Genomic DNA, 60,948 nt, shown 5'->3' with positions numbered 1-60,948 from the left:
GTATATTGCATATACTACAAGTCAGAACTAATGGGAAAACACAATAAGTTACAGATGCTGGAATCTGGAACAAAAACACTAGATTCTGGAAGATCCTTTGGTTGTGATTCTATACTATGATGGACTAGAAATGTTAACATACATTTTTTGCCTCCACGGGCATTGCTTAGCGCCCACTGAGTTCTTCCAGCATTCTGTTTTTGGATTTTTTGTGTGTCTAAATAGCAAGTTTCAGTTTCTAATACTGTAACTCTGTATAAAATAAACATTTCTACTGGTGTTTGCAACACAGGCAACATTATCAATCTCTTACCTATATGTGTGTGTTTTTATTTTCAGGTTTACCCAAGAAGATACGTAACATTTAAAGTGTGATATACTGTATGGAAAGGAACACAAATCAATTTAATAGTTTTTTCTTTATATTAACACTTATGTAATATTGAAAGAGTAATTCTATCTGTTTACATTTTCAGCATTTAGATGAGAGTTATATTTATATGTAAGAAGCGGTTCATTTTAAAGATATGTAGTTTTCTTATGTTTGTATATAATGTTGTCTATCCGCTGCTTTGAGTCTGATTCATCATATCTTCACTCTGAAGTCTGCAGTGCTGAGAAATGGGACAAGCAATAAGTCAGCAGTATATAAATACATACATTGTTTTTCTCCATAGTCTGTGTTCATTTTTCTACTGATATCACATGTTGTGTACATATTCATTGTACTGTGTTTTTCCTGCTATTTTGTTATCTATCAAGACAAATAAACAGGGTGGAGCTTGTAGCCAAAAATCCTTTCATTATAGCTAACAACGCACCAATAACAAATGTGGCTTATAATGTGCGGCAAAGGTCATACTGCATAGTTCTCAAAGGTATATGCACAATCAATGTAAACTATATTTTCTTTCCTCTAAAATCACCAACACACATTCATTTTTACAGTACATTTTATCAATTAACTGATTACATGCTGTACAATATAAAATTATGCTTGTAACTAATTGAAACTAATCAACATTCCAATATTAATTAAACAAATCAACAGTAAACAAATCTGATACTGTTAAACCCAGTGAATGATTTCACCAATAGGCTTCACACATGAAAGATTTCATTTCTTGTACTGAAGAATTGCATTAGCAATACATTATGAGTACAATGTATCACATGCACTCCTCAGCATCATTATTAACTCCTAAGTTTACATCCTCTATTAAATATAACTGCAATTATACATTGTTTCCAAAACTCAGCCTCCCATTTCACACCTTGTCTATATTCTGCTGAGCTGTCTGAGGTAATACAATACAGCTGTTTCTCTAGACGTCCAACTTAACCTGAGCTTGGTATAGGCCATTTAGCAGTAATGAGTAAAAAATCTCAGCCACACCATGCTCTTTATATCTCCAGTGAAGTGAATGCCTTCAATCATCTAAATGTATCACACTGCAGAAGAACTGCTGCATCATATTTCCAGTGAGATGGCTTCAATATTCTGACCTCCTTTACTACATGTATGAAGTTTGCTTTTTCTTCCTGCGACTCCATGGTTATTCCCAGGTGCTTCTGTTTCCTTCCATGTCCTAAAGGTGTACACGTTGGTTAACTGGCCATTGTAAATTGCCACTAGTGTCTAGGTAAGTGGTAAAATATGGAGACGGGAGAGGAAGTTGACAGGTATATGGAGGAATTTAAGGTGGGGGGGGTTATATGGGAGGCAGGGTTTAGGGGTCAGCACAACATTGTGGGCTGAAGGGCCTGTACTGTGCTGTACTGTTCTATGTATGAATTCCAGCAGAACAGCAGCAGCCAGGCCGGCTCTGAGGCTCAGTAGAGAAGAGTAAAGCCAGGCAGAGCAGTAGTGATTGTTAGGGGGATGTACAGGAGATATTGTGGCCACAAAAGAGAAGCCAATCTGGTTTGTTGCCTCCCAGGTGCTGGGGTCCAGAATATCTCAAAGCAACTGCAGGAGATTCTCAAGAGGGAGGATGAGCAGCCAAAGGTCTTGGTGCATATTGACACCAATGACAAAGGTAGAAAAGGGGAAGAGGTTCCACGCAGTGAGTATAGGGTGTTAGGGAAAAGGCTGAAGAACAGAACCTCCACGATAGTAATAGATGGATTACACCCAGTGCCAAATGCTAGTCAGGGCAGGAGCAGGCTGATGGTACAGCTGAATGAGTGGCTGAGGAACTGGTGCTGGAGACAGGGTTTCAGATTTCTGGACCATTGTGATCTCTTCTGGGGATGGTATGACCTGTACAAAAGTGAATGGTAACACTTGAACAAGAGGGGGGCCAATATCCTTGTGGACGGTTTGCTAGAGCTGTTGAGGAAGGTTTAAACTAAGTTGGCAATAGGATGGAAACTGGATTGATAGGGCTGAGTTTGGGACAGTTGGTATACAAGTTGATGCATTGTTTAGTGAGACCTCAAGAAAGGATAGGCAGATGAAAATTGCAGTGGTATGAGTTGAAGTGTAATATGGGAGCAAAATCAAAAATGGTGATGAATACAGGACTGAAGGTGTTGTATTTGAATGCATGTTGTACTTGAATGCACACAGTATACAGAATAACAGATGAATGCACAGTTAGAGATCGGCAGGTATGACATTGTGGGTGTCACTGAGACATGGCTGAAAGATCATAGTTGTATGCTTAACATCCAAGGATACACATGGTATTAAAAGGACAATCAAGGAAGCAGAAGGGGTGGGTTGGCCCTGTTGGTAAAAACATTATATTAAATCCTTAGAAAGAGGGGAGATAGGATCAGAAGATGTAAAATTCTTGTGGGCAGAATTCGAAACTGCAAGGGTAAAAAGACCCTGATGGAAATTATATACAGGCCCCCGAACAGTAGCCAGGATGTGGGATATAACTTTCAACAGGAAATAGAAAAGGTGTGTAATAAGGGCAATGTTATGATAATCATGGGGGATTTCAATATACAGGTCAATTGTGATTATCAGGTTGCTGCTGGATCCCAAGAGAGGGAATTGGTAGAATAGCATTTTAAAGCAGCTTGTGGTTGTGCCCACTAGGGGAATGGCATTTCTGGAGTGGGTGTTGTGTAATGATCCAGATTTGCTAAGGGAACTTAAGATAAAGAAACCCTAGTGAGGCAGTGATCATTGGATGATTGGATCTCATTGAAACCTATCGAATGCTGAAAGGCCTCGATAGAGTGGATGTGGAGAGGATGCTTCTTCTGGTGAGTGAACCTAAAACCTGAGGACATAGCCTCAGAATAGAGGGACATCCATTTAGAATGGAGGTGATGGGGAATTTCTTTAGCCAGTGAGCGGTGAATCTGTGGAATTCATTAGCTATGGAGGCCAAGTCATTGGGTATATTTAAGACAGAGTTTAATAGATTCTTCATTAGGCAGGACATGAAGGAATAGGGGAGAAGGCAGGAGATTGGGACTGAGAAGGAAAATGGATCAGCCATGATGAAATGATGGATTAGACTTGATGGGACAAATGGCTTAATTCTGCTCTTATATTTTGTGGTCTTATGATAGAATTCACCTTGCAGTTTCAGAGGGAGAAGATAAAGTCAAGTGTATCAGTGTTACAGTGGAGGTAGCAGGAATTACAGAGGCATGAGAAAGGAGCTGGCCAAAGTTGATTGGAAGGGGTTACTAGCAGGGATGATGGCATAACAGCAATGGCTGGAGTTCCTGGGGGCTACTTGGACGGTGAAGTACATCCCAGAGATGAAGAAGTATTCTAAAGGGAAAATGAGGCAACCATGGGTGAAAAGGTAAGTCAAAGACAGCATAAAAGAAAAAGAGAGGGCATATAATATAGCAAAAATTAGTGAGAAGTTAGATTAGGAAACTTAAAAAAAAACAGAAGGCAACCAAAAAAAATAAGAATAGATGAAATATGAAGATAAGGCAGTCAAGAATATCAAAGAGGATACTAAATGTTTTTCCAGATACATAAAGAGTAGAAGAGAGGCGAGAGTGGATATTGGACCACTGGAAAGTTATGCTGGATAGGTAGTAATGGGCATCAAAGAAATGGCGGACGCACTTATTAAGTATTTTGCATCCACCTTAACTGTAGAAGACACTAGCAGTATGCCAGAAATTCAAGAGTATCAGGGCACAAAAGTGTGTGTGGCTGTTATTACCAAGGAGAAGGTGCTTGGGAAGCTGTACCATCTGTTCACCTGGACCAGATGAAGTAACATCCCTGGTTCTGAAAGAGAGAGCTGATGAGATTGTGGAGGTATTAGTAATGAAGTTTCAAGAATCACTAGATTCTGGAATGGTACTGGGGGTCTGGGAAATTGCAAGTCATCCTCCACTCTTTAAGACGGGGAGACAGAAAAAAGGAAATTATAAACCAGTGGTTGGAAAGATGATGGAGTCCATTATTAAGTACGAGGTGCTGAAATATTTGGAAGCACATAATATAGGCCTGGTTTCCTCAGCCTGACAAATCTGTTGGAGTTCTTTGAGGAAATAACAGGCAGGATAGACAAAGGAGAGTCAGTGGATGGTGTTTACTTGGATTTTCAGAGGGTCTTTTGTTGTGTATTTAATATTTGAATCATATTGAAGTTGATTAACAGGAGTCCATAGTTTTCCAGGAAAGATTCTGACTTGTAGAGAAGATGGGCTGATTGGCAGGAGGCAACGAGTTGGAATAAAAGGTGCCTATTCTGGTTGGCTGCTGGTGTTCTGGAGGGTTTGGTATTGTGGCTTCTTTTCACATTATATGTATGATGGAATTGATGGCTTTGTGGCCAATTTTGCGGAGCATACAAAGATAGATTGAGGAGCAGGTAGTGTTCAGGAAGCAGGGAATCTGCAAAAGGACTTCAATTGGGAGAATGGGAAAAGAAGTAGCAGAAGGAATATAGTGCAGGGAAGTGTTTGGTCACGCACTTTGGTAGAATAAAGGCATAAACTATCTTCTAAAGGGGGAGAAAATTCAAAAATCAGAGTTGCAAAGGGACTTGGGAATCCTTGTGCAGGATTCCCTGAAGGTTAACTTGCAGGTTGAGTCAATAATAAAGAAGGCAAATGCAATGCTAGCATTCATTTCAACAGGACTAATATATAAGAGCAAAGATGTGATGCTGAAGTTTTATAAGGCATTGATCAGACTACACTTGGAGTATTATGCCCAGCTTTGGGCCCCTCATCTAAGAAAATATCTGCTGGCATTGTGGAGGGTCCAAAGGAGAGGTCATGAGAATGATTCTAGGAATGAAAGGGTTAATGAATGAGAAGTGGTTGATGGCTCTGAGCCTATACTTGCTGTAGTTTAAAAGAATTGGGGGGGGGGGTGTGACTTATTGAAACCTATCAAATATTGAAAAGCCTAGACAGAGTGGATGTGGAGACGATATTTACTATAGTGGATGAGTATTGGGCTAGAGAGCACAGCATCAGAATAGAGGGATGTCCATTTAGAACAGAGATGAGAAGGAATTTATCTAGCTAGAGGGGGTGAATCTATGGAAGCCATTGCCATGGACGGTGGTGGAGTCCAAGTTGTTGAGTATACTGAAAGCAGAGGTTGTAGGTTCTTCGTCAGTCGGGGATCAACAATTACAGGAGAAGGCAGGAGAATGGGGTCGAGAGAAAATATCCACCTACTCCTGCTCCCATAAACAGAAAGTCACATAACTGAGAATGTATCTCATTCTGCAAACTACAAGTCAGATTTATTAAAAAGTATACAGCATGGAGAGCGAGCATATTTTGTTACAGTTCATGTCAAAACAATAAAAAGTATTTAAATTCTTGTCAATAATATTACATTTGTACCAATATCAGAAAAGTCTTTATTATAGAGAATAGCTTGGAGAGAATTCATTTAAATACATTCTTATGCAACATACACTTCATTTAAACCCTTTTTTTTTAGATAATCTCATTCACTACATTAATATATTTTAAAGTACAGTGACACATCCCAGTCTTGTAAATAGAAATTTTTATACAATTGAACTGAATACCATGATGATTCATTCAATTTAATAACAGCTTTATGTTTCACTCATTATGCGAAGAACTGTAGCTTTTCTCTGTAGTCCTGTAGTATTTGTCTGGCGTGCAAAGGAAAACGTTAATATTTACTGCACAGAATGACAAAGTATTTAATTTTCTTAATACGTACATAGTGAAACTATCAAAGATGCATCAATAATTCATTCATTTAATAAGGTGGCTGTACTAACTTTAGCATAAAGATGATCCAGAGTCTCCCAGTGCTAGGTCTTGCTCTTTTTTTGGGGCCTTTTGCAAGATACAGATGTAGCTTTGGGTCAGGGACTTGAGAAGATATCATCAGAAATTTCATTACTACCAAATGCTAGTGCAGGAAATTAGCACCCTGACACAGTTAGAAATGTCAGCTCATGGTAACGCAAGTGCCAGTGAAAGGGACAGCACCCGGGGCAAGCTTCTTTCCTGGTTTTGGTGAATAAAAGTTTCAAAACCCTTGCAGCCCATTTATGCAAAGAAAACTGACTCCTTCACTCAAGTAATCAATAAGCAACCCAAATGCCTGCCAAGATATACCTTTACCATCAATACAAGGAGTCCTCTCTACTGTGTGGTATCATTTTGCACAGCATCATCATATGACTGTCTACTTTAAAGAGAAAGCTGTTTCTAGGGAAGCTGTAACTTGATTCTCACATAATACAGCTTTTGCAGCAATGATCCAAGTTCAAGTGACTTCCACGCTGGCTCCGACAATTAATTGCTCCACAATGAAGAGATTGGCAGGCACAAAGATCACATTTTAATAATACAACTCATCTCCTGCCATATATTACTCTTCATTTATTCCCCTAAAATGAGGATTTTCTGACCTTCTTCTGTTCAAACACTAGCAAAGCCAACAAGATCAGACCCACCAACAAAAAGTCAAGGGCTGGTCCATGAGTTCCGGGAAGCTCATGTCCGCATGAATTGTTGACAACAAGGTATCTCACAATGAACAAAAATAGGTTTCCACCATCTTAGCAGGGGCTACTTGAAAAACTCTTGTAAGGTCAAGGGTGTTTTTTTTGTCTTTTTCTTTACCTTTTTCTTAGCCAATACTTCAGGGTCAAAATGATTGGCTTCCACTTTATTTTGATACAGTGGCAAAATGGTCCAAAGTAACTAGAGGTTAAGCTGTTGTACAGACCTAACATTCACATTCATTCATTCTCCCATTCTCATTCATTCTCTCTCCCCCCCCACACACACATGCACAGTACATCTTAAATCACTGGATCCAGTGAATCACTGAGTGATAAAGTAACTGACTATTATGTTATATTTGGAATTGAAATCCATACCTTACCACTTTTGAAACTTTGACCCATAACTTCTATGCAGGTTTAGCCTGCATTGGTATAGTAGTTAACTGGACAATTTCAGTATTCTTATAGATTAACAAGATGTTGGAAAGCCTGTTAAAGTTAAGTGTTTTTTCCCCACCCGTGATATTTCGTGTAATGATGTTGCTGAGATCATAAAAGCATCTGTTTATAAACTGATTCTAGGCCTCTAACTTTTCGATGTAGTATTATTCTGACATAACAGCCAAAAAGATTATACCTGATCTTTACTGGTCAGTCTTTATTACCTGGCTGAATATGTTTCCCAATGGCTATATGTTGGCAGTAACCATTCTTCTAAGGTACTAATCACATTGAATATCAACAGAATTGATTAAAATAACTAAACAAAACCCTCAATATTCAAAGTAGAAAATATTCATTGGCGGCTGTGACATGCAGTACAACAAACTAAACTTTGAATTTCCTTGATCTAAAATAGATGTCCATTATGATAAAAAATGTCTTTTTTTGCCTTTGGCTTAAAATACAACACATGCTGTTCTTAAATAAGACATAGAAAACATAGAAAACATAGAAAATAGGTGCAGGAGTAGGCCATTCGGCCCTTCGAGCCTGCACCGCCATTTATTATGATCATGGCTGATCATCCAACTCAGAACCCCGCCCCAGCCTTCCCTCCACACCCCCTGACCCCCGTAGCCACAAGGGCCATATCTAACTCCCTCTTAAATATAGCCAATGAACTGGCCTCAACTGTTTCCTGTGGCAGAGAATTCCACAGATTCACCACTCTCTGTGTGAAGAAGTTTTTCCTAATCTTGGTCCTAAAAGGCTTCCCCTCTATCCTCAAACTGTGGCCCCTCGTTCTGGACTTCCCCAACATCGGGAACAATCTTCCTGCATCTAGCCTGTCCAATCCCTTTAGGATCTTATACGTTTCAATCAGATCCCCCCTCAATCTTCTAAATTCCAACGAGTACAAGCCCAGTTCATCCAGTCTTTCTTCATATGAAAGTCCTGCCATCCCAGGAATCAATCTGGTGAACCTTCTTTGTACTCCCTCTATGGCAAGGATGTCTTTCCTCAGATTAGGGGATCAAAACTGCACACAACTCCAGGTGTGGTCTCACCAAGGCCTTGTACAACTGCAGTAGTACCTCCCTGCTCCTGTACTCGAATCCTCTCGCTATAAATGCCAGCATACCATTCGCCTTTTTCACCGCCTGCTGTACCTGCATGCCCACTTTCAATGACTGGTGTATAATGACACCCAGGTCTCGTTGCACCTCCCCCTTTCCTAATCGGCCACCATTCAGATAATAATCTGTTTTCCTATTTTTGCCACCAAAGTGGATAACTTCACATTTATCCACATTAAATTGCATCTGCCATGAATTTGCCCACTCACCCAACCTATCCAAGTCACCCTGCATCCTCTTAGCATCCTCCTCACAGCTAACACTGCCACCCAGCTTCGTGTCATCCGCAAACTTGGAGATGCTGCATTTAATTCCCTCATCCAAGTCATTAATATATATTGTAAACAACTGGGGTCCCAGCACTGAGCCTTGCGGTACCCCACTAGTCACCGCCTGCCATTCTGAAAAGGTCCCGTTTATTCCCACTCTTTGCTTCCTGTCTGCTAACCAACTCTCCACCCACACCAATACCTTACCCCCAATACTGTGTGCTTTAAGTTTGCACACTAATCTCCTGTGTGGGACCTTGTCAAAAGCCTTCTGAAAATCCAAATATACCACATCCACTGGTTCTCCCCTATCCACTCTACTAGTTACATCCTCAAAAAATTCTATGAGATTCATCAGACATGACTTTCCTTTCACAAATCCATGCTGACTTTGTCCGATCATTTCACCGCTTTCCAAATGTGCTGTTATCACATCCTTGATAACTGACTCCAGCAGTTTCCCCACCACCGACGTTAGGCTAACCGGTCTATAATTCCCCGGTTTCTCTCTCCCTTCTTTTTTAAAAAGTGGAGTTACATTAGCCACCCTCCAATCCTCAGGAACTAGTCCAGAATCTAACGAGCTTTGAAAAATTATCACTAATGCATCCACTATTTCTTGGGCTACTTCCTTAAGCACCCTGGGATGCAGACCATCTGGCCCTGGGGATTTATCTGCCTTCAATCCCTTCAATTTACCTAACACCACTTCCCTAGTAACATGTATTTCGCTCAGTTCCTCCATCTCACTGGACCCTCAGTCCCCTACTATTTCTGGAAGATTATTTATGTCCTCCTTAGTGAAGACAGAACCAAAGTAATTATTCAATTGGTCTGCCATGTCCTTGCTCCCCATAATCAATTCACCTGTTTCTGTCTGCAGGGGACCTACATTTGTCTTTACCAGTCTTTTCCTTTTTACATATCTATAAAAGCTTTTACAGTCCGTTTTTATGTTTCCTGCCAGTTTTCTCTCATAATCTTTTTTCCCCTTCCTAATTAAGCCCTTTGTCCTCCTCTGCTGAACTCTGAATTTCTCCCAGTCCTCAGGTGAGCCACTTTCTCTAGCTAATTTGTATGCTTCTTCTTTGGAATTGATACTATCCCTAATTTCTCTTGTCAGCCACGGGTGCACTACCTTCCTTGATTTATTCTTTTGCCAAACTGGGATGAACAATTGTTGTAGTTCATCCATGCAACCTTTAAATGCTTGCCATTGCATATCCACCGTCAATCCTTTAAGTGTCATTTGCCAGTCTATCTTAGCTAATTCACGTCTCATACCTTCAAAGTTACCCCTCTTTAAGTTCAGAACCTTTGTTTCTGAATTAACTATGTCACTCTCCATCTTAATGAAGAATTCCACCATATTATGGTCACTGTTACCCAAGGGGCCTCTCACGACAAGATTGCTAATTAACCCTTCCTCATTGCTCAAAACCCAGTCCAGAATAGCCTGCTCTCTAGTTGGTTCCTCGACATGTTGGTTCAAAAAACCATCCCGCATACATTCCAAGAAATCCTCTTCCTCAGCACCTTTACCAATTTGGTTCACCCAATCTACATGTAGATTGAAGTCACCCATTATAACTGCTGTTCCTTTATGGCACAGATTTCTAATTTCCTGTTTAAGACATGGGTGATCTGGAAATAATAACAATTGTGATAATTTTTAACATTCAGCTCCAAACTCCCATAACATACCTTTAACTCGATGTTCTCTTTTTGATTTCTTGTTTAAAGCAGCAACTAAAGCAGAATTCTTCTTCTCTAACCTTTAAATTAAACAACATGATTAAAATGATTTGTTAAAATCTGAATTTTAACTGATCAGTTTCCCTTTAGACACAAGTTGTAATTTCCTCAGTTATCTGTTCACAAATTATCAGAATGTTTTGAGTATACAATCTCATTCGCATTCCAGAACTAGAAAATGAAAAATTTTATTTTAGAAGCAAAATGCAGAGTGTGGGAAGAATTAGTATTTAGACAGGGAGGCAAAAGATCAGAAGGGCATCCAAACAGATCGGCTGCCCACCTTAAAGAGGTGAATGAGGGGAAAATCTTACTGGAATCAAGCTATGTGTGCTTTTATAAAACCTTGGCAGAATTCAGCTACATACGTATTGTGCAAGTGGTGCTGAGGTCCCTTGTTACAGATGCAGTGACATGGTGTTGCACCCCGATACATCTCTTAAATGAACTTTTTCACAAAATTTGTATGATAAAATATCAAGATTAACAATGAATGATTTTCTAATTGTGGGGAAGTGTGGGGGAGATAACTCTTGATTGATTGTACAACAGTTGTTTTAATGTAAACCTGAGCCTAATGGTTAATATTCTTAAGCTATAGACCTTTCTCCTCCCCACCCCCAGCCCACCATTGTATTTAGAGAATGAATAAGCTTGAATCTCTAAACTTAAAAGCCTGACTTTAAATGTTATTTGGTGTTCTTTTGCTCAGTTAAATACAAGGTTAGAGTTACCCAATAATTTGCATATTAAACATCCAGAGCCTTTGATCAGCAATCTGAACTGTTTCATTCAAGCCATCGATCTGTTTGAAAAGAAAGCATATTTTCAAGGACAAGGATAAAGGATTAACAAAACTCCCAACAGTTAGTCAACATTTTAGCATACAGTATTCTTGGTCAATGAGTGAGTCATGTATGAAGGTAGCTGAGAGAAATATTTAGGGGAGAGGAATTCCTGCAATGTTCTTGGAATGCTCTTTGGAGCATTATATTCCATTTCAATTCCCAAAGAACAAGTACCACGCAGTAAATCAGAAAAATTGAAAAGAAATCTCATTGCTCCTGAACATGGGTTGCCACAGTAGTGTAGTGGTTAGCATAATGTTATTACAGCTCAGGCTATAAAAATACAGAGTTCAATCCCAACTCCCTCTGTACGCCTTCCTCGTGGAATGCATGGGTTTTCTCAGGGTGCTCCAGCTGCCTCTCACAGTCCAAACACGTAGCAGGTAGGTTAACCGGTCTTGTAAATTGGCCTGTGATTTGGTTAGGTTGTCGGGGGGGGGGGGGGGTGTTGCTGGGCAGTGTGGCTCAAAGGGCATATTCCGCTCTGTATCTCTAAGTAAAACTACTTTAAAAAATGGATCAGGCACAGAGGTCAATGGGTTCTTCAGCCCTTAGATCTTCAAGATCTTAGTCTTAGCATTTGAAAATCCAATTAAGTTAAAGCTACATCTCATCTGAAGGTTGCACTGTCATTATTCATATTTCTCTAGAAAAAAAAATGAAGAATTACATTTCTTTAAGGCTTTGCTAATAGCCGTTTCCATTGAACCTGTGTCAAATTATACAGTTGTCCACAACAGAAGGCCCAGAGAAATTCACTTTATAGTTAACAGTCCAGGAATTGACTAATTAACCTGTGATGGAATTCTCCACAGGATTTTCAATACATTTCCTACAGGCTTTATACATTAAAATTAGCTACAGTGACATCACAGATTAAAGCATCACATACTTAACAAGAAAAATATTGATCAGTTCGAATAGAATCATTGTTAATCAACCTGTGATTGCTACTATATTTATAAAGATATACTTTTTATTGAACTAGCAAATTAAAATAACTAGTTGTCCCTTGACCTGTTTTTTCAATTCTTTGCTTACTTGGAAAATTAAGTTTATAACAATTACTTAAGATGATACAAAACACTGAACTTGCTCAACAAAAATGCTGAACGATGTTAGAACTACCTGCAAAAGATTGTGCCCTATTGGCCTTTATTTGTATGGCTTCCAGGATTTGAACTGTCATTTCACTTGTGAGAAAATGACCCTTCTAAACCACTACTAATTTATAGATGAAACGAAAGCTTTAATAGTTGAATTTCTAGGAAAGCTTAGGGTATGGAACCTAAGCTGACACAGGTATTATATATTCACGTCACCATTAACTGCCAATCTTATTAATTAATGAATTAGAATTTAGAATTTATTTAAATCTTATATTCATACCAGAACGTGAGTGAGTAAAGATCTTTGTGTTATGACTCTGTCACAATGTATAGACGTGTGACCTTAAAAGTCTAATGGTTTGTAGAAAGAAGCTGTCCCATTCTGGCTTTAATGCTGCGGTACCGTTTGCCAGATGGAAACAGCTGAAATAGTTTATGGTTGGGGTGACTGGTGTCCCTGATAATCTTCCAGGGCCTTCTTTCTGCACCTGCTGCTATAAATATCCTCAGTGGAGGGAAGTTCACATTCACAGATGTGCTGGGCTGTCTGTACCACTCTCCGCAGTGTCCAGCGATCAAGGCTGGTGCAGTTCCCGTACCAGGTGGTGATACAGCCAGTCAGAATGCTCTCAATGGTCCTGCTGTAGAAGGTTTTGAGGGTTTGGGGGCCCACACCAAAAACTTTATAGAGATGAAAATAATGAACCATATGGGGTTCCAAAACCTCAAATATCAAGAAGTCATATAACATAGAACATTAAAGCACAGTTCACGTTCTATGGCCCACAATGCTGTTTTGGCCCTTTAACTTACTCCAAGAATAATCTAACCCTTCCATTTTTCTATCATCCTGTGCTTATCTAAAAGTCCCTTAAATGTCCCTAATGTATCTGGCTCATTATTATTTTAATTTTAGCATTAGGAAAAGCAAATCACCACCTAACCTGAAGTCCTGCTCTTCTTCAAAAAAATTAAAATCTGGCCTTTAATTTTTCTGGTAATCCCGATTCATCTGAGCCAAAACAATTACATTTCAGGCAGCTATTTTACAGCAACTTCCAGTTGTCTGAACAGCTGACTAAATTTGTTTGATGGTCCAATTTTACATTTCCTACACTAAGGAGGACGACAAAAGTAGTTCATTAGATGAAAATTGCTTTGGAACATCCTAAAAGTGTAAATTATGGGAGTTTCTTGGTTGAAATCAGAAAACCTTTGAAATCCATCAGTAAAGACTCTCCCCATCCGAGACATCGAGGATGTGGCCCAGGAGCCTGAAGACCCATACTCAGCAATTTAAAAACAGTACTTCTTTCTCTCCTTCATCAGGTTTCTGAGCATTCCATGAACACTACCTCATTATTCATCTTTTGTCCAATTTACTGATTTCTGTAACTGATAGTGATTTTTATGTCTCGCATTCTACTGCTGCTGCAAAACAACAAATTTGATGACATACGTCAGTGATAATGAACCTGATTCTGATTCTGATCCACAGATGGATTCTTAATCCAACTACTGAAAATACTTGATACTCCTGATACTTTTCTGAAAGCTTACGCAAACTCTCATTTGTAAATAATGGTTGATAATCTATTTATCAAAAACATACCAATCCTACAAACGCTGTACAACTTTTATAATGGCAAACAGTGGCAGTGGTAATCATCAATCACGAAGTAAAGTCTGATACCGTATGTCTGCACATTATAAATCCTGGGTGCAGGAAAAGAAATGATTCTACAGGGGGTGCATTTGATACAAGCTGGAATAAATCTAATAACTTACAGTAACTCAGACTGAAGAGAAAAGCATGAACAGTTGGGCAAATATTCGAGTAGTGGGAACAGTTACCTCATACCTTGCTTTGCAGTTCATTCACACATGTGTGGAGCTCAATATTTTCTGCCACAAGCAATTTAAACTCATCTGATGACTTCCCTTGATGATTTACTGCCTGAAAATTAAAGACAATGGGTTCCAATTGCAAACTTTATCTCATTTTATTTTACCTGATATGTACTGTAAATTATTATGGTGATTTAATATTACTAGTGATTGTTGTAATCCATAGAAAAAGGATTCCAAGAATTACGCAGTTATATAATTTGTGTTTCTATAATCTGTGATTATGTTCACAAAATCTGTTACAGAAGTAAACCCTTTCTAATTTCATTGGGAAGGCAACTAACGTGGGAGCTGCATGTTCTCTGTTTCTTAACTATAAGCAGAAACACAAATAAAGCATCATCTTTTCATCATACTTAATCCCCCAAATTAAATAATTCCCATATTTTTCATTCATCCTTAAATGTACAGATCCGGACAGTTTTAACAAAATGCTTACTAGAACATTAACTGCCTTGTACAAAATTTAAACTGTAAGCTTTGAAAAGCATTATTCATATATGATCTTGTATCACAGGAAGAAGGGGCACAAAAACCACACAGGTGAATCAGAGCAGAAATGAATTCAGCAATAGACAAACATGAAAATAGTTTTTAAAGCAGTCTAAATATTATCAAAGAATGTGTTATCAGCTTGACAAGCAAAAAGCCCAAAATGCTGTTCAAAATTGCAGTTAAAAGATAGTTATACACCAGTGGGTTTTGTATAATGGCTACTAAACAAACATAAAAAAATTGTAAATGTGAGAATGAATGTGTTAAAGCTATCCTCAAATTTATTCCAATTTTCCAGTAAAGTTTGTAAACTACTTTTCACATGAACTTTTGTTTGGTGGGGGTGGGGGGGTGGGGGGGAATGACGACTCATCTTTATTCACTGATTGTGTTTCGGTTTTCATGCTGAAGTACATTTCATTTGGTCCTGTTTGGTACACACACTGTCCTCTACTGGAATAAGGCTGCATATACAGTTATTTACATCATTCAAAAAATCAGTTACTATATTAATTGAAGAAATAAAATATCATGAAGTAACTTGTTTGGAAACAAACATGGATGATATTCAGCTGATAAGGAGGCTCATTTAGCACAGCTGTGATGATGTGCAGCAGTAGTTTGTGTGATAATCTACAAAAAAATAAAAGTATGCACACCCCTGATGACTACACAAGTATCAGTCTGTACCACTGTAATATTTCCATGTACCTGTTGCAAGCTCGGATTCTGAGCTGTAGCTGATTGTCACAAATCTCAGAATCCCAAACCAGCAGATTACAATATGACAGATTAATTCTGTGATGGGTTCCTCACAAACTTGGAGACACAGGGGACTGACGCATATGCTGCCTGAAATGCTGAGTTCCTCCAGCAGCTCATTTTTCAATCCTTAGGAACTTTATCCTGCAAAGGTACAGGCCTCTGATGTTTCATTCATGCCAGTTGTTCCTTTGCTTTCTACTATTCAGTTCCGCAGGTCTTAAAACCACAGGCATTGAAATGCTGCCTTGATACCATGAATTCAGTTCCTTTGTTGTTTGTATAATGTCCACAAAGAAATCTACAGTCTACTGGTGCGGGCAAAATCAGTGAGCAGGTCATTGATAAGTGCAGCTTAATAAATCTGCTAAACACTTTGGTAATGCCTGAATGCAGTAATTAGCTAGATCAGAATTCACCCACTTTTTGTTGACGGGACATACCTGAATATTGTTGGGTAAACCATGTTGTTGGGTAACTACACTGAAAGAATTTGCTAGGGATGCAGCCTTTTCATTGTAGTGTGGGGTTGTTGTGTTGTCTCATAGCCTTTGCCATCCAGTGTGCTCATCACTTCCTGCTATTACGTGGACAGAGTAGGTGGAATTGGGTGAAGGACTATTCAGAAGAAGCTGAGGTAGCATTATTGGCTGAAAATGATTGCAAATGCTTCATCTTCACATACTGAAGTCCATCATCCCAGACAATCACCTTGAAGCTGCCTACTCCCAGTTGGCTATTTAACCATCCGTCATCATTCATGACTGGATATTGAATCTCTGATCCAGGATGCATGCTGCACCCATGCCATTTCCAAATGTAGCTCAGTAAGAAGTAGCTGCCGAGGAAGCATAATAGGTACCTTAGGAGGCTTCCTTAGTCACGCCATGAGACTTTTTTTGGCTAAAGTACTAAAACCACCGTCTTGCAACTGGTTCAAAATGTAGCCAGAAATTGGTGCAGTCTAGGGCTGAAAGGTACATTCCACATGTGAATCCGAATGCCACGTCAACATAAGGTGCTCTGGTGTTAGTATACCCATTCTGTTTTAACGTATAGATTCAAATTGAGTGGATTGCTATTTTGGAGGTAAGTAGCTGTTAATACTTTGCTTGAGTCTTGGACTGCACAGAAGTATGTCTTTTGATTTTGTGTTTGTATATTCTGTGTTTTCACTCCTTTTTATGTCGCCGTTTGCAGGTTTTTTTTGCGTGGGGGGAAGGAGGGGTTGATGCTTGATGTTTTTCTTTGAACGAGTTGGTTCCATGGTTCTTCTTTGTTTCGTGACTGTCTGTGCAGAAGACGAATCTTAGGGTTGAATTGTGCATACATAAAGTACTTTGATAATCAGTGTACCTTGAGACACATATAAGCCAGATCAGGTTGGGAGAGTAGATTTCCAGGTTTTATGGGGATTAATTATTTCTGATCTAAACTTTTCAGTACAGTAATTCAGATTATTTCATTCAATTTAAATTCTCCAGTAGTCATGTTTAGATTAAAGGACACGCAATCCTTGTTTATTGTCATTTAGTAATGCATGCATTAAGAAATGATACAATGTTCCTCTAGAATGATATCACAGAAACACAAGACAGACCAAGACTAAAAAACTGACAAAAACCACGTAATTATAACATATAGTTACAACAGTGCAAAACAATACCGTAATTTGATAAAGAACAGACCATGGGCACAATAAAAAAAAGTCTCAAAGTCTCGAAGGTCCCATCATCTCACGCAGACGGAGAAGGAGGAAGAAAACTCTTCCTGCCATGAACCTCCAGCGTCGCAAACTTGCCGATGCAGCACCCTGGAAGCATCCCACCACAGTCGACTCTTGAGTCCATCCGAAAACTTCAAGCCTCCGACCAGCCCTCTGACACCGAGCACCATCTCTGACCAGCACTTCGACCCCGCCCCGGCTGCCAGCAACAGACAAGGCTGAGGATTTGGGGCCTTCCCCTCCAGAGATTCTCGATCGCAGTGGCAGTGAACCGGGCATTTCAGAAGTTTCTCCAGATGTTCTTCTGTGCTTCTCACGTCTGTATCCATCAAATCAGGATTGTGCATGGCATCCTACTTGACAGATAACAGACATCATCATCACTGGAGAGGCCGCGCGTGCTGTGTCACGCCGCCATCTTCTCCTCCCCTTTTCCTTTTCCTATCCAGATTATTGAATCCAGGTTAGTGAAACACTAGCCAGGTAATGCAACCATTACACCCCATTCCCACACTCATTAGATACAGCTATGTTACTTGTCACAAATACTACTTACTGTAACATTGCACATTCTAAGTCCTACACTCTGTTACTACATTTGGAAACAGCTCCACCTCTACTTAGTCAATCCATTTCACGATTCCTTCAAAAAGCCTCTCTCTGTTCAACTTTCTCTAGCATTAATATTATGCCAATCTATTTTGTCTGTGGTCTTGCATCATTCAGCTGAAGGTCTGTGATTAGTGATGTTCCGCAGGGGCCTGTGTTGGAACATCTGCTGGTTGTGGTGTATTTAAATGATCTGGATGAAAATGTAGATGGGTACATCTGCAGATGATATGAAGATGGGTGGTGCTGTGAATAGCATAGCAGACTGGCAAAGAATACAGTGAGATTTACAGTAGATTAGTTGCAGATATGGGCAGAGAAATGGCAGATGGCGTTTAACCTGGCCATCTTGGTAAGTCAAATGTGAAAGAGACAGTATACTGTTCTGGGCAAAATCCTTAACAGTGGTGATGAGCAGAGGGACCGCAGGGTCCAAGTTCACAGTCCCTGAAAGTGGCTACACGAGGTGGTTGAGAAGGTACATGGCGTTCTTGCCTTTATTAGTTGAGACTCTGAGTTCATGAGTCAGGACGTTATGTTACAGCTTTATAAAGCTCTAGTTTGGCCGTTTCTGGTGCCGTGCATACAGTTCTGGTGCCTCTATTAAAGGAAGGATATTGAGGCTTTGGAGAGGGTGCAGAAGAGGTTTACCAGGATGCTGCCTGGATTAGTAGACATTCTATAATGAGAGGCGGGACAAACTTGGGTTGTTTTCTCTGGAGCGCTGGAAACTGAGGGGAGATCCGATGAAGGTTTATAAGATTTTGAGAGGCATAGATAAAGCAGACAATCAGTATCTTTTATTTTCCCAGGGCTGAAATGTCTAATACCAGAAGGCAAGCATTTTAGGTGAGAGGGGGTACATTCAAAGGCGATGTGAGTGGCAAAGTTTCTTTACGTAGAGAGTGATGGATGACTGCTTGGGGTGGTGGTAGAGGCAGATACATTAGGAATTTTTAAGAGATGTTTAGAAAGGCACATGAATGTATTGGGAATGGAATGATATGGACATTGTGTGGGCATAAGGAATTGGTTTATTTTACTGGTTTAATTGTTTCAGCACACCATTGTGGCTGAAGGGCCTGTACTGTGCTGTACTGTTAATAAAATCTTTCTTTGCAGTGGAAAATAGGGCAATGTTTCTCCTTCCTCCTCACATTGTAACTGCAAATCACATTAATACCCTTCCCTTGTTGTAGCAATGATATATTGCATAGTCAGATTATAATGCTGGTACAAACACCAAACCCAGCCGTCCCAAAGAGCGAGCTTCCAGTTAGTGACACTGGGAACTGTGCGCAATACTTCAAACCTGTGGCAGACACATAAACATTTTCCAGGAACAAGGCATACCTTCTCCAATCCACAAACTCACTTCTACCTTGAGCAGTTATTTACAGAGAAATGACAAACCATGCTTTTAATTACTCTTTGTTTCAGAAAGAAACATCTTAATTTTATGCAATAATGATAAGCTCTCTGCAGAACTGTCATTGCCTTGCTATTAGTAATTATTAGTGATGAAGTATATTTTTTCTGACCTCATTTTCAACAACTCTAGCTGTCTTCTTATTCAAGATATCTTCCTTGGGTATAATGTTGTCAACATCATTACCTAAGAATCAGTACAAAAAGAACAGATTTGGGTAACTCATATTTTCCCTTGTTAATGGAACTTATCTTTTGCAATGTTGTGTACTTAATAGAGTGGCAAGTGAGTATATGTACGTAACCGGGTGACTGTCGGATCTTATTCAGTATTGTTAAAAGTGTACTTAGGCAGCCATCCAGGTAATGCTAGAATAGTTGTCTGTGCCTTTAAGGGAGACGGTGATGTCATTACGCACGCGCGGGATAGTGGGGAGACCATTTTGTTTTTTGCTGAAGACATGGTAAGGCGTTGGACTTGGGTTCCTCCCGAGGCTGGGCATTGTTAGGAAAGATTTCCACGAGTGAAGAAATCAACGCTGGGTAGCGTGGCTTATACCAAGTTCCTCACCACCCAAGTAGGATTACCACTACCGTATTAGTTCTGGTATTTTTATACTGCAAACGCAATTCTGTCCATACACGAGGGTGTGAATTGAAAGTTAAACTGAGATTGTAACAGCAAGAACTGGTTGTAAATTCGTTCGTTTTGTTTCACGACCCTCTTCTGGCACTTAAACATCGAAAACCAATAAAGGAATTAAAACCGTAAAAGTCTTTGTTGTCCTGAGTGTGTACTTTTTCCCCAGGCTACAAAATGTACATTTTTTTAAATCCATCAATCCACTCTTACCACAATAACTGGAATTCAAATCAGTGTCACTCTTCTCTTCTTTGATGCTGTGGTCCCCGTCATCCTGAATGAGAGTTCAACAATATCAGCATTATATCAATCCAAAACAAAATCACGCAACCACTGGTACTGAATCTCACAATACTCGATCCCAGAAATAATGTGTCCATTGCACTCGCCATCATTTCCAAAAGCAGTGGCCAGCATGATGCCACAAAGCAGTATGTTGTGTGAATTTATGTCTGACTGCCTACATTCAGCATTGAAGATGTGACTGAATCCCCAGAGCAAAACAGGCAAATGCTTCAGTCGAAATGGTGGAACCAACACAGAGTTAATGTTTGAAATATAGGGTGCATTAGACCAAAATAACGAACAGTAGAGGAATCAAGGAAATGCCAACTGGAAGGAGAAAACAAAAAAAAGACATAAAGAAAAATAGCGTTTTGTTTCTAAATTTTTGAGCAACTCACTTACTGATGTAATGACAGACAAAACTGTTGTTGGAGGGCTAGAGAGCTTGATTGCTGCTTATTAGCTGTGATCACAGGTGTCATGGTAGCATAGTAGTTAGTATAATGCTATTACAGTGCTAGTGACCCAGGTTCAATTCTGCTGCTGGCTCTGAGGAGTTTTACGCTCCCTGTGACCGCATGGGTTTCCTCTTGGTGCTCCAGTTTCCTCCCACATTCCAAAGATGTACAGGCTGGTAGGTTAATAGATTGCATGGGTGTAATTGCAGCGTGGTCTTGTTGGGTTGGAAGAGTCCTTTACCGTACTGCATCTCTAAAATGATGCTGTTAGTTACTGCACTTAATGCTCCCCAGAGAATTTAGTGGAACACTAATATACAAATTCAACAAGGCCAAAGGCAATACAATGCTTGAGTGAAGAGTCTGTCAACTAGTAAACTCTGGAGATTCACAATTCAAGCCTTTCATTTAACCCTCACTGTAGACTTTGTGGGTCAGTAAACGCTGTGTGTTAAGGGCAAGCCATTAGTTTCCAAGCAAGCTCTGGACTGGTAATTAACATAAAGAAATGTTGTCATATAATCCCCAGCTCTTTTTCAGTGAATGCAGCTCTAATTCATAGCAGTCGATCACATGAAAAGAAGCATAGAACAAATTTAGCCAACATTGAAACATCTTAAACCTTACAAAACTTGTTACAGGCTAATGGATTCCACTAGACACTTCCAACATTCCGATGTCAACAATGGAAGCTATATGGTATATTTTGTAACCCAGGGACACTGCTGATTCATGCTGTATGACTTCATGATGACATTTTAAATGTTAGTCATTCTATTCTGAGCTACTGTACACCCTAACAATATGAAGTCATTCTAAGTTATTGTACTGTGCACAGTTATTTCATGTCTTGGATTTTTTGTTTTATTGATACCCAAAAGATTAGCTCTCTACTTGGCTGTAAAACAACATACCTGTGATACATCTGAAAGTGTGCTCATGGTTTCTGCTTCAAAGCACAGTTTGTTTTTCCTTCTGCTAATAGGATAAACATCTTGCTGAGAAGGTTTGTCAAAAAACATCTGGCGGCAAGTGCCTTCTGCAAATTCTGGATTATCTAGAGTGAAACTCTCTTTCTGATTCTGACAGTCACACATTTCCAAACCTGCGAAAACATCAAACATTTTGTTTAGTAGAAAGGAGTTTTCTTTCTATGAAATAATGGTGACCCCTGTTCAGATACTGGGGGATTGTGAGATCAGGAGCAAAACTGGGGATGGTAGGGGGAGCAGAAAGTTCATCCAATGTTGAGGAAGGGGATAAACGGTAAAGGTGAGTGCAGAACTGAGTGGATAAAGATCCTAGTTCATGGTTATATTAGGAAGATATAGTTGTCTTATCATTCCTGGGCCAAAATGTTCCAAGTTCTCCCCCAAATGCTCCAAACATTGACGGTCAATGAGTCACCCCTTGCTAAATTCCTACCAAGTATCTGGTTTAATCTTCAGATGCTACCTGCAAATGGCTAAGCATCTTACCCATGGGAAGAAAGAACAACTTTCAACTACATGAAATTGAAGCAGACATTACTTTGCAGTTGAATTCGTGGCAATTCATTCATCCATGGAGTTCAAGTAATTAGCCAGAGCTTGTCGAGCATTTTCGTTCAAATTAAGATTATTGTGGGTATAGACAAAATGTTTTCACATAAAGTGAGATCTTCTAAGCGACACAGTTGGGCAAAGGCGCTGTAGAAAAGTTGTGCAGTACTTGGTTCCGTTACCTGACAACACATGAAACAAAATAATATGGGGAGGACATCCGGGTCATCAAGGGAATGGCGGCGTCTAAGAAGGTAAGCTGCCCCAAAGTCGAAATTAGACTAATATTTAGCATTGTATAACTATATCAATAAAAGGGGCAAGGACGACGTCCAAGAACAAGAATAAAAAGTCCACTCAGAAGGCTGATAAATACAAAGAGACACAGCAAGACAAGGGGCCTAGCTCCCCCATGGCTAGCCAGGATGGAGGTATTGAGGAAGAATCAGTGAATCTGACTTTGATTCTCAGAGAGATTTGTGAGTTCTGACAAGATAACAACAAACAGCTGGAAGATATTAAAGGAGAAATAGTAAAAACTAATTTGAGGTTAGATGAAGCCGAAATGAGGATTGTAGGGACAGAGGAGAGGCTGCAAAACGCAGAGGAAGTAATAGAAGAATGGTAAAGCTACAAGAGCAGCTCCAGTGGAAGCTAATAGACCAAGAAGGCCGCTCAAGAAGGGAAAATGTGAGGATCTATGGAGTTCCTGAAGGAGTTGAAGGTAAGCCCAGATTGGTGATTCCCTTTGTAGAGAAGCTGCTTATAGAGAGCCTTGATATACCGGACGCTAAAGACCTACAGATAGAAAGGGCCCACTGCACATTAGCACCACAGCCCCTGGCAGGCGCCCAGCTCAGATCGATTCTAGTCAGATTTCTCAGTTACAGAACGAAGGAAGAGGTGCTTAAACAGGCATGGCAAAAGAAAAGCTTTATGTGGAACAACTGTAAAATCAGTTTAGACCATGATTACGCACCAGGGATCCTTGCCAGACGGAAGGAATACGCAGAGGCATGGAGGGTCCTGAAGGAAAACAACATCAGATTCCAGACCCTGTATCCAGCTCGGCTAAGAGTCTTTTATGACAAAGGGACAAAAACCTACGCTACAGTGGAAGAGGCAACATTGGACCTGGCGGACCAGGGACTACCTATTAAAGTTATCACCCAACCGGAGCCGTTACTGGAGAGGATTTGGCAGAAGTCATGGCAGCCAGTGTGGCGAGGACGCTCCACTCCAACCAGATTGTCAAACTACAAGGAAAAGCTGCAAATATTCAGATGCGAACTTACAGAGAGTATAGATTAATTAAAGAGAAATGACTGAAAAGAGTAAATCGGACTTAAAGGTAAAATGAAAGCTGGTAACTGAAAATAAACCAGACGGAATAACTTGAATGATAGCAATATGGTGGAGACATAAAAAGAGAATTCTTTATGATAGTTCATACTGTGGAGGGCCCTCTAACACAGGGTGAAGATAGAGGTTATCCCTCCGAGCTGAGGCGGGTCGGTGCTCAGGCCTCACTGTTGGAAGTCGGGGAAAATCTTCAAATGTTATACGTTCAAAAATGTCTAGGGTGTGGTTTTATATTCTGGTTTACTGTCGAGAAGGGATTGCTTACTGTTTGTTTAGAAAAGGAGAGTTTTTTTTCTATTAGAGAAAAATGCAAATTGAAATGGTAAAAATAATTTCCTATAATGTTAATGGGGTTTTGAATCCAATTAAGAGAAATAAGGTTATGTCTAAATTGAAAAAAGAGAGGACGCAAATAGCTTTCCTTCAGGAAACATACATGAGCCAATCCGAACATGCAGAATTAAAAAGAATGGGCATTAAGCATGTATTTTATTCATCATATAAATCAGCGGTCCCCAACCACCGGACTGCGGACCGGTACCGGGCCGCAAAGCATACGCTACCGGGCTGCGAGGAAATGATATGATTTGGCAATAGGAGTCAGCTGCACCTTTCCTCACGCCCACTGTTGAGCCATTACGCACACATCATCCATGTCAGCGCGGGAAGGAGATCAACTCCTCGAGCTTGCAAATGACGGCGGGCTGAAAAGTATGTTTGACATAACATCTCTGCCGGCATTCTGGATCAAAGTCAAGACTAAATATCCTGAGATAGCCACGAAAGCACTGAAACGTTGCTTTCATTTCCAACATTTTTCTGCGAAGCGTGTTTTCTCCAATGAATGCAACGAAGACCAAATTGCGGAATAGACTGGACACAAGGAACCCCCTTCGAGTATCGCTGTCTCCGTTCACCCCTCGATAGGACCGTTTTGTTGCAGGGAAACAAGCCCAGGGCTCCCACTGATTCAGCGATATTGGTGCGTTGCAATGATTTTATATGTTCATATGGGAAAAATATCCGCTGTGTGTTTAATATCCAAACGTTAACTTAAAATGATATTGACTTACTTATATAACCATATAACAATTACAGCACGGAAACATGCGATCTCTGCCCTTCTAGTCCGTGCCGAACGCTACTCTCACCTAGTCCCACCAACCTGCACTCAGCCCATTCCTTTCCTGTCCATATACCTGTCCAATTTTTCTTTAAATGATAATATCGAAACTGCCTCTACCACTTCTACTGGAAGTTCGTTCAACACTTACTTCAAGCTCCCATGTCCTCCCCTGATAATTGACTTATCACTATAGTCATGCGAGCAAATATGCGCTGTGTTTAATATTAAATTCATTAGTTAAATCATTTTAGAAACAAAATTGAGTGTATTAGCCACTTATCCCCTATAATCCGATCGTGATTAACCCCTCCCCCCGAATGGAATCGCCAAAACTGATTTGCAGAGAAAAAAGCAACACACATCAAAGTTGCTGGTCAACGCAGCAGGCCAGGCAGCATCTCTTGGAAGAGGTACAGTCGACGTTTCAGACCGAGACCCTTTGTCAGGACGGAGGGTCTCGGCCTGAAACGTCGACTGTACCTCTTCCTAGAGATGCTGCCTAGCCTGCTGCGTTCACCAGCAACTTTGATGTGTGTTGCTTGAATTTCCAGCATCTGCAGAATTCCTGTTGTTTGCAGAGAAAAAAAATCGGCTGGTACAGGCATGTGCTAGTCGCGCATGCTCACTGGTGCCCGCGCAAGGCTTGATGGTCATTGTAGTCTTTGCTGGGTAAACACAACGTATTTGACTGCTACTCTTGTCCGTTGGCAACCCTACTGCACCCCCCCACCCCACGCCGGGTCAACTGGTCCGCAAGAATATAGTCAATATTAAACCGGTCCGCAGTGCAAAAAAGGTTGGGGACCCCTGATATAAATTGAGCCACAAAAGAGGGGTAGCTACTTTAATATCAAGCGCTCTTAATTATGAACATATTTCAGAGACTAAAGACAAGGATGGACGATTTGTAAAAATTACAGGAAGAATAGAAGGTACTGAAATGACATTGTTGAATGTTTATGCTCCACCAGGTTGTGAATGGTCATTCTATAGTCACATTTTTGACCTAATGGTCAGTTCTCAAGGGGTAGTAATCTGTGGAGGGGATTTTAATATTAGGTTAAAGACTGCATTAGATTCTTCAAGAATAGTTACTTAGAGTAAACCTCTAACTAGGAGAGTGAATTCATTGATGGAGGAGTTCGGAATTATAGATGTGTGTCGGGAATTACACACCACTAGTAAAGACTATACACATTACTCTTTCCCTCATTCAGCTTACTCAAGGATAGACTATTTTTTAATATTTAACACAGATAGACTCAGGATAAAAGACTGTAATATTACAACAATTGATCTGTCGGATCATAGCCCAGTCTCTATGTCTCTAATCCTGGAAAGGAAAATGAGGAAAACACTATGTTAAATTCACATATACTCAATAACCCGAAAGTAATGGAGAGATTAAGGGGAGAAATCAAAGAATACCTAGACCTTAATGACACAGGAGAAACATCACCAGTGATCTTATTGAAAGCTGTACTGAGGAAAAATTATTTCCGTTACCACTCACATGAAAAAGTCAATGCACAAAAATTAGCAGACCCTCAAGGAAAATTTAAACAACTTCAAGTTGAGATAGCAACAAAATTAATTCTAATTTAAAACAGGAAATTAAGAAATTGCAGTGTGAAATTGATGATATTTATATATTGGAAACTCAAAAGAAATTTTCTTTACCAGAGACAAAAGAATTATGAAGTAGGGGGTAAATCAGCTAGATTATTAGCATATAAACAACAAGCAGACAATACAATTCATAAAATAAAGAATCCAAAAACAAAGCTTGTGGAGAGTACAATAGGGAAAATTAAAGAAAGTTTTGCAATATATTATTGAGAGCTGTCTTCTAAACCCCGGGCTTCCAATGAGCACTTTCCTGAATTCTTTAGATCCACCCAAGCTCACAGATTTAGAAAATGAATGCCTATTAGAACCAGTAGCTGCCAAAGAACTGAATGCGGCCACCTCTAGATTAAAGGCTGGAAAGTCTCCAGGTTCTGATGGGTTTAGCTCAGAGTGGTACAAATCGCTGAAGTCACAGTTAGCCCCATTATTACTAAACACCTTTAATTGGATCTTACAGAGAAGAGAAATTCCACCTTCCTGGAGAGAAGTGATTATTTCAGTTATTCCTAAGAGGGTAAAGATAAACTCGAATGTGGTAATTACCGGCCAGTCAGCGTTCTTAATTTGGATTAAAAATTATTTACATCTATATTAGCGCACAGACTGGAAAAGCTTCTACTTGGCCTCATCCACTTAGACCAGACTGGAATTATTCAACAAAGACAAACTCAGGACAGCATAAGAACTTTACACATACTAGAACAGGTTACTAAGAATGGGACAGAGACAATGTTAGTGGGATTAGACGCTGAGAAAGCTTTTGATTCAGTTAGTTGGGTATTCCTATACAGAGTGTTAGGAAGATTCGGCTTTCAAGAAAAGTTTATTAAAGTAATCCAGACTTTATATGACAGCCCTACAGCTCGAATTAAGATAAATGGGGACCTCTCTGACTCCTTTATTTTAGAGAGAGGAACTAGACAGGGATGCCCAATTTCTCCTCTCCTTTTTGCACTATACATTGAACCTCTTGCTCAACTAATAAGACAGAGTGAAGTTGTAAAAGGTATCAAGGTGGCAGGTATTGAACAGAAAGTGGTGTTATTCGCAGATGACATTTTAGTCTATCTGAGCGAACCAGAAAAATCATTTATAGGATTTTTTACACTGTTGGATGAGTTCGGGAAAATATCAGATTATAAAATTAATGTAAAGAAAATGCAGGTTATGTCCCTAAATTATACAACATCCAAAAAACTGCAGGATTCATATGATCTTAAGTGGGAAGCTAAATCATTAAAATATTTCAGAATAACCCTGCCAAAAGATCTCCCAACGTTGTCACAGGTAAGTTATAGGCCATTAATTTCAGAGATAAAAGCAGATATACATAGATGGAATCTTATACCCTTTTTAAGTTTAAATTCAAGGATAAATACCATAAAAATGAATACTCCCCCTCGGTTACTTTATCTTTTCCGGACTTTACCTGTGGAGGTGGATGATAATCAATTCAGGGAGTGGGAGAAATGGATTTCCCGCTTTATCTGGCAAGGAAAGAAACCTAGAATCCGATCTAACACCTTACAGTTAGGGAAGGAAGGACGAGGTATGGCACTTCCTTGCTTGAGAAATTATTATTTTGCTACACAGATAACCCCTCTGTTATATTGGTGTAATAGGGAATATAAGGCTAGATGGAAGAAAATGGAATTTGGATTGATTGACAGTTTTCCTCTACAGGCCTCAATAGCAGATAAAGGATTGATGGCCCAATTGGAAAAGTTTAAAAGTGGGAGAAAGAGGCGAGGTTGGTACTTTCAGAGGAGGCTTGGGGGAAAATATGCAGCTGTCAGTGGTCTTCGACTAACCCTTTGACTTGGAGAGAACATTGTTGGAAAAATATTATAAGATACTTCAAGACCCCATATCAGGAAAAATATAAAGACACAAACTTGGCGTGTTGGAGAAGGCGTGGCTCCAAGGAGGCAAATCATTTCCATATTTTTTGAGATTGCCCTAAATTAAGTTTATTTTGGAAGGGTATTCACAGAACATTAGTTAAGGTATTTAAGATCCAGATACCTCTGAACTTTGAGACTCTTTATTTGGGACATAGAAACATAGAAAATAGGTGCAGGAGTAGGCCATTCGGCCCTTCGAGCCTGCACCGCCATTTATTATGACCATGGCTGATCATCCAACTCAGAACCCCGCCCCAGCCTTCCCTCCACACCCCCTGACCCCCGTAGCCACAAGGGCCATATCTAACTCCCTCTTAAATATAGCCAATGAACTGGCCTCAACTGTTTCCTGTGGCAGAGAATTCCACAGATTCACCACTCTCTGTGTGAAGAAGTTTTTCCTAATCTCGGTCCTAAAAGGCTTCCCCTCTATCCTCAAACTGTGGCCCCTCGTTCTGGACTTCCCCAACATCGGGAACAATCTTCCTGCATCTAGCCTGTCCAATCCCTTTAGGATCTTATACGTTTCAATCAGATCCCCCCTCAATCTTCTAAATTCCAACGAGTACAAGCCCAGTTCATCCAGTCTTTCTTCATATGAAAGTCCTGCCATCCCAGGAATCAATCTGGTGAACCTTCTTTGTACTCCCTCTATGGCAAGGAAGTCTTTCCTCAGATTAGGGGATCAAAACTGCACACAACTCCAGGTGTGGTCTCACCAAGGCCTTGTACAACTGCAGTAGTACCTCCCTGCTCCTGTACTCGAATCCTCTTGCTATAAATGCCAGCATACCATTCGCCTTTTTCACCGCCTGCTGTACCTGCATGCCCACTTTCAATGACTGGTGTATAATGACACCCAGGTCTCGTTGCACCTCCCTTTTTCCTAATCGGCCACCATTCAGATAATAATCTGTTTTCCTATTTTTGCCACCAAAGTGGATAACTTCACATTTATCCACATTAAATTGCATCTGCCATGAATTTGCCCACTCACCCAACCTATCCAAGTCACCCTGCATCCTCTTAGCATCCTCCTCACAGCTAACACTGCCACCCAGCTTCGTGTCATCCGCAAACTTGGAGATGCTGCATTTAATTCCCTCATCCAAGTCATTAATATATATTGTAAACAACTGGGGTCCCAGCACTGAGCCTTGCGGTACCCCACTAGTCACCGCCTGCCATTCTGAAAAGGTCCCGTTTATTCCCACTCTTTGCTTCCTGTCTGCTAACCAACTCTCCACCCACACCAATACCTTACCCCCAATACTGTGTGCTTTAAGTTTGCACACTAATCTCCTGTGTGGGACCTTGTCAAAAGCCTTCTGAAAATCCAAATATACCACATCCACTGGTTCTCCCCTATCCATTCTACTAGTTACATCCTCAAAAAATTCTATGAGATTCGTCAGACATGATTTTCCTTTCACAAATCCATGCTGACTTTGTCCGATCATTTCACCGCTTTCCAAATGTGCTGTTATCACATCCTTGATAACTGACTCCAGCAGTTTCCCCACCACCGACATTAGGCTAACCGGTCTATAATTCCCCGGTTTCTCTCTCCCTCCTTTTTTAAAAAGTGGGGTTACATTAGCCACCCTCCAATCCTCAGGAACTAGTCCAGAATCTAACGAGTTTTGAAAAATTATCACTAATGCATCCACTATTTCTTGGGCTACTTCCTTAAGCACCCTGGGATGCAGACCATCTGGCCCTGGGGATTTATCTGCCTTCAATCCCTTCAATTTACCTAACACCACTTCCCTACTAACATGTATTTCGCTCAGTTCTTCCATCTCACTGGACCCTCTGTCCCCTACTATTTCTGGAAGATTATTTATGTCCTCCTTAGTGAAGACAGAACCAAAGTAATTATTCAATTGGTCTGCCATGTCCTTGCTCCCCATAATCAATTCACCTGTTTCTGTCTGCAGGGGACCTACATTTGTCTTTACCAGTCTTTTCCTTTTTACATATCTATAAAAGCTTTTACAGTCCGTTTTTATGTTTCCTGCCAGTTTTCTCTCATAATCTTTTTTCCCCTTCCTAATTAAGCCCTTTGTCCTCCTCTGCTGAACTCTGAATTTCTCCCAGTCCTCAGGTGAGCCACTTTCTCTGGCTAATTTGTATGCTTCTTCTTTGGAATTGATACTATCCCTAATTTCTCTTGTCAGCCACGGGTGCACTACCTTCCTTGATTTATTCTTTTGCCAAACTGGGATGAACAATTGTTGTAGTTCATCCATGCAACCTTTAAATGCTTGCCATTGCATATCCACCGTCAATCCTTTAAGTGTCATTTGCCAGTCTATCTTAGCTAATTCACGTCTCATACCTTCAAAGTTACCCCTCTTTAAGTTCAGAACCTTTGTTTGTTGTATCGTTTTTGGAACAGAAGGAAGATATAAAGCTGCTGCAGGCCCTTTTAGCAGCAAGTAAAAAATCAATCACCAGAAAGTGGCTAAATCCAATATCACCTACATTAGAAGATTGGCATGAAATTATTTTGGAAATATTTAAAATGGAAATGATGACTTACTCACTGAGAATTCAAAAAGAAAAATTTTATCAAATTTGAAATAAATGGATCAAATTCATAGTCCTTCCAGGTGAGGCGACACTTCACCTGTGAGTCGGCTGGGGTGATATACTGTGTCCAGTGCTCCCGATGTGGCCTTCTATATATTGGCGAGACCCGACGCAGACTGGGAGGCCGCTTTGCTGAACACCTATGCTCTGTCCGCCAGAGAAAGCAGGATCTCCCAGTGGCCACACATTTTAATCCCACATCCCATTCCCATTCTGTGATGTCTATCCATGGCCTTCTCTACTGTAAAGATGAAGCCACACTCAGGTTGGAGGTACAACACCTTATATTCCGTCTGGGTAGCCTCTAACCTGATGGCATGAACATCGACTTCTCTAACTTCCGCTAATGCCCCACCTCCCCCTCGTACCCCATCCGTTATTTATTTTTATACACACATTCTTTCTCTCACTCTCCTTTTTCTCCCTCTGTCCCTCTGACTATACCCCTTGCCCATCCTCTGGTTCCCCCCCCCCACCTTGTCTTTCTCCCCGGACCTCCTGTCCCATGATCCTCTCATATCCCCTTTGCCAATCACCTGTCCGGCTCTTGGCTCCATCCCTCCCTCTCCTGTCTTCTCCTATCATTTTGGATCTCCCCCTCCCCCTCCTACTTTCAAATCTCTTACTAACTCTTCCTTCAGTTAGTCCTGACGAAGGGCCTCAGCCTGAAACGTCAACTGTACCTCTTCCTAGAGATGCTGCCTGGTCTGCTGCGTTCACCAGCAACTTTGATGTGTGTTGCTTGAATTTCCAGTATCTGCAGAATTCCTGTTGTTTGCGTTTTCAAATTCATAACCCTAAAGCGAGCAGACTTTAGATGACTCTCCTAATGGTTTATACGCTTTCCTCATCAACATAGTAATTGTGTTAACGTTAGCACCCTTGGTTCGATTGTTTACTGTTCCTTTTTTTGGAAAACGGGGAATTAAAACAAGTAAAGGAAAAGATTTGGGAAAGGAAAAAATATGATCAAATGAAGTACTGTAAATAAGTACACAGGGATTGGGTAAGTATGTTTGTGGGTAGGAGCAAACATGAATGAGTTAAGACATAAACACCTACGATGGAAGTTACATAGGGTTACATACAATATTTTGGACCAGAAAGAAACGGTCCAGAAGAGATACATGGAAATTATTATTAATCCCCTATTATTACTATTTTTTTACAACCATTATCAATACTTAGTCTAATAGAGTGGAATTACAACTGCAAATAATTATCTATTTAAGTGCCTAATTACTTTATATAATATCTCAATGTGTACTTGTGAATGTATAAATAATTATAGATATATATATATATAAATGGAAAAGGTTATACATGTAAAAAAAAGTTTGTATAATACTTGCAAATACCTTATCCAAATAAAAATAAAATAAAAAAAATAAATAAAATAACATAATCTCCCCTATTTGTCTTAACAGACTCTATACAAGGAGGATATGTCTAGGGGAGTACTTTGTATGAAACTTCTTTTACAAAATACCAAAGTTAGTATAATTATATTATCTCTTGAGAATAGGCCAACAAATTTTCTCAATTTATTTGTTTCATATCAAGAACAGATCCATTGAAAAAGAACAGAAACTTGGCAAAATATAGTATTGGCAAAATATAGTATTAATGGTAAGACTTTTGGCAGTGTGGAGGATCAGAGGGATCTTGGGGTCCGAGTCCATAGGACACTCGAAGCTGCTGTGCAGGTTGACTGCGTGGTTAAGAAGGCAAACGGTGCATTGGCCTTCATCAACCGTGGGATTGAGTTTAAGAGCCAAGAGGTAATGTTAAAGCTTTATAGGACCTGGTCAGAACCCACTTGGAGTACTGTGCTCAGTTCTGGCCTCCTCACTACAGGAAGGACGTGGAAACTATAGAAAGGGCGCAGAGGAGATTTACAAGGATGTTGCCTGGATTGGGGAGCATGCCCTGTGAGAATAGGTTGAGTAAACTTGGTCTTTTCTCCTTGGGGCAACGGAGGATGAGCGGTGACCTGATAGAGGTGTATAAGATGATGAGAGGCATTGATTGAGTGGATAGTCAGAGGCCTTTTCCCAGGGCTGAAATGGCTAACACGAGAAGGTACAGTTTTAAGGTGCTTGGAAGTAGGTACAAAGGAGATGTCAGGGGTACGTTTTTTACGCAGAGAGTGGTGAGTGCGTGGAATGGGCTGCCGGCGACGGCGGTGGAGGCAGATAGAATAGGGCCTTTTAAGAGACTCCTGAATAGGTACATGGAGCTTAGAAAATTTCAGGCCTATAGGTAATCCTAGGTAATTTCTAAAATAAGTATGTGTTCAGTACAGCATCGTGGGCCAAAGAGCCTGTATTGTGCTGTAGGTTTTCTATGTTTCTATGCTGTTAGGAAGCCTTAAAATACCAACATTCTCAATATACGGAAATCCACAAATCCACTTTTGAGACTCCTGGTAGGGGATTTCACCTATTATCCAGGTAGCTTCAAAGGTATGATGTAATAGCACATTGTTCCTTCTACAAGATACCAATAGAACTGATATCACTGAACAACAATTTTTTTCAAGTGTGGCTTCCTCAGAATTATGTCATGCAGGAATTTGGAGAAAAAGGAAATTAACTTTTATTGAATATAAAGTGCTTAATTGCATAACAGTGCTGATGCTTTGCAATATTTCAACTAAGCTAAACATGTTTTGTTGATTATTTTTGTTTGTACTCTGTGTCTGAGGCTTCTCACTTAAATGTACCACAATAATCAGATGGCATTGATGGATTCCAGTTGCCCTGATGCAGTTTCTCCAAATTCCCGATGTTCTGGTGAAAACTTTCATCATGCTCATCACTGACAATGTCAAGATTTACAGGGAAGAAGTCTAAATGGGAATGTAACAAATGTGAGGGGTCTAGGCTTTGTTGTGGTCGCCAATTTTACCCCCAACGTAGAGTTCATAAGTTTTCTTAACAAGAGGGGTCAAGCTCCATCTTTGAGATTTAAGCCTATACTTGCCACAAATATAACAGTATTGACGCTGTTGCAACTTTGGCGAGACATTTTGCTATCACAAGTACTCCCGAAAATACACTTTGTTATGAGTACACACAATATGCTGTCCACGTACAGCATGCACATCAACGTGATCACAAATCAATATACATGTAAACACAATGTGTGTGCATGACGCTGCTTTTTTAGCCTTTCTAAAACCTGTCCTGCCATGCAGCATCTGCCCTGCCTAAGCATACCTGGTATGTACGGACAAGATAGAAAACTTTTCAGCTCACCCGAAGGACAACATTTTAATTGACTTGAATTATGAATTGAAATAACAAGTCTGGGTGGATACAAAAAAACTGGTGCTTGATATGGAAATTCCATGGTGATTTTCATGATCAGCAGCCAAAAATCAATAAAATATACCCAAAAGTATTCAGGAACACAAAATCTTTGTTGTCCAGTGTATTCTGCAACAAAAGCACTGGATTTATCAGATGATTAATGTGGTCAATTTGAAGCAAGAAAAAGTGACTCCATTGGGAAGTTCCAATAATATATTGATATGATAATATATAATAACCTGATAGGAAGTGACCTGGAATCATTGAATGGTTACAACATTGGAATTGGTCATTCAGCTCTCTGTGTCTATGCAGGCCCTCTTCCACGCACTAGTTCCACCCCAGTGCTCCTCCTCTGAAGCCATGTAAATTTCTCTCCACCATACATTTATCCCGTTATCTCTTGAAGGCCATAGTGAAACTTGATTGCAACACACTTGCTGGCATTGCATTCCAGATTCCAACCAAGCACTGTGTAATAAAGCTCATCTTCATTATCAACCCTGTCCAGACCCTTCTTTAAAGATCTCCTTAATCTTCTGTTCTCCAAACAAAACAATCCCTGACTCTCTGATCTATCCTTGTAACTACTGTCCTTCTCAATAACTAGTCTCATAAATCTCCTCTGGACTCTCCCCAATGCTTTGTCATCCTTAAGGAAGGGTAGGTGCTCCTCAAGTTTGGAAGGGGCATCTAGGGCATGAAATATTAGTAAGGCTCCCGAAAATCAAAACCCCTTCCCATCCATTAAGGAAGATCAGTTGCTGTAGAAAGTGATTCCATTCATCTGGCCATACCTGGAATTTCAAACCAATTCTTAAGACCATAAGATATTGGAGCAGAAGTAGGCCATTCAGCCCATCGAGTCTGCTTCGCCATTCAATCACAGGCTGATCCAATTCTTCCAGTCATCCCCACTCCCCTGCCTTCTCCCCATACCCTTTGATGCCTTGGTTAGTAAAAAACCTATCTATCTCTGCCTTAAATGCACCCAATGATTTGGCCTCCACAGCAGTGTGGCAACAAATTCCACAGATTTACTGCCCTCTGACTAAAGTAACTTTTTTGCATCTCTGTTCTAAATGGGCGTCCTTCAATCCTGAAGTCGTGCCCTCTTGTCCTAGACTCCCCTACCATGGGAAATAACTTTTCCATATCTGTTCAGGCCTTCTAACATTCAGAATGTTTCTATGAGATCCCCCCTCATTCTCTGGAACTCCAGGGAATACAGCCCAAGAGCTGCCAGACGTTCCTCATACGGCAACCCTTTCATTCCTGGAATCATTCTCGTGAATATAATTCTTACATCAATATAATTGCAAAATATTCACCTTTAGCAGAGCAAACACCTGTTTCTCTGATGTTATTTTCTTTTGTCCGGGAACAATGAAGTTTTTCACTCGCTCTACTGTCGTTGCTTGTAGATTCTGGAGAAAAGCTTTAGAGAGGGGAGGTCATTAAATAATGAATAGCCATTTGCTTCCTTGGGAATGCTTCACTATTAACTAGATTGTTTTCATCTATATTTAATTTCATTTACTCCCCTTAATATCTATTTTGTTTATTACAGTGAACATTTGCCCATCTCTGCACTCAGGCACTGTCTAATTGTGCTTCAGTTTGTATATTGGCTCCTGTGTCTTCTCCTAGTCTCATAAATAGAATGGGAGACAATATCAACTTAAAAAGACCCACAACATACACAAAATGCTGGAGGAACTCAGCAGGTCAGGCAGCATCTGTGCAAAAGAATAAGCAGTCGACGTTTCGGGCTGAGACCCTTAATCAGGACTGGAAAAAGGAGATGGGTTGTCAGAGTAAGAAGGTGGGACGAGGGGAGGAAGAAATACAAGGTAGCAGGTGATAGGTGAAACCAGGAGAAGGGAGGGGTGAAGTAAAGAGCTGGGAAGTTGATTGGTGAAAGAGATACAGGGCTGGAGAAGGGGGAATCTGATAAGAGAGGACTGGAGGTCACGGAAGAAAGGGCAGAGGAGGAGCACCAAAGGGAGGTGATGGGCAGGTAAGGAGATACAGTGAGAGAGGGAAATGGGAATGGGGAATGGAAAAGGAGGCGGGGGGGTGCAACTACCAGAAGTTCGAGAAATCGGTATTCATGCCATCAGGTTGAAGGCTACCCAGATGTAAAATAAGGTGTTGCTCCTGCAACGCAGCATTAGAGGAGGTCATGGACTGACATGTTGGAATGGGAATGGGAAGTAGAATTGAAATGGCTGGCCACTGGGTGATCCTGTTTTCTCTGGCAGATGGAGCGTAGGTGCTTGCAAAGTGGTCTACCAATCTACATCGGGTCTCACCGATATACAGGAGGTCACACCAGGAGCATCGAATACAGTGGATGACCCCAACAGACTCACAAGTGAAGTGTTGTCTCACCAGGAAGGACTGCTTGGGGCCCTTAATAGTAGTGAGGGAGGAGGTGTGGCACTTGCTCCAATTGCAAGGGTAAGTGCCAGAAGGGAGATCAGTGGGGAGGGACAAATGAACAAGGGAGTCATGTAGAAGGAAGGAAAGCCCCTGTCTTTGAAGGAAGGGGACATCTCAGTAGTTTTGGAATGAAATGCCTTATCCCGGGAGCAAATGCAGTGGAGATGGAGGAATTCAGAGAAGGGGATGGCGTTTTTACAAGTGACAGGGTGGTAAGAGATATAATCCAGGTAGCTGTGAGAATAAAAGATATCTCTTTTATAAACCCAGTGGATAAACTGTCTCCAGAGATAGAGACAGAGAGATTGAGAAAGGGGAGAGAGGTGTCAGAAATGGACCAGGTAAACTTGAGGGCAGTGTGGAAGTTGGAGTCAAAGCTGATGAAGTTGACAAGCTTGGCATGGGAGCATGAAGCAGCACCAATGCAGTCATCGATGCAGCGTAGGAAAAGTTGGGGAGTGGTACCGGTGTAGGTTGGGAACATAGACTGGCTTTTCAACCCAGAACTAATGAGATGTCCCCCTTCTTCAAAGAAAGGGGCTTTCCTTCCTCCACCATCAATGCATTGGTGAGTCCATCAATGCTGCACTCACCCGTATCTCTTCCATTTCACACGTCTGCCCTCACCCCATCCTCCCACCACCCCAGAGGGATAGTATTCCTCTTGTCCTCACCTACCATTCCACCAGCTTCCACAGCCAGCACATAATTCTCCGTAATGTCCGCCACCTCCAATGGGATCCCACCACCAAGCACATCTTTCATACTCCCCCACTTGCTGGTCTTCCCAGGGATTGCTCCCTATGTTACTCCCTTGTCTGTTTGTCCCTCCCCACTGATCTCCCTCCTGGTACTTATCCTTGCAGGTGGAACAAATGCCACATCTGCCTCTACACCTCCTCCTCCACCACTAGTCAGGGCCCTAAACAGTCCTTCCAGATGAGGCAACACTTCACCCATGAGTCTGTTAGGGTCATCTACTGTATCCAGTGCTCCTGGTGTGGCCTTCTTTATATCGGTAAGACCCAACATAGATTGGGAGACTGCTTCGCTGAGCACCAAAAAAAGTGGGATCTCCCAGTGGCCACCCATTTTAATTCTACCTCCCATTCCCATTCCAACATGTCAGTTCGGCTTCCTTTACTGCTGCAATGAGGCCACACTCCGTTTAGAGAAGCAACACCTTAAGTTCCATCCGCATAGCCTCCAACCTGATGGCATGAACATCGATTTCTCGAACTTCCAGTAATTGCCCTCCGTCCAATCTCCTCCTCTATTCCCCATTCCCCTCTCTTACTGTATCTCCTTACCTGCCCATCTGCTCCCTCTGGTGCTCCTCTCCCTTTCCTTTCTTCCATGGTCTTCTGTCGTCTCCTATCAGATTCCCCCTTCTCCAACCCTGTATCTCTTTCACCAATCGACTTCCCAGCTCTTTATTTCACCCCTCCCCATCTCCCAGTTTCACATATCATCTATTACCTTGTACCTCTTCTCCCCCTCCCCCCACCTTCTTACTCTGACTGAACATCTTTTTTTCCCAGTCCTGATGAAGGGTTCTTGGCCCGAAACATCGACTGTTTACTCTTTTTCATCAGTGCTGCCTGGCCTGCTGAGTTCCTCCAGCATTTTATGTGTGTTACCTTCATTTCCAGCATCTGCAGATTTTCTCTTCTTTGTGATTTAACAAAGCACTGCACTAGTAGAAGGCGGGTTCCTTTATCTATAAACCTAGGCAAAATACCAAATGAGGGTTTTGCTTTGACACAACAATGGGTTGGTAGGGAGTGCTAACAAGGCAACTTTCTGGCAGAATTTCATGGAATGGTAGTTTTCCATCCAATCTTCCTTCATGTATTGCTTCCGTTCCGTAAACATGAATTTGTCCCTCCATTTGGCAAAACTTCCCCTTTCTCCAATGAAGACGAAGAATCTGTAACACAACAGATTTTCCTATTTATACTCCATCGAAGGATTACTTAGTGGTCAGTCACAAAGCAACATAATCTGCTTAGTGGTCCTGGGTAAGGTTGTCCTTGGGTTATGAATGCCCATCTGATAAGGGAATCGCTTTCAGTTTTGGGGCAGTTAAGGCTATACCCTCTATAAAAAAAGGGTATATCCTCTATACCCTCTGCTTGGGCATGCTCAGACACACAGGACAGCTCCTTTCACACCCCCACTGGAAGCTTTTTAATATACTATTCTGCAGCTGCCAAGGGAAGTGTTTGTTAAGTTTTGACTCATTTTTTCAGTCGCCTGTACAGTTGTGACAAAGCAGATTTTCCAATCTCTGCAGGGTTGTCTCCCAGGTAAAATTGTACCACCTGATTTGGAATGAAAAGACACATTTTTTAACCAAGTTTTTAAACATATTTCCTAACTTTTTGAAGAAAGCCAAAGTAAAGAAAAGTAAATAAAAGTAAAGTAAGGAAAGCAGCAGTGTTGAGACACATCAAAATACTGAGCATTGTTAACAAGGGCACCTATGTAGAATACAATATTCACATTACAAATGCTATTGATTGCTTAAAATTGAGGTCAATAGAAATATGCAAGCACATACGGTGCCCATTAGGATACCAAATTAGGGTGAACTTTAATTTGTAGGCAACAGTGCAATACAATGTTAAAAGAGCCACTTGTTAACTCACACAATGATATGCAGATCTAATCAACTGAAAATATGAAATATGCCAAAATGCTGTCAACTGAGACATATACCTTTCTGTCAACTCTTTCTCACTGGCCATCTTGTTCAAAGAAACAAGCAAAAGTGAGTTTTTCTTTTCTAATCTACGAAAGAAACAGGAGAACACTTTATGGATCACATTTCCCAGGCTGCGTTTCAAGTATAGCCCCCAATTCTTTGTAATGTAACTTACTAAAATATCAAAGCTATCAGAGTTCAGCATGCTACAGAGCACTAACTTCTGCAGATGTATTGGTAAAAGTATCCTGACTGGTTACACCGTAGCCTGGCTCCACAATTTGAATGCGTAGGGACATATAAAGCTGCAGAGAGTAACAGACCTAGCCCACTGATATATTCCTCTCCACTGTCAGTGATATCTACATGAGATGGTTCCTCACGAGGGTAACATCTATCACCAAAGGTATCCACCATCTGGGCCATGTCATCTTCTTACACCTACCATCAGGCAGAAGTCTGAAGTCTCACACCACCAGATTCAAGAACAGCGATTTTGATGGAGTTGTTTAATTTTGCTTCATAAACATAAGTACTGAAGTTAGGCCAGCAGAAACAACTAGTTAATTTCTTCAACAATGCACAATTTCAAAATGTCCAAAATATATTAGTGTGAAGTCAGCAAAGACCTCACTGGGGAAATTTGTGGAAGAAAGAAGCAGCTTGCTGCCTGCCCTACTTTTCTGACCCATTTTATTATCACAAAGAATTGCTATAATATGCATTAATTACCTCAAAATGTGCAAATTATTCATTTGAAGTCTTTGGTCAGCGTATCGGATTATTTTGTTGAAACCATTAACCTGTTGAGACAAAACAGCATTTTTTTAAATTTTAAAATTACTTTAAACAATGAAACCAAGTCAACCAAGTTAAGAATACACTCAATACATAACTCCTGCCCTGAATGAGACAGGTCGATGCAAACAGCTTCTAATAGAAGCACTGATATTTAACTCTTCAAACAGGAGCAATTCCAGGATGTTTACATAAGTTGTCAAGTGCTAAATTCCTAAACTTACCTTCAGACTTGGCATTCCATAAGCTCGTGTTGTGTGGCTGGAGAAAATTGTTTCTAGTATCCATGTCTAGCTGGAACAGGCACTGCTTAGGCAAGGATTAGTTTAACATGTAGGAAGGATGTCACTAATTTGGAAGGATTTATGAGATTGTTACTGGGACTAGAGAGCTTCAGTTACAAGGAGAGGCTGTTAAGGCTGAGACTCTTTTCCTTAGAGCTTAGAAGGCAGAGGAGAAATCTTATGTACAATCCTGAGAGGTGCATATAAACTGGATAGTGGACTCCAAACCTAGATGACATTAATTTAAATTGAGAGGTAAAAAATTTTAAAGGGACCTGAAGGGAAACTTTCTCACAAAGGGTGGTGGGTACTGTAAATGAAATGAGCTGTCAGAGGAAGCGGTAGAGGCAGATACACATACAATGTTTAAAAGGCACTTGGACAATTAAAATGTTTTAAGAGCACGTGAAATACTTAGAGAGCCAATGGGCCAAATACAAGTGAGGGGGACTACTTGGGTAGACATTTTAGTCAGCATGGATGAGTTGGATCAAAGGGTCTGTTTCTGTATTATGTAATTCTATGGCTCTAAAACTGGGCACAGCCTATAGTGGGCCCCACTGATTTCAATGGATGTTGTAGGGCCACCAGTAAAAAACCAATAGAGGAGTTATTTTCCAAAAGTTAGAATTTCTTTCCAAAATTATCTATACCTTTTTAAAAAATGTAATAGTTTTAATATTCTAATTATTTACTTCACTTTTGTTAGATTTATGATATTCCTAAATGTTAGAGACATTCAGCAGTTATTATAAACTTTGAGAGCAGGTAGAGCTTTGCTGGAGGTCAGAGCTATCAGGAGTTTTCCAGGGCAGGGTTTCTCCAGTTTCCCCATTTGGGGCCCTGTCACTGCTCAGGCCTCACCTCTGGAGTTAGGGATACCGCAGGCCTGTTCCTGGACCATGTAACCATGAGCATGGCATGACTGAGGCTGCACAGTGCAGGAAGCAGACACATGGCAACAAAGTCTGGCCCATTGCTGTTATTACAATCAATCGTCAGAACTTGATGAAAGGTCAACCAATGCTGCATGACAGATTTTATTTCAGATTTCCAGTGTCTACAGTGCTTTTTCAATAGAGGATCCAATCTGTCTCAAATAGTCTAACGGGAGGGACTGATTATTCAAAACACTCTTCACTCAGAAGCTGAATTTTGTTTAATGGAAATTTAGAGCCACAGAGTAACACGGAAGGAAAACAGGCTCTTTGGCCTAATTAATGCCAACCAAGATGCCCATCTAAGCTAGCCCATTTGCCCTTCTAAATCTTTCCTATCCATGTACCTATCCAAATATCGCTTAAATTGCCTTTATTTTACCTGCCTCAACTACTTTCTCCGGCAGCTCGTTCTGCACATGTGTGGAGAAGTTGCCCCGCAGGTCCCTTTTAAAGTTTTACCCTCTTAACCTTAAACCTATGCCCTCTAGTTATGTGCTCCATCATGGGCACAAGCCTCTCCACCATCGAAGACATCTTTAACAGGCTGTGCCCCGAGAATGCAGCATCCATCATTAAGGGTCTTTACTATCACACCCTCTTCTCGTTACTACCATCAGGGAGGAAGTACAAGAGCCTGAAGACCCACACTCAGCAATTTAGGAACAGCTTCTTCCCTTCTGCCATCAGGTTTCTGAGTGATCCATGAACCCATTTCATTCCTGTTTTGGTCTCTCCATTTACTTTTGTAACTCTGAGTTTTTTTATGTCATGCACTGTACCGCTGCTGCAAAATAACATACTTCACAGCGTATGTCAGTGATAGTGAACATCATTCCGATTATGAATTCACAAACTTCTCCAGTTAAAAATCTGTCAGCCTTGACAACAGGCAAAACTTTGCCAGAGGTCAAAGTTATTGGGAATGTTTTGGGTAAGATCGTTCTTGACGTGTCACGATCACTGACATACAATGTGAAATTTGTTATTTTGTGGCAGCAGTAGATGAGAGGCACTTATATTGTACAGTCCACATTACCGGAATCAGGAATGCTTCAGGCCAGTCGATATCGAGACAAGGAAGGGTGTAGCATGTCCAAGTGGCCGTAACTAATAATATTCCAAGAAATCAGTATCACTATATGCCAGAAATGTAAATGGCATGAGGCAATATTCATGACTGGAACTGTTAATATGGACCTTTGGAATTAATAGTCCAAATCAGAGAAAGAAGGTGGGCGTAAGGAAACATAAAACACATTCACCTGAACTGTAACTTGAAGGTAAAGAGTCTACTACAATAAATAAAAACAGAAACTGTGAGACACATTTAGTAGGCCAGGCAGAAACTTACGGCAGCAGAACACACATTTTAACCAAAGTAAAAACAGGGAATATTGGAACCACTCAGCAGGTCAGGCAGCGCTGGTGGAAGGAGAAACTTAAGGTCAGAGACCCCTTGTCAGAACAGTAAATGAAAATCAGTAAAACTGCAGATGCTGGAAATCTGAACTAAAAACAGAAAATGCTGGAAAAATACAAAAGGTCAAACAGTTTTGTGAAAAGAGAACCCATTTAAAGAAATGTCTTGACCTAAAACGTTAACCTTATTTCTCTTTCCACCCATGCTATACCTGATCCACTCAATGCTTCCAGCATTCCTGCTTTTCTTTTGTCAGAGTAAGTCTTCTGCTGCGGTAAAGTTAGACCAGACATTATTTATGTTACTTACCTACATGTAGAAGTTTAATTTTGTGATATGTGATTATGAGAAAACTGGGTAAGTGTCATTATGCATTAACTATAAGAACACTAGATTATTTATTTATAAGCGGCACCATCACCTTCTGAAATTCAGTGGATAAGGAATGCTCCGCGTTTGTTAAAGCTGGGCACCCTCACCAGACCCCTGTGGGAGGACAGGACAGGGAGGAAGCTTCTCATCCTTTCCACACTAACAAATCCAATGCACAGTGTTCAGAAGACCAATAATTAGGTGTGAACTTGGGGATATTAATATGGAGTTCTGCCAAATAAAATCTTTATCTTAATTTTATGACAAGTTGTACTGCAATGAGCAAAAGGTAAGCAAACAAATAAAGCCTTTCCCACTTTGCTTTATAGACAGGGCACTTCTTAAAAAGTTACTAACTACTGTGAAATACAGCAAACTATTAATACCTTGCACAGCAAATCTTGCACACAGTTGTGCAGTTTAACATTCTCAGCGGCAAGCATCTTACATTCTTCGATCTTTTTGATGATACGTTTTTGCACTGATTCGTGCTGAAACACAAATCACACTTAAATAATTACAGAAACCAGAGTCTCAGTAATGTGTTATACGCTGATTACAAACATCTTTGCAACAGAAATCACATACTGGGGGACAGCCTTGTCGAGTACCTCGGCTCCATCTGCAAAAGTGGAATTTCCTATCCCTATTCCCGTTCCGAATTGTTGGTCCATGGCCTCCTCTTCTGCCATGAGGAGGCCACTCTTGGGTTGGAGCAGCACCACCTCCTATTCCGTCTAGGAAGACTCCAACCTGATGGCATGATTTCTCCAGCTTCTGGTTAATTCCATCTTCTCCCCCCTCCGTCTTCTTCCATTTCCCACTCTGGCCTCTTACCTCTTCTCCTCCCCTGCCTATCACCACCCTCTGGTGCCCCTCCTCCTCCACTTTCTCCCATGATCCACTCACTCTCCTATCAGATTCCTACTTCTCCAGCCCTTTGCCTTTTCCACTTATTATCTCCCATCTTCTTACTTCATCAACCCCTCTCCCACCCACCTGGCTTCACCTACCTCCTTCTAACTTGTCCTGCTTCCCCTCCCCCCACCTTCTTATTCTGGCTTCTTCCCCCTTCCTTTCCAGTTCTGATGAAGGCTCTCGGCCAGAATCATCGACTGTTTACTTATTTCCATAGATTCTGCCTGACTTGCCGCGTTCCACCAGCATTTTGCGTGTGTTGCTCTGGACTCCCAGCACCTCTTGTGTTTGGGAATGTCAAATGCTTTGCTGGAAAAATAAAGCTAAGAATCAGAGAAGTTGGATGTGCAAGACCAAAAAGAAAGTATGAATAGTATAACCTGTATAGTTACAATCGCAGCTAAATAGATCATGGGATATAGAATATTGACTGGGAAAGAAACAGCAGACGTGTACCAATATGAATGTACATGCCTGAGTATAGAAAAGTGACAGGTAGAAAGGGCAACATAATGAAATCAAAGCAAAAGTAGGTCATGTGATTCCTTTGACTGTGTCCTGCACTTCAGTATTTTGTCTGATCCTACAGTTCTATCCCTACATCTCTTACTACAGTAAGTGTTGCCTGTCCTCTCAAACACGACATTGAATACTTCCAGTAGCAGAGTAACCACAGGCCTCAGGGCGGAAAGCTCCAGCTTTGCAGAGAGAAGTTACAATTTACCTCACTGAACCCTGGGTTCTGGATGCTCCAGACAAAGGAAGAAGTCACTCAACGTCTGCCCAAATAATCAACTACAAAAGCTGATATTCTGTACGTGCCAATGAAAATAACCTTAATGAATAGTTTTCCCTCTGTTTTTACCGTGGAGAAATGCATAAACACTTCAGAACCAGGACAAGCAAATGAGGTCATGAGGATAGCTCACATTACGGTAGAGGAGGTGCGAGATGGTACAAGGTACGAAAATAGATAAATCTCCAGGGCAACCAGGTGTATCCAAAAACACTGTGGGAGGCAAGAGAAGAAATCATAGGAGCCCTGACTGAAATATTTACATCATTGTTAGCCATGGGTGAGGTGGTGGTAGACTGCAAGATAGTGAATGAAGTGCTTTTATTTAAGAAGGGTGGCAGAGTTACTGGAGATTATCCTAAGGATAAGATATATATGTATCTGGAAAGAGAGGGGTAGTCAGTTTAGCTCTATGGATGGGAGATCAGTCCTTAAAAACTTGATTGAATTTTTAGATGAGATGACTACACAAGCTGGTGATGGCAGGGAAGTAGACATGGTTTATACAGGCATTTAGTTTATATGGCCATTTTTATAAGGGAAGCTTCTCTGGAAGGTTCTAGCACATGGGATCCAGGGAGAGCGAGCTAGCTGAATTCATAACAGGCTTGATGGTAGAAAGCAGAGGGTGACTGCAGAAGTTTCTCAGACTGGAGGCCTGTGACAAGTGGTGTGCCTCAATGCTCGGTGCTGGGCCCATTGTTGTTTGTTATCTATATCAACAATTTGTATAGGAGTGCACAAGGCAGGGTTAGTAAGTTTGCAGATGACACTAACATAGGTGATACTGTACACAATGAAGAAGGTTATCAAAAGCTACAGGGGAATCATGATCAACACAGTAAGAATGGCAAATGGTGTTTAATTTAGATAAGTGAAGTATTGCATTTTGGAAAGTCAAGTCCAGGAGGGATTTTCATGGCGAATGGCAGGGCCTTGGGGAGTGCTATTGAACAGATTACAATACATAGTTCTCTGAAATTGGAGTCATGGGTAAACAGAGTGGCTAAGCCTTTGGTATTCAGATTCATAAATCAGGAGATTGAGTACAATAGTTGGGAGGTCACAGTGCAGTTGTACAGGACTTAGATGAGGCTGCACTTGGGAGTATTGTGTTCAATTTTGGCCCACAGCCATAGGAAGGATGCTACTAAACTGGAAAGGGTGAAGAAAAGGTTTACAAGAATGCTGCCAGGACTTGGGAGACTGAGTTATAGAGACAGGCTGGACAGGCTAGAACTTTTAGTCCTTACAGTGCATGAGACTGAAAGGTGAACTTATAGAGATGTATAAAATCATGTGAGACTAGATAGAGTGGATGCACTCAATCTCTTCCAAGAGTTGGGGTATCGAGAACCAAAGGGCATAGGGTGAAGGTGAGAAGGGAAAGAATTGAGAGGAACTTGAGGGGCAACTTTTTTTTAACACTGATTCCATGTGGAATCATCAGCCAGAGAAAGTGGCTGAGGCAGGTACATTAACAACTTTTAAACATCAGGGCATGTTGCTTTAACAACTTTTAAGACAATTGGACAGGTTGTGGTGACCCACTTTCCAGCACACACGAACCGGCTCACGAAACAGCGCGCGCAGAGGGCCGGCCCCAAAAAGAGCGCCAGGCCATCTTCACCAGCAGGGGGAAAATCCCACGTGCGGAAAGGGTCTGGGAATATGCATTCCCCACAGTAGTCCCGCCCCAGGGAGGGCGGGAACGGGAAGGCTTTAAAGCAGGCTGCAAAGTTTGAATAAATCTCTTTATCGCAACTTCAACTCACCGACTACGTGTGGTTATTCTAGCGCTGTGTGTAGCACACCGCTACATTTGGTGACCCCGACGGCCCAAACGATATTTGGACCAGAGGTGAGCAACGCCGCATCTATTCACGCAGTTTCGTTAAAACTGCCAAGCTTTTGGCCGCTGAGACCCCATCTGTGGTTTGAACAGGCAGGAGCCCAATTCCACATTCGGCAGATAACCTCGGAGTCCAGTCGTTACTACTATGTGCTGAGCTCCCTCGACCAAGAGACTGCTGCACAAGTTGAGGAGTTTATACAGTCGCCCCCGGAGGACGGCAAATACACAGCATTCAAAGCCCTGCTCATAAGGACTTACAGACTCTCATGGCGCGAACGAGCACGCCGCTTAATGCACCTGGATGGTTTGGGAGACAGGCCGCCGTCGGCATTAATGAACGAAATGCTGGCCCTGGCTGAAGGACACAAACCCTGCCTCATGTTTGAGCAGGCGTTCCTAGAGCAACTGCCTGAGGACATATGCCTGCTGCTGTCCGACGTAGATTTCAGCGACCCCCGGGAGGTGGCGTCCCGGCCAGATGTGCTGTGGAATGCCAAGAAGGAGAGAGGGGCACCCGTCGCACAGATCATCAAGCCGCGTGCCCAACGGCAGACCAGACCAGGCCCGGCAGCAGAGCCCAACGAACAATGGTGTTTCTACCACCAGCGGTGAGGCACAGAGGCCCGCCGCTGTAGACCACCCTGCAAATTCCGGGGAAACACCAAGGCCCAGCCGCTGCCGATCGCTACGGCGGCTGGCCATCAGGACAGCCTCCTGTACGTCTGGGACAAGCAGTCGGGACGCCAATTTTTGGTTGACACCGGAGCGGAGATCAGCGTTTTACCTCCAACGAGTTACGACACCCGCAACAGAGAACCGGGACCCACCCTGAGGGCTGCAAATGGCAGCACAATATGAACCTACGGCACCCGCACGGTGCGGCTACAGTTCAGCTCCAGCCGGTTCATGTGGGACTTCACACTGGCCGCCGTGGCCCAACCAGTCCTGGGGGCAGATTTTCTGCGAGCCCACAGCCTGCTGGTCAACCTGCAAGGGAAGCGATTAGTCCACGCCAAGACTTTTCAAACGTTCTCCCTGAGTGAAGCAAAGTTGCCAGCCCCACACCTGGACTCCATCAACGATGAATTCACCAGGGTCCTGGTGGATTTCCCATCAGTACTGACACCGCAGTTCACAGCAGCCATGCCCAGACACAGAGTACAGCACCACATCCCGACCCAGGGACCACCCCTCCACGCCCGTGCTCGAGGGCTTCCCCCGGACAAGCTCCGACTGGCGAAGGAGGAGTTCAAGAAGATGGAGGAATTGGGGATCATACGACGGTCCGACAGCCCATGGGCCTCCCCCCTGCACATGGTGCCCAACACACTGGGGGGCTGGAGACTATGCGGTGACTACCGCAGACTGAACGAGGCTACAACGCCAGACCGCTACCCTGTGCCACACATTCAAGACTTCGCAGCAAACCTACACGGCGCAGGGATCTTTTCCAAGGTAGACCTCGTCCGGGGATACCATCAAATCCTGGTACATCTGGACGACATCCCCAAAACAGCACTCATCACTCCGTTTGGACTTTTCGAATTTCTCTGAATGCCATTCAGCCTAAAGAATGTCGCACAGACGTTCCAGCGGCTAATGGACGCGGTGGGACACGACCTGGACTTTGCATTCATCTATTTGGATGACATCCTCATAGCCAGCAGTAGTCGTCAAGAGCATCTGCCCACCTCCGCCAGCTCTACTCCCATCTGAGTGAATTCGGCCTTACAATCAACCCAGCCAAATGCCAGTTCAGACTCGACACCATCGACTTCCTGGGCCACAAGATTACTAAAGACGGGGCAACCCCTCTGCCCACCAACGTAGATGCGGTCCGCCACTTCCCCCGACCCAACACAATCAAAGGCCTGCAGGAATTAGTGGGTATGGTGAATTTCTACCACCGTTTCCCCCCCTCAGCAGCCCGAACCATGCGCCCCCTGTTCACTCTGATGTCGGGTAAGGGCAAAGAGATTACCTGGGACGAAGAGGCCGCAGCCGCTTTCGTTAAACCAAAGAAGCCTTGGCAAACACCACGATGCTAGTGCACCCCAGAACGGACGTTCCTACTGCCCTCACGGTGGATGCATCCAACACAGCAGTCGGAGGAGTGCTGGAACAACTCATCGAGGGTCGCTGGCAACCCCTGGCGTTCTTCAGCAAACACCTACGACCACCCGAACTCAAATACAGTGCTTTCGACTGGGAGCTATTGGCACTATACCTGGCAATCTTACATTTCAGGTACTTCTTAGAAGGTAGGCCCTTCACCGCGTTTACAGACCACAAACCGCTTATCTTTGCATACACGAAGGTGTCCGACCCCTGGTCGTCCCGCCAGCAGCGACATCTGTCCTACATCTCTGAGTACACGACGGACATCCAGCATGTCTCGGGAAAGGACAACGTCGTGGTGGACGCACTATCCAGACCTACCATACAGGCCCTGTCCCAGGGGGTGGACTATGCAGCGCTGGCAGAGGCACAGCAGGCAGACGCTGAGATCCCCAGTTACAGGACTGCAGTCTCCGGTTTGCAGCTCCAAGACCTCCCCGTAGGCCCAGGTGAGAGGACCCTACTATGTGACATAGCTGCCGGCCAACCCCGCCCCGTCGTCCCAGCAGCCTGGCGCCGGCGGGTTTTCGAATCCATTCACAACTTAGCGCACCCCTCCATCAGGACAACCGTCCGGCTGGTCTCCAACAGGTTCGTGTGGCATGGGCTGTGCAAACAGGTTAGTGAATGGGCCAAAACGTGCATGCAGTGCCAAACGGCCAAGGTGCAGCGGCATACCAAGGCTCCGCCGCAGCAGTTCGAACCCACCCGCCGGAGGTTCGACCACGTTCATGTGGATATCGTGGGGCCCCTGCCAGTGTCGCGAGGCGCGTGGTACCTCCTAACTATGATAGACCAGTTCACCAGATGGCCAGAGGCAGTCCCGCTCAGTGACACCACCTCCGAATCCTGCGCCCAAGCACTGATCGCAACCTGGGTAGCCCACTTCGGGGTACCAGCCCACATTACGTCCGACAGGGGCGCCCAGTTCACCTCCAGCCTGTGGTCGGCTATGGCCAGCCTTTTAGGATCGCAGCTACACCACACAACTGCCTACCAACCACAGTCGAACGGACTAGTGGAGCGTTTCCACCGTCACCTGGAGTCGGCCCTCACGGCCCGCCTGGAGGGGCCTAACTGGGTGGACGAACTTCCCTGGGTCCTGCTCGGAATCCGCACGGCGCCCAAGGAAGATCTGCACACCTCGTCGGCCGAGTTGGTGTACGGCACACGCCTGGTCGTCCCAGGAGAGTTCATACCAGCCCCAACGGGGCAAGAGGAAGAACCCACAGCAGTCCTGGACAGACTATGTGAGAGGCTTGGTAACCTGGCCCCCATCCCCACTTCACAGCACGGACAGAGCCCGACCTGCGTACCCAAAGACCTGCAGAACTGTGAGCTTCTTTTTGTACGACGGGGCGGACACCGGGCACCGCTACAGCGGCCCTACGAGGGGCCATTTAAGGTGATCAGGAACAACGGGTCCACGTTTGTGCTGGACATTGGGGGGAGAGAGGAGGTTTTCACGGTGGACCGACTCAAACCGGCCCATGTGGACTTGGCGCAGCCGGTCCAGGCTCAGGCACAGCGGCGCAGGGGCAGACCTCCCAAACAGAGGCCGATCCAGACTGTGGACATTGGGGGAGGTATCGCCGGTTCTGGGGGGGGGGGGGTTATGTGGCGACCCACTTTCCAGCACACACGAACCGGCTCACGAAACAGCGCGCGCAGGCAGAGGGCCGGCCCCAAAAAGGGCGCCAGGCCATCTTCACCAGCAGGGGGAAAATCCCGCGTGCAGAAAGGGTCTGGGAATATGCATTCCCCACAGCAGTCCTGCCCCAGGGAGGGCGGGAACGGGAAGGCTTTAAAGCAGGCCATGAAGTTTGAATAAATCTCTTTATCGCAACTCCAACTCACCGACTCAGTGTGGTTATTCTAGCGCTGTGCGTAGCACACCGCTACAAGGTACATACCGTAGATTGCAATGGGTTAGAAGGTTATGGGCCATATGCCAGTAAGTGGGACTAGTTTGTATGGGGCATGAATCAGTTAGGCAAAAGGGCAAGTTTCACTGCTGTATGACACCATGTCTCTGTGAGTAGCACTTATTCTTCAAACTTCTACGTTTTCCCAATAGTTCTTCACTGGACAACTTTCCCATCCCTGAATGTCATGGAGTGGCTGTTCCTCCAGTTAAAGATGTGATCTCCAGCAGCTGAATAGATCATGATAAGACCATAGGACAAAGGAGTGGAATTCAGCCACTTGACCCATCAAGTCTGCTAAATCATTCCATCATGGCTGATTTATTATTCCTCTCAACACCATTCTCCTGCCATACCCCCATAGTCTTTGACACCATCACTAATCAAGAACCAGTCAACCTCCACTTTAAAAATACCTAATAACTTGGCCTCCATAGTTATGTGTGACAATAAATTCCACTGATTCACCACCCTCTGGCTAAAGAAATTCCTCCTCATCCTCATCCCTGTTCTAAAGGGACTTCCTTCTATTCTGAAGCTGTGTCCTCTGGTTCTAGACTCCCGCACTATAGGAAACACCCTCTCTACGTCCACTCTGTCTAAGCCTTTCAATATTCAATAGGTTTTGATGAGATAACCCTTATTCTTCTAAACTCCAGAGTACAAGCCCAGAGTTATCAAACACTTCTCTTACGTTAACCCTTTCATTCCAGAATCATTCTCATTAACCTCCTTGGTGCTCTCTAATGCCAGCATATCCTTTCTTAGATAAGGTGCCCAAAACTGCTCACAATAATTCAAGTATGGTCTGACCAGTGCCTTATAAAGTCTCAGCATTACATCCTTGCTTTTATATTCTAGTCCTTTTGAAATGAATGTTAACATTGCATTTGCCTTCCTTACCACCAATTCAACCTGTAAATTAACCTTCAGGGAATCCTACACAAAGACTCTCAAGTCTCTTGCACCTCTGATTTCTGAAATTTCTCCCCAATTATAAAATCATCTATGCCATTATTCCTTCTGTCAAAGTGCACAACCATATACTTGCCTACACTATATTTCATCTGCCACTTCTTTGACCATTTTCCCAATCTGTCCAAGTCCTTCTGCAGACTCCCTGCTTCCTCAACACTACCTGGCTCCCTACCTATTTTCATATTGTCCGCAAACTTGGCCACAAAGCCAAGAATTCCATCGTCCAAATCATTGATATACTGTATACAATGAAAAGAAGTGGTCCCAACACCAACACACTGCGGTCACTGGCAGCCAACTACAAAAGACCCCCTTTATTCCCACTATTTGCCTCCTGTCGGTCAGCCAATCTTCTATCCATGCTCGTATTTGTCTTGTAATACTATGGGCTCTTATCTTGTTTAGCATCCTCATGTGTGGCACCTTCTCAAAAGCCTTCTGAAAATCCAAATGAACAACATCCCCTGATTCTCTTTTGTCTCTCCTGCCAGTTATTTCCTCAAAGAATTCCAACAGATGTGCCAGTCAAGATTTCCTTTAAGGAATCATGCTGAATTTGGCCTATTTTATCATGTGCCCCCAAGTACCCTGAAACCTCATGCTTGATGATGGACTCCAGCATCTTCCCAACTACTGCAGTCAAGCTAGTTGGCCTATAATTTCCTGTTTTTTGCCTCTTTCCTTCCTGAAAAAGTGGAGTGACATTTGCAATTTTCCAGTCCTCCAGAATCATTCCAGAACTTAGTGCTTCTTAAAAGATCACTACCAATATCTCTGCATTCTCTTCAGCTACCTCTTTCAGAACCCTGGTATGTAGTCTATCTGATCCAGGTGACATCAGCCTTCAGACCTCTCAGCATCCCAAGCACCTTCTCTAGCAACTACAAGTCAAATCTGGTTCACTATACAACACTCAACCCAGAACTGACTTTTCCCTGGTGGGCTGAACCACAAGCTGCTCTAAAAAGCCATCTCGTAGGCATTCTATCAATTCCTTCTCTTGGGATCCAGCAGCAAACTGATTTTACCAATCTGCATATTGAAATTGCTCTTTCTGCAAACCTTTTCTATCCTTCATTGTAATTCATACCCAAATCCTGGCTACTGTTCGGAAGCCTACATGTAACTCCCATCAGATTACTCTTGCCCTTGCAGTTTCTTAACTCCACCCACAAGGATTCTACATCTTCTGATTCTATTTCACCTCTTTTCAAGTATTTAATGTCATTTTTTACCAACAAAGCCAACCCACCCCTCTGCTTACTGCCAGTCCTTTCAGTACTATGTGTATCCTTGGATGTTAAGCTCCCAACTATGATCTCCTTTCAGCCACAACTCAGAGATGCCTACAACATCACACCTGTCAAACTCTAACTCCACTACCAGCTCATCTACCTTATTCTGTATACTGCATGCATTCACAGAAAGCACCATCAGTCCTGTATTCATCATAATAGGGTACAAGGGGATATGATACCAAAGCATAAAGACCTGCCACATGCAAACAGGCGCTGTAGCGTAGTGGTTAGCATCATGCTTTACAGCACCAGTGATCAGGGTTCAACTTGCACCTCCGAATGTAAAGAGTTTGTATATTAGACTGTAAGACATAAGAGCAGAATTTGGCCATATGGCCCAGCGATTCTGCTCCGCCATTCCATCATGGCTGATTTATTATCTCTCTCAACTTCATTCTCCTGCCTTCTCCCCATAATCTTTGACACACTTACTAATCAAGAACCTGTCAACCTCTGCTTTAAATATACCCGATAACTTGGTCTCCACAGCTATCCGTGACAGTAAATTCCACAGATTCACCGACCCCCAGCTAAAGAAATTCGTCCTTACCTCTGTTCTAAAGGGACAACTTCTATTCTGAAGCTGCGCCCCCTGGTCCTGGATTCCACCACTATAGGAAACATCCTCTCCACATCCACTCCATCTAGCCCTTTCAATACTCGATAGGTCTCCCTGTGACCGTGTGGATTTCCACTGGGTGCTCTGGTTTCCTCTCATATGGGTTACTAACTTGCAGACCTGCTGTGTTGGTGCTGACAGCATGGCAACACTTGTGGGCTGCCCCCAGCACATCCTCGGACTGTGTTGGTCGTTGACGTAAACAACGCTCTTCACTGTATGCTTCGATGTACATGAGACAAATAAAGCTTACTTTTGAATCAATTGCTTCCCATTCCTGCAACAACATGTTAATTTACAATGTGCATGTGACAAATAAAGCAATATGCAAATAGGAGGTACACCAATTTTTGGGAGCGAGGGAGGGAGGAGAGATTGTCAAATCAGTGAACCTGGCCTGGAATGGCCCACCTCCTTGGGTGAGTTACCGACATGCTTGCAGTTTTCTCAACTCTAAAAAATCCTTGGTCTGTTGAACATGGGCAAGCACAACAAAATGGTTTACCTCTAGAGAGCACGTCACAAGCTTGTGAGATGTTACTGTGTGTACTCTTTTTGGTTTGCTATTTCTGGGCACATCCACAGAGCCATGACCAAGCAGCTGGCAGGATGGGGGAGGAAGCAGAAAGAGCCTCTTGCTGGATATGGAGCAGGCGAGAGGATTGAGCTGGAAGTCAGGAGCAGATGGGCAGTGACTTGGCCACCATTGCTGACCCGCCAGCTGCAGAGTGTAGTGGTTAAAGGTCAAAACACTCGATAAAGGTTGGGCACCACCTGACGATGTCTGCTCCTGGCCAAAGGCTACGGTTACCTCATCAGGAAACTGGAGAGAGATCCGCGTGTATGATGCAAGTGTCGTGAATGTACATTTATAAAACAAAGCAATACAGAGCCACAGTCTGTCCAGAGTGTCAGTGGGGAAAATCCACCCTTACATTGTAAGTTCCCTGATGTGATACTAACCTTGCTAACTTCACGACAGCCTGCGGACCTGCTCGGTGATTCCCTTACTTCAGAATCAATTGCTTCACATTCCTGCAACCAAATGTGAGTTTATGAAAAATGTTATTTATGAAATGCTTCCTTCATCGCAATGCCAGGAATTTAACAAAGGTTAGTGTCTCAATACACACGCATAAAGATTGAATTCTTATCTGCAGGTACACCCGCTTGCTTATTTTAAATGGTAAAGAGCAGAGGTTGGTATGATTCATACAATATCAGATCTTCTCCAGCGAGGCTTAGCTTGGAGCCAGCTTGTTATATCACTTGAACAGAGAATGTAAAGCAAGAACCAGCAAGGTCTCTGCAACATTTGTTATACCTGCTGGAAAATGAAATGCTAAACCCATTGCCAAAGGAGCCTATCCATTATTCTGTAACGTTGTACTTTTTCCTGGGACATTGGGAAATAGGTCTTATGCTCCAAGCAGGAGTGGAGATTGCAGCTTCCCTGTTTCAGATGAATACTACGACCAACAGATCTGAGTAAGCAAGCATGTAGCCAATCAGACTGCACTGGAATCTTGCAGACTGGGTCTCCTGGGGCGTGGATTTCAAAGACTATGTGCCAAAGGCCAACTCTGGAACTGCCCAGATGACACACTCCTGAATTAGCAACAAACTCTGAAGCAAGCGCTCAAGAGATTCCTGACAACAGGTTCACCTGACCACATAGGCTGTGACCTGCAGGTCAGCCAGGAAGCAGGATGCCTATATCTCTGGCGTGTGGGACTGTAGGCACTGCGGGAAGCTTTGTGTCTCGCGCGCCAGGTTCTTCTCTCACTCTACTAAATTGCATCATTTACTGACTAGCTTTCTACTCCTCACCTCATCCACCAGGAACAGCCTCTCTCTTTGTCATGATCTATCCCTCAAGTACCAAGAGTTAATAAACATCAATACAGTCGCTCTGAGAAAACCTTAGAAGTGAAACTTACAAGTTAGACTTAAGAATTAAGAACTGTCCTTATGAGAAGAGGTAATAGGCTTCATGTGGCAGGAAAAAAGATCAGTTCACCTTGTAATTCAACCGTCTGCTCCTATCATTCCTCGCAGGAACCCTTTCCTTCAAGTCTCCAACTCCTTTGTTGTCGCTGTCCCCAAATGGAAGTTCACTATTAGAACAGGTGTTGGATTTCTGCAACAGAATAATATTGTACACCTTCACACACTTTTACCTGGTCTTGCTTGTGGATGAGTGAATCAGGTTTAATAGCATCAGCATATATAGACATTCACTGGTTCAATATCCATTCAGAAATCAGATGGCAGAGGGGAAGAAGCTGTTCTTGAATTGTTCAGTGTGTGCCTTCAGGCTTCTGTACCTCCTTCTTGATGGTAGCAATGTAAACAAGGCATGACCTGGGTGATAGGGGTCCTTAATGATGGATGCACCTTTTTTAGCATCGCTTCTTGAAGACTTTAAGAATAAACCTTAAGATGTGATCAGAATCAGATTGCTAACACTGACATATGCTGTGAAATTTGTTGTTTTGCGGCATCACAGTGCAAGACATAAAAAATTACAATGTTAGAGTAAAGCAAATAGGTGGAGAAAAGGGATAGTGAGGTAGCATTCGTAGGTTCGTGGATTGTTCAGAAATCTGTTGGCAGAGGGAAAGCAGCTGTTCTTAAAATGTTGATTTAGAGTCTAGAGGTCAGACTCATTTATAAATTTTGTAAAAGTCATCTTTAATTGTGCTCTCTTTGTATTCCCCCCACATTTTTCATTAACTCCTTCCACCAATAAGATTTTACTCCTCATTAGGAGCAATTTACAGTCCTCATTTAACCAATCAACCTGCACATTTTTGGGTAGTGGAAAGAAACCAGAGCAATTGGGGGAAACCTGTGCAATCACAGAGAACATGCAAACTCCACAAGGACAGCATCCAAGGTCAGGACTGAGCCGAATCTACTAGCTGTGCCACTGGGCCACCATATTATTCTTCCCGCAAATTTGTACAAATACATCAAAGCGGGGCAGCATAAAGGTGGAATTGTTCAACTTAAACATTTAGGACAACATGGCAGCATAGCGGTTAGCATTTTACAGCATCAGCTTTCGGAAAATCAGGGTTTAATTTTCAGCGCTGTCTGTAAGGAGTTTGTACGATCACCCTGTGACTGCATGAGTTTCCTCCGGGTGCTCTGGATTCCTCCCACAGTCCAAAACAAAAGGGTTATTAAGTTGTAAGCATGGTATATTGGCAGAGAAAGTATTGTGACATATGTGGGCTTCACCAAGCACATTGTAAATGATGATGTAAATGACCCATTTCATTGTATGATTCAATGTTTTGATGTATGCGGGATAAATAAAGCTAATCTTTACCTTTTAATTACTTGTTTCCTTCATTACTTACATTTATTCATTGTATTGATTGACTGAGGAAGGTGTGGCTCTTGCTATGTTTTCCTTACTGAAAACTTTATCTAGATGAACAGAATTTCAAATTCTGATTTTGCCTACCCGGCAGACAAATATTTCTTCCATGGAAGAGAGAATGCCATCTATTTTGGACAATATTTGGCTGGTTTTCTTTACACACGTAGAATTGGTGCAATCCCCTTTGTACGATGGTCCTTTAGCAGACAAATCCAAGTGCACTAGTTTCATATCCTACATGGAATTAAACAAACACGGTTGGAACTGAAGCAAATTAATTATTCAAAATAAACTTTGCAGAGACAGAAAAGAAAGCAAGTGATGTTTCTTCCATTCTCAGAATGTTGGCAAACAATCAAGTTGTGATATACTGAGTTTCACTGGGTTGTAACATTTGTCCTTCTTGAAACAATTGTTTGAGTGACTGGGTGTCTCATAGGGTTGGCAAGGTGTGATACAAATAATGAAATCAAATTTGTATGCAAGTCTGTTTGGGAAAAGTTATAAATCCCTTGCTGATTTAAAAAAACTCATCCAGTCATTTTATTTCCTGATCGTTGCCCAAATCTAAGGAATTCAATTACAGAGCCTAGCCCTCAGGGCTTGAAGCTAAATTCATGATTTATACACATTCTTTGTTTGGTATTATAACTACTAAACTACTGAATCTTTTTTTTTATTAACAAGGCCATGATTATTTACCATGTACCTTGAAATGAAAGGCATTCAATAAAGGTGATGATTCACAATTAGCAGTCCAACTGTGGAAATGTCATTATAATGCAACATACTCCCTTCGTGATGGTAAAGCATCAAGTAAAAGGGATTACTTTGCCAATTAACTAGTGAGTTTTGAGGTTATTATCAACATAAAATAACCTGCAGTTCCAAAATAGTACCAGAGAGAGGAACTGAGACTCAAATGCAAGGGAGCGTTGTTTGATCCTGAATTACGGTCCTGGTATCACACCTCTGCTGTCATCCAGACTATTTAAAATAATTTCATCAAATACTGGCCTCATCACCCCCTCCTTTAATAAACAGTAACAGAAACATTCAAGTTTCAACTGCCTACATTTTCTCCCATGTTAAGGGCTCTTTCATCTGGCTCAGTGTACAGAGTGCCCCATACACAAATACAAAATTAGTTTCCTTGTTTCCTTTGGAGCAGTGGAGGCTGAGGAGAAACGCGACTGAAGTTTATAATATTATGTGCAGCATAGATAGAGCAGACAGCCAACATCTTTTTCCTAGGAAGGGTAGAAATATCTAATACTACAGGGCGTGCATTTAATGTGACAGGAAGAAAGTGGGAGCAAGTGTTTTTTTCCCCAGGAAGAGTGGTGGGTACCAGAAATATGCTGCCAGGTGTGGTAATGGAGGTAAATACAATAAGGGTATTCATGACCTCTTAAGTAAGCATATGGGTATGCAGAGAATGGAAAGACATGGATTTACATAGGCAGAAGGGATGAGTTTACTTAGGGTTTTAATTAGTTTGGCACAATATCGTGGGCAATAGGGCAAATCCTGTGCAGTACTGTTCTACGTTTTTAAATCTGCCTCACCATAACTTCATAAAATCTTCACAGGCTTATCATCCAAACAGCTTTGGTCATCCAAATCTGTTATCTTTCCTGTACATCCTCCCATTCAACATTACTTGTCTTGATGCTGTTCTCCAAGGCTCTCTCACTAAGCCCACCATTAACTTCCTGAACTCTCAAACTCATTTTCTCCACTAGTAACCGACCCACATTTCTTCAGGCATCTGCTCTCAGCGAAACAGGTTTACAGTATAACATGTTTTTAATGTCAGTCATTATGCAATTCAACTTGCTGCTGATTTCCTCTAATATATTAAAACAAAACACCTTTGAAGGAAGTTCAAGAGGTTAACAAGAAAGACCCTTCACACAACATCCATAGGCTGGGTGTTTTTCCAAATGTAAGATGCTTGAGTATCTCACCAGGATAACATTAGCCAACATTTCCATGTCTTGCTTGATTTTTCTTTCTTTCTTTTTTGAAGTCTCTTTCAATGCATCCATTTCTATTTTCAACATTTGGATCACGGTATTGCTTTGATTTTCCTAACCAAAACAACAAAGAAGGCATGGGGGGAAGTAAAGAAAAAAGTTAAGAAATTTGTTCATTTCATTGCATTGCGTTTTGTATTTACTCTATAGCACTGAAGTTTAGCTTTCCTGAACTTACAATAACTTACCGTCCTTAAAATGGCAGAAGCAGGTGAGAAGAAAGTACGAACTCATTCAGGCCAGAGGATACCAGTTCAGTAATTCTACTGCGTGGTGTAACAGCTATGATTTTTATCAGCCTTGTTTAGTGTTACTGCTCACTGGGCATTTGTTCTATGTCCACTATACATATGAAATACTGAGCCTACTGGTCATGTGCAAAGACATCAAATAGTAATTTTAATATCACTTTTGTTTTAAGTGGTTCATGTCTTGGGCATCGAAGTGTCCATGTCTGAACCAGTTATGTCACCTGCTACAAAGCACCCTTTTGGGGTTTCTAGGCCCCTGTCTGTTGCTGTAAAACTGCCTTGCTACATTATAGGAACAAACCTACATTTATATAAAATGCTGGGATGGCTCCAAAAGCTTTGGTTTGGATTCTATTTATTCACTTACAGGACGTGGGCATTGCTGGCAAAGTTGGCAGTTTTGCCACCTTGAGCTGCCTTCTTAAACCCATCCTGTGAAGGTGTTGTCACGATGGTGTCGTCTATCCAGGATTTAGACCCCGTGATAACAAGCAATTGGAAATACATCTCCAATTCTGGATGGTGTAGGACTTAGGGAGAAACCTGCTGACGTGGATTCCAGTCACCCTGCTGTCCTTATGGTTGAAGTCATGAGTTTGGGAGGTGCTGTCAAAGCAGCCACCCACCCTGAATGATTCTGCTCACGTTATAGAAACTGTCTATATGAGAGTGAATAACTAGAATTACGCACTCCCAATAACTGTAACACGAGTCCCTTCTTCTTTCCCTTTCTCCAATGGTCCACTCTTCTCTCCCATCAGATTCTTCCTTCTCTAGCCCTTTACCTTTCCCACCCACGGCTTCACCTATCACCTTCCAGCTAGCCTCCTTCTCTTCCCCCCACCTTTTATTCCAGCGTCTTTCCCCCTTGCTTTCCAGTCTTGAAGAAGGATCACAGCCCAAAATGTCAATGTTTATTCATTTCCATAGATGCTGCTTAACTACTGAGTGGGTGTTGCTTTTAAAATTCTAGTATGACCACTTAGCTCATATTACAAGTGAGGTGAGCACTTAAGAATTTATTGTGGAAATTTGTAAAATCAAGTATACACATGACTTCAAAATCAGAGGCCGAATTATGTCTGCTGGACCAGGTTCAATTATCCCGCACCCCTGTTCTTCACTTACTCCAAAAATTATATTTGTTCTTGAATAGCAGCACCCAATGAACATGACTCAGATGCCTTGACTTTAATAAAATTCTCTAATGAAATGGCTATTGACAAATAATGTAACAATACTGAGAGCGTACTTCCTCCTGATGCTTTGCTGTGAGTTTGTTGAGTTTTTTCTTCCACTCCTTGGCATCCTGAAGGGCCAGTTTACTCTTTTTCATCTCCACCTCTGTGACCTGTTGTAATCGGCAGTTCTCACTTATCAGTGCAGCTATCTCCTGGTTCAGCTTCTCTGTGTGGACAAGCTCCATTCCGGACTGTACCCCCAAGACTTCAACCGTACTGACGAGTCTGCCATAGCCTTTCGTGAGATGCTCCCTCT

The 60,948-nt window shown here is 42.2% G+C and overlaps 3 long non-coding RNA genes across 3 annotated transcripts; all 3 read right to left on the bottom strand.

The window, feature by feature from the left end:
• Window positions 1-6,016: 6,016 nt before the first annotated feature.
• On the bottom strand, window positions 6,017-11,357 carry LOC140205031 (uncharacterized). The gene is made up of 3 exons (XR_011887737.1): window positions 11,289-11,357; window positions 10,504-10,574; window positions 6,017-6,080 (listed from the first exon to the last, which is right to left on the bottom strand). It is a non-coding gene; the product is annotated as an uncharacterized lncRNA (long non-coding RNA).
• Window positions 11,358-17,635: 6,278 nt separating this feature from the next.
• Window positions 17,636-20,358, bottom strand: LOC140204983 (uncharacterized). The gene is made up of 3 exons (XR_011887729.1): window positions 20,293-20,358; window positions 19,553-19,626; window positions 17,636-17,755 (listed from the first exon to the last, which is right to left on the bottom strand). It is a non-coding gene; the product is annotated as an uncharacterized lncRNA (long non-coding RNA).
• A 19,822-nt stretch (window positions 20,359-40,180) lies between these two features.
• On the bottom strand, window positions 40,181-55,860 carry LOC140204946 (uncharacterized). The gene is made up of 3 exons (XR_011887725.1): window positions 55,791-55,860; window positions 54,734-54,805; window positions 40,181-40,251 (listed from the first exon to the last, which is right to left on the bottom strand). It is a non-coding gene; the product is annotated as an uncharacterized lncRNA (long non-coding RNA).
• Between the last annotated feature and the right edge of the window lie 5,088 nt (window positions 55,861-60,948).

Source organism: Mobula birostris, chromosome 1 (genome assembly GCF_030028105.1).
Source record: "Mobula birostris isolate sMobBir1 chromosome 1, sMobBir1.hap1, whole genome shotgun sequence".
NCBI lineage: Eukaryota > Metazoa > Chordata > Chondrichthyes > Myliobatiformes > Myliobatidae > Mobula > Mobula birostris.
This window is presented reverse-complemented; position numbering and strand designations above follow the sequence as displayed.